The 72,089-nt window shown below is 37.9% G+C and overlaps 1 protein-coding gene across 1 annotated transcript; it reads right to left on the reverse strand.

Annotated features, from left to right (window-relative positions):
- Window positions 1–2,625: 2,625 nt before the first annotated feature.
- On the reverse strand, window positions 2,626–36,887 carry RBBP8 (RB binding protein 8, endonuclease). Its single transcript, XM_021551535.3, has 19 exons — window positions 36,797–36,887; window positions 33,674–33,894; window positions 28,527–28,569; window positions 26,099–26,194; window positions 23,924–24,036; window positions 22,320–22,395; window positions 19,125–19,288; window positions 17,631–17,732; window positions 16,840–16,937; window positions 16,106–16,233; window positions 14,308–15,190; window positions 14,097–14,223; window positions 12,120–12,220; window positions 11,617–11,731; window positions 10,584–10,736; window positions 9,906–9,975; window positions 8,860–8,956; window positions 5,128–5,269; window positions 2,626–3,215 (listed from the first exon to the last, which is right to left on the reverse strand). The coding sequence occupies exons 2-19, from the start codon at window positions 33,783–33,785 to the stop codon at window positions 3,118–3,120; spliced, it is 2,718 nt and encodes a 905-aa protein (XP_021407210.1). The 5' UTR covers window positions 33,786–33,894; window positions 36,797–36,887; the 3' UTR covers window positions 2,626–3,117.
- Window positions 36,888–72,089: the final 35,202 nt, after the last annotated feature.

Consider the following 72,089-nt stretch of genomic DNA (forward strand, 5'->3'; position numbering starts at 1 on the left):
ACTGTCCCCTAGTGGAGCAGTAGTACCTTCATAGACAGTGTGCTCCTTTCTTCTTGTAACTAAAGCTGAGCAATCCTTTCTCTTTCCACACATCTTGACTTTATTAGCATCCATCACATCTCTTCTTGTTTGTGAAGGGGTTCTGCCCTGCAATTTCCCACTCTTCTATATCCCAGTTCCACTTGCTCAGTGAATAATTTAACAGACTTCTCCCTTCACTCTTTCTCAGAAGACAAATAGGTCGATTGTTTTGTACTTAGCAGAAACCCACTGTAATGTCTTATGTACCTTTAAACAGGCATCCTCTAGGAGAGAACTGCACCAAGACAACTTGGTTCTACTGTCAGATAAATTGTATTTTGACATCTTTAAAGTATCTAAAAGGCCATCAGAATGGCAGCTGTAAAGTGTCCTTTCACACTGTAGTTATAAAGGTCTGAAAATCCTGTTCATTACACTCCTACCAATTAGCCCAGTTCCCATGACTCTGTAAAACTCATCAGGCTGCAGCCCCATTGATCTCCTTGGAGTCTTCTTTAAAGCCTCAAGGCAGAATTGTTACTTTGTTCTTGACCACCACAGCTAGTTTGTCATGTTCCATGCGATAGTGAGGGATTTAGCAGTTTTTTCTTCTCACCTTCCAATCCATGGGAGCTGGCTCCAATGCTGTACTCTTGCTAACACCCACATCATTGACCTTTTCTGCCATTTCAGTTCCCAACAGCTCTGCCCACCCACCCTGCAAAGAAAGGCTCCAAACACTTCCATAATGAACATTGCTGTAAGAATCCCATCTTTTCCTGTCATCTTACCTTTAAATGTTCCCTTTATTGTTTGATCTTTATCTTTCACTTCCACTCTAAAGTTCTTAAAATAGGATTTATAGTTATTTCTTTCAGAAACTTTCTCAAACTGATGACTTTAGAGGCTACCTAGAACAGAGGCTAGACAGTGATAAAGGAATAAAGTAGCTATTTATGAAAAGGTCTTCAAAGGATACATCTTGGGCAGAACAAGAGCCCATCCATGGCTCCAGCCGAGAGGGATGGTGGGTCCTAAGTTTTCACACTTTTCTAAGTTTTGGTCCTATTACATATTTAGGGTTAATTGTCCAATTATAGTTTCAGATTATGAAGTCCCCCCCTCCCAGTTTGCTTGCCTCAATTTGCTGTTGTTCATAATTTTTGGGCCTGAAGCTGCAATGGTGTCCTTGGTTCTCAAGCTGGACAAGGATTATCTAAGTAAGACAGAGAACTTGCTAACACTATATATAAAGTTCAGAGTTACATACTAATGCAGTATAGAATCTGGAAAATGTGTAAGCTAAAAGTTAGGGCATCAAAACAGCCTACTTCATAGCAAAATTTACATTTGTTAAGTTATAGTGTGTTTCTACTTTTGGTGGATGTAGCTTCTACTGTGTAAAGGCTCTCCCTAGTTATAAGCAGTCTCCTACCTTACTCTTCTTGTTAAAAACTTCTTGATAGATAAATATTTATGCAGAGCATGTAATAGTTGTTCTAAAACAAATTTCAAGACACCTGCAAGAATTCCACTTTTTGGCAGTACCTGTTAATTTTTTTTTCAATTAAAAAAAAAAATCCAGGAAACCAGACTTACCTTGGCACAGATTGACAGTCTGTTCCAAGAAATGGTTTTACAATGTTGCAAACATTTATTGTTAACATGCATTAGTATATACGGGAATGACTAAAGACCTTCATTCTTATTTGGCTTTATGTCTTTGGCATTCTTCAGGATATATCCCTGTGAAATGGTGAAGTAAACCAACTAAGCAGGGAGGATGGGGACAGTGCCTACTGTTATCCCTTCTACTTTTCTGCAAGGCCTGCCATCTAAAAGGACTTTGTGTCACTTAGTGTTACAGTTAAATTGACCACATTTGTTTTAGTTTTCTTCTTGGGCCTATGCTACAACCTCTCCACCAGCAGAACCTCCCACCATTTCTATATAAATTTAAATGGTCCTATCCACCAAGTTTTCAAATATATTTTTATGCCCATGCATAAAGTACAAGAATAGAAATTACAGAAACATTTTTACATACAAATATATACAGATAAACCCCCAGATGTATCTGTACTTTCTATTATTTTGGTTTTACTTCAGGTATTTCAATAGTTGAGTGCTTTATGATCTGTTTTTAAAAGAGTTCTCACTGCTTGAACCCAACTCTTATTGTAGCTTCTTTATTCCTAGGGATCTTATGGTGATCTTTGGTTTGCCTACCTATGTAGGTCTTACCCTGCCTCTGTGATACTGTATAATCTCACTTTCCCAATGCAAATATGAAAATATATCCCCAGCTACAAAAGATTATTTAAAAATGTCTCTAGAGAATCTTTTGTAACCTAGGTGATGACTATTGCTGTCCACTAGGAGAACTCTGGGCAGAGCTGTCACCCAATTTAGAAATAACAATGCTTATCTCTATAAATAAACGAGACATACATATGCAAAGAAATTTCAAGGAAAAAATAAAAGGAATATTGGATATTCTAATTTAAACACTGAGGAAAACACATTTAACAGTAGAATTGAAGAAAGTCACTTAGACTTCCTGGTTTTCACACCTCTAAACTATGAACAGTAGATCCATTTCATATTTAATACAGCTTTATTCCAAGTAGATACAACCATTGTTGCAACAAGAAAAAAAAAACACAAGAAAATCAAGAGCAAAATAAAAGCACCCTAGAAAATTGTCACTTCTGTTCCCATTGACAGACATTTACTCTTGCATGAACAATTGGTTTCAGTGACTTCAAAGTAGTTACTCACTGACACAAAGTTCAGACAGAAATTGCTGGAATTTCAGCTGCTGGCTTTAAAGAAAAAAAAAAAGGAGACTTCTCTCACAGGTGCAAAAATGAATACAAAATGTATTAACACAATATGAAACAAACATACATTAAATAGTTTTGTTTCCTGGTACATCAGACTTGCAAATGAATTTTATAAAATTTACATATTCAATTAAACAATTTATCTATCATTGTGGAAAATACAGTTCTTTACTTCAAGTTTATATTAACTATAAATATCTATGGACAGGAAAGATCCACTTCAGGCTGGCACAACTCACTTTCCCATCCTTTATGTCTTCTGCTCTTTGCCTTTTGGAGAAAACATCACAGCATAAGGCTGCCGCCTTTTTGGACGTTGACAGGGAGCAAGGTCCTCTTTAATGTAGCCTTAAAAAGAATAAACCTGAGGTAAGAAATATAATATAAAAACAGGCATAACTTTAGCTTTAGTATATGTTTAGCCTCAAAAAATAACTTCTAATTTTTTTTTTCCTTTTGGGGCAACTGGTTCTGGCTTCACATAAACGTTTTGAGATCCCAGTGTGCAAATATAATTCATTAAAATATGCAGCTGCTCTCCAGTAGGTGACTGCACAGTAATGAAATACAGACAGTTGACAATGAAGAACAGAATGGAAACTATGAATTGTTCATTTATTCAAAATAAAACTGCACTTTCCATTTTCTTTCTACCAAGGATTTTACATAAGAGTAACAAAGTATGCAAGAACTGCTAATTCAATTCACTAATAAAAATCACTTTGGAAAATGTAAATCCTAGTCATACAGAGGAAACTTCAGGCATATGTGTTTTGTAGGTATAAACAGTACCTCCCTCTGTTTTAAGAGCACCCAGATTTATTGAAGACTGGAAAAAGCTGAACATGAGCCTATGGATCAAACACACCTTGAAAGCTCTCTGATAAGAAAAGTGGATAGAAAATTTCTACAACATGCTTAATTTGACTAACACTGACAGTGAACAGACATTTTATACAAGTCAGTTTCAGCACCTGGCTTTTGTCAATTCTTTACTGTTTATCAGCAACAGCATCCACCAAAATGAGAGTAGTAGACTTCTTCTTCATAGGTAGAAAATTCTGTCTATGTAACTCAGTTATTTAAAAAAAACCCCAAACCAACACAAACAGATGGTTCAAGATACCAATAAGGAGCAGAAAATACCTATGTTGTACCCTACTACAATGGAGTGGCAAGAGCAATTGCTCATCATGGGAACTCTCTCGTTTTAGTTCTCTTGCTGCACTGCTACAAAATATTTCCTTTTCCAAGGGAGGGTTGATCTAAAGTCTGCCTCTGATTTGCTGTTGAGAACCATTAACAACTGAACAGCTCTTAACTCCAGAAGAACAAGGAGACAGCCAAGAAGCTAATTTTTAATGAGACTACAATAAGATTCCAAATGGGCAGTAACAAGTTATATGGTCTATAAAAATCAAGGTTCCTTGTTGTGAAAGATTAAGGGTGATAATGCACGCTATCACACAATACATACACAACTCTGGCTACATTTTCCTATGCCTGACCTGACACTGTTACAAGAACAGATAAAAGCAAAGATTAATGTTTCACAGCTAATGCACAAGTAAAGATATAAGGAACTCAGAGAGTTTCTATAGGCCTCCTCACCCCAGCACTTCACCACTTCTGAAGAATTGTATATTGAGTACACTACAAACTCACCATGCTTTAACATAATTTGTAAAACCTCATTTTTACACCAGGCTCTAAGATTTTGAAAAATTATTTGAAAGAACAAACTTCTATGTGAAGAAGAGTTTAAAAAAAACCCAAAAACAAACACGACATCTTCATTGTCACTAACAAGCAGGCTACATGTATGAAAAAATGTTTAACTACACCTTACCTGCAACATTTCCATTATCATCTGGTATTATGAAGCTCTAAAAACACTGACAAAGGAAATCAATAGTGCTGTCTCTCTCTCCTAAGTATGTACAATCTCTTGGCCTTTACTTCTGAAAATCCAATTCTTGTTTATGGTCAAAAATATGTAGGGTTTAAATTAAGTTCCATGAGAATCCAAATTACTTCTGCCTTCTCTATCTAGGCTCTAAGAAATTCTCCTTATATTCTTTCCTTATATTCTTTCTTAGTAGTACAGGAACTGCTAAAACCAGATAATGGTGGCTGCAGCAGCTGCTGATAAACTGGACTGGGTGAGAAAGGCTGCTGTATGAACTACAGACAATTTCAAGGACAAAAAAAAAAAAAAGAGTTTTAAAAAGTACTTTTCAAACTTTTTTTTGGCACAAACCTCTTTCCACACAGGTTTGTGTGGAAGGAAATCCAACCTCCCAGAAATTTTCAGGAGTATTTGGAGGAATGTAGCGAAATCTGTGTCTTGAACAGGAAGCTAATTTCTTCTCTCTCTCTTCTTCTGGAATGTCTGCATAATACTGAATATAAAGGGGGGAAAAACCCCAGTTAACAAATTCATACATACTAGAGCGACTGCTTTACACAATTGACACTATCAATCACTGTGTTTATTAACACAGTTATCTAAAAACAATGGTGAGGACAGCCAGAGTAGAGATTCGTTATCCAAGTGACAAACAACTGGCAATTATCCTAAAAGCTTACTGAATTTACAGACTAAGTATAACTTTATAATAGCAAATTTGTTAACCTTCTATCTTTTAACATACCATAAGTAACAAGGTTGAGGCATGTGTACAATTACTTATGTCAACAGTCTACTGACTGATTTACAAAGCTAAGTAATACAGGTGTTGAAAGAGATTGGAATTTTTAAATTTAGTAATTGTCAGCTTGCATCTACAAATAAAATTTAAAAAAGGGAAAAAAATCCACTATAAATCCCATATTGCAGAATTATTTCCAGTATCCAAATTTACAGTAGTAACTGCAAACTTAAGTCAAAATGCTTCCTACTTGCTTAGCCTCAAATTAAAAGTAAATAAAGAGTTAAAGTAGCTGACTGACACTGGGACTCCTGAAATTATCTGTCAGCTGATCAGTCTCTATAGTAAATTGGTTATACTCTTTCACGCCTGCCAGCTCTACTGGGGGCTGCAATGAGAAAAGTAAATACTTCCTCCAAACCTTTTTGCTGGGTGTTTCCCCGAGTAGCATCATAGAAAGTTAGAGTATATTTTTGTCCATGCAGTTTTCTACTGTTTTAATTTATAATTCTAATTGTATTTCCTAAATATACAAATCTGGACCTTAGAGCACATACAGGATCAAAATATTTTCAAAGTGAATGCACTGTTTGATTAAAGCAGTAAGTCAACAGTCACAGCCACACAAGAAACCTGACCCTTGTGAAAATGGAAAAACAATTCTACTGAAATGGCAGTGTTACAATTCAAAAAGGCAAATTAAAGTTTATAACTCATTCAATCATATGGAAAGTGACCAAGGCTGAGGAACTCAGGAAAAGAACAGGATACCTCTGTCAACAGAGATTATTCCATGCTCTCAGCTACTGGCATGATTTCAGAAAACCTACTTGGAATTGTAAAGTATGCTCATTTGATTTTTACTGACAGAAGTTAAGAACAAGGTGCTAAGTCAATAAAATTAATCATAAGAATTCTACAATGTCGATATAAGACAAATACTGCTGAGTTTTATTTAGGAATAATTAGCAGAACTCCTTATTTTGTCCTGTAAATAGCCTGAAATTTTAGAAATTAATCTACTAAAAGTTGTTAGTGTGTTGCATTTTTTTAATTAAACAATTTATGATTAGTAAGGAATAATTACAGATCCAACAATGAAAAATACAGTACAGTTTAGTAGGAACAGAAAATAAGAAAAATCAAAAAATCAAGATAAACATGTTTTATAAATAAATTAAAAAGAAACTTCTTTGGCTTCTTTAGAAATCTATTAGGGTTGACAGAGAATAAGAGTTATGTATGTCAGCTAAACAGCAAAAAGAACTCTCAGCTGTTTTCTAGATTTATCTCACTGTCCACAGCATTTTTAATCCACACAAAACATTCAAGCTAGGCTTTTCCATGTGTGAAGATACTACAATCTCATCCTGTCCTCCCTGTAAAAGAATTATTTATAGAACTATACAGTTTGCAGTTTCAGAAATGGAACAAACCCTAAAAACATTCCTCCCATTAGTTTAGCAAGAATTTACAGAATAATTCCTGTAATCTAAATGCATATCAAAATGCATCTGAGTGATCCTCCTTCCTATTCACCTAAATGTAGTTACACTTAATAACCACACTAACAAATGTTACTTTTACAAGCTACCTGTAACTTCTGCCTATAATCTTTCTCTGATAGCATCACAAGGTCATAAAAAACCAAAACAAGACTTCTTATCAAAAGTTCTACACTGTAAAGTGAATGAGATGCTTCCACAAAGCTTTAAGATAAATTACTTATAAAGGACTTTAATATCAGCCTGCTGTGGCACATGCAGAAGTTAAATCTCAGGTCTTTTCAGAGTGACAGTAACTGACCACACTCACTCCACTTGCAGTACAAGGCCAGAATCAATTTACTGATCTCTATCCACTCCCTAAATATTCCCTTAGACTCTGGCAGCTTTTCAAACCCATATGGCTAATCAACAAGCCAAGACTTTTCTAAAGCATCACTTATGCTTTATCCAATACTCCCTTCTTCCACAGGCATTTAATTCAAAGCCAGTTTTATTATTGTGCAATGACATGGCCAAGCATTCCACACGTTCCAAGACATTAATCTTGAATGGTGTAGACTTAAAAAAAAAAACAAGAAACCCAACAAGCCAAAACCAACAAGAAACTAAACTTTCCTAGCATTTAATGTAGAAACCTACTGTTACAAAACTGGAGCTGTGAATGTTTCCAGACCCTATAGTTATCACTCCAATCTGACAGAAAGTAACAGGGACTGGATTTACAGAAGGAAGATCTGCAGCTTATAGAAACAGGAAATTAAAATGCTTAACACATGGCTCTGGAACCATGAAAGAGACTGAAGGTTGGGGGTTGTTTTGTTTTCTTTCAAACTCTTTAAATCAAATGTATTTTTTTAAATAGTATTTATAGTTGACTGTAAAAATTAAGTATTTTTATTTAAAGAGTTTTACCAATATTTTTCAGAAAACATTTTCATTAAAAACATACTCTAATAAATTTATTCAGCTAAGTAAATGGGACTTGACTATAGAGTGAATAGCAGGAGAATCTCTGAAAAATGTTGGTTCTATATACATTTGAAAATTAAGTGGAAAGATTCCAGAAAATCCATCATTGTTCAGTCATTAATCCACATCTACTGAGTCATCATTTATTAGATCATAACTCTATTAATGGCTAAATAAAATATGTTCTTATTATACATGTAATTACATCAGTATTTTATCTCTACACCAAATATCTGAAAGCAGCTCAGTAAATAGAAAGAGAAGAAAAAAATGTGTAATGTGAAACCTAAAATTTTTTACTTTTTAACAAGTATTTTAAACAAGTAACTTTAGACATTTTTGCATATATTTGCATAAATATACACATTGCTGCCTATGCTGGTGCAATTATCTGAAAAACCTAACACAGAAAACAAAGAAAAAAATCAACCAAACCAAAATGAGATCTGTCTATCTATATAAAAGTATAACAGGATACAGAACTTACTTATCCCAGTGTCCAAAAAGTTCAGTACAGCTTTTGATCTGAAGTTTGGAAACCTGTAACAGCTCTTTGACCAGCTAATGTATTTTTTATTAACAGTAATCATACTGGAACCATGACATAAGAAGCTCTTTTGTCATACAGATACACACTAAAAAATCAAACCCAAGTCTTTCCATGCTGAATGTGGCTACTGCACTAAAATCAAACAAACCACCTACAAACTTGGTTATCTAGCCTTGGTAAACATTTATTTCCCAGATACTGTAGGTAATGATGATGATGCAACCAGATTAATAATTAAAAACAGCACTTCAGCACTTAGATACTGTCTGGAATTAGACAAATGGCAGACTGACAAACTTAAAAGCACTACTTACTATTTCACATTCCTTACAAGTGTGGCCAAGTAATTTTCTTCTTTCTTCTTTTTTTCGAATAACCTCAATATGAGGAAAATCTAATGCAGTGCTCTTTCTGAAAAACAAATGTGTTTTCACATAATAGTACTTTTATTTCTTCTCCATGACTGGAAGTTTCCATTTTTTTGGAACACAATGATGGACAGACAAGTTAAAAAATAATTCAGAAAATATCTACAAAATCCAAATCATACTGCCTTTCATAGTTGAATATGGCAATTTTTATAAATAAAATAGTTTTCAAATGTAATATGAACTTTCACATAACCAGAGATGTGTGTCTCATTATTATGGCTTTTCAGAGTGTAAAAGTAATTAGTATATAGAAATTACTCAGAGATCTTCTATAGAATATTTTTGTCCAAGACAGAGTTGTGCTTACAATGACTGCCATGAGAGGAGCACATGCTGGGGTTCAAGATCAGTAGGTTCTTTTCAACTCAACTGCTCTCAAAGCAATAAACAAATTTTCCTCTACAAAGAAAACTGGGGTAAAATATAAGCTAACTGAAGAACTTGGTATCATTACAAAATGAAGATTCAGACTTCCAGTTATGATAATACTGGAAGGCAACAGATGAAGCACTAAGAGGTGCAATAGTTGAACACTCTTCATTTATTGCCTAGAGAAGAAGGGGCAAAAATACCACAGAAGGAAAGGTTTTCATTTGTACAAGCAGTCCAGGTCCTTGGCTCATAAATTCAGGCATGACCACATGACTGTAAGAAACCAGATGGATTACAAAACACTGCATTCACTAAAATTATAGAAAGCAGAAGAGGCAATCTCTTCTCTTCAGCAAATGTAACAGGCATTTCAACATTTTTTTCCCTTACTCCAGTTTTTATCTAAAGTCTTTTTACTAATGTAGTAGATCTTCTACGTCTGCATCTTCAACTGCTAGGCTGTTACACACAAAGATGTTTATTTTATGGAGGACCAAGTTTCCTATAGGGAAGATACAAAGAGCCTTAAAATGCCCATAAAAAACAAACTAAATTACCTCTCATCACTTTTGAAATAAGGCTCTACAAAAGCTTTCTGCTTGGCTTTATCTTGTTTATCCTCATGTTCTGTAAATATACATGCAAAATAAAATATAAGGTTAACAGACTGCCTGCAGAAACTTCTGTAAAATTATTAACAAACTGTTAAGAAATATAAGAATGCCATGTACATTTCAGTCTGAGACAACAGATTCAAATAGCTACAAAAAATAATACAGAACTGATAACCATCAATCAAAAAGCACTTCTGGAGCAGAAGGAAAGCAGCAGTGAGACAAGCAAAAAGGACAAGAAGAACATAAAAGGAAAGGCTGCTTAAAAATACTAAACACTGTAAAATCTTCAATAGAACCTAGAATAGTGAGAAGAAAGGAAGTAAGTAACTGTAGCCAAAACCTGGTGTTTCTTTTAAGAGTCAATTTAGTGTTCTGCTGCTGTGCCAACTTCCACTATGCATTCCACATTTGTGTGGTGATAAATGAACTACCAAAAAAAAAAAAAAATTCATATTGCTTTATGTTATGTCCTTACAAGTAATCAACTTTACCACAAATTTATGCAAAAAGAACTGGTAGTTTATTTGGCATATTTGTTCCTAAAGAACAGAGTCTGACTTCAAATCAACTCTTGTAGTTTAAGTAAGCTAATAAAGACAAAACCAAATTATATCCCACTCTTTAGTTTTTTGCTTGCTGCTATTATTCCCTTATCCTGCTCTTCATCATGAAGAGTTTCTTTTTCATCACATGCAGATAGACTATCTTCTGGTAGGCAGGATTCAAATTCTTCATGGGTTGTCCGATCAAACATATCCGTTATTTCTCCTCCTGTCATTAAAAGCACGAGGAACATCCAATCAGTGTCTCAATGATTTTAGCCAAGCAATCGCAGTTTGACTAAATGTGTATCTAAAGAATTAACATTTACTTACTGCTCCAGTACCAATTAACTCAAAAACAGCTATACCTTAATTCTTGCTGCAACTTCTCTGTCAATCTTTCAAATGTGGGCAATGCTCATTTATTTTTCAGATACCTTGGATCCCATTTTTAAAATTTAATTAGCTGCTAAATCATTGTGAGATACCTTTAACCTAATACTGGATATGTGAAATTTTGGTTCTTCTAATTATGGACTTATCCAAGCAGAAGGAGATACTTTTTCTACTGCCCTGCAGCCATGATTCACCACATACCATATGGTAAAAGTGATATAAACACAGTAGCATTTATTTTAAACACACTAGTTCAATTTATACATCATTAAAAATTAAATTAGTCTTCTCACACAAAGTCTGATGTGATTACATAGAAAACTTTCAAAGCTGTTCACTGCAGGTGAGATCAGAACTATTACATGGTTAAGTATTTCACCCTTTAAGCACTGTGAAGAAATAGCTATTGGCTCTCTCAGCACAAATCCTGTTTTTTTTTTTAACCTATGTTAAAAAACACAACCTCAAAACCCACCACCAACTCTCTAGGAAACAGACTGAACTGTGTAACCTATAAAATTTCATCACCAGTTTTTTACTGCAAACCATTTTGTACTATCTAGCCATACAGGGGGAAAAAAGTGTCCTTTTACTCTTTCCTCCTCTTCCTCAAAAAACCAACCAACCAAAAACACTCCAACAAACCCCCAAAAGCCCATCATATCACAAAAAAGCAAACCAAAATGAAGACAAGAGAAAAAAAAATGTCTTACGTGGACTGCTTTCCTGATTTTGCTGTTGATTTTTCATTTCTAATAGCACACTGTCACTAACATAGGTATAGTCCATATCAACAACTTCCCCTCCAACTCTGGTCTGAGAACCACCCTAGGGGGAAAAAGCAAACATGACAATTGCACCCAGAAACAACTGGTTAGTAAGTGTCAGTGCTGTGTATCTGAAACACTTCCAAAGCAGTTACTGGCTTCCTTTTGAACACGGATTTACTTTTTTTCCTGCAGATTACAGCCTCAGTAGAGTTCTTTCTCACAACCATTTGTCCACTTTCATACTGAGAATATGCCTGTTGAGTTTATGAAGTACAACAAAACAGTGGTAATGTTTTAGGATAACTGTAGCATGAACAAATATTAAATGAGCCAAATTCTGAATTTTGTTACAAAGTGGGTATGGTCTGCCCAGAACAATGTTCACTGTACTGCTTTGCAAGCTTTTCCAGCATCATAGAACATGCAGACTTATTATAAGAGTTCACCTTTGTATCAATCACAGTAATGTCCATTTTGTATTGTGAAAGGTCAGCTCCTGGGTCTATGCTCCACTGGAAATTTTCTAAAGAGGGTTTATCTTTCACGTCTGTATGCACAGAATATGAGAAACAAAAGACAAATAATTAGAATCAAACTCTGCCAGAAGCACCTGATCCCCTGGTTGTTCTGCATGTGCTTTATGATGGTACTCAAGGTGATCTGCTCCATAACCTTCCTGGACACTTGGGTCAGGTTTACAGGCCTGTAGTTCCCTGGATCTTCACTCCAGCCCTTCTTGTGGATGGGTGTCACATTTGCTCACCTCCAGTCAACTGGGACCTCCCTGGTTATCCAGCACTGCTGATAAATTATGGAAAGTGGCTTGCTGAACACTTCTGCCAGCTCCCTCAGTACCCTCACGTGGATCCCATCTGGCCCCATAGATTTGTGTGTGTTTCAGTGGTGCAGGAGGTGACTGACAATTTCCCATTGGACTGTGGGGGCTTTGTTCTGCTCCCTATTCCAGTCTTCCAGCTCAGGGGCTGGGTACCCTGAGAATTACTATGAAAGATTTAGGCAAAAATGCACTAAGTACTTCATTTTTTTCCTCATCCTTTGTCCTTGTGTTTCCCCCACATCCAATAAATCTTATTCTCCTTAGCCCTCTTCTTGTTGCTGATGGATTTACAGAAATACTTCTTACAGCAGTAGCCAGATTAAGCTCTAGCTGGACTTTGGTAATTCTTATTTTTATCCTATATAACCTCACAATATCCTTGTAGTTCTCCAGAAGCCACCTGCCTTGTTCCTAAAGTCATAAACTCTCTTTCTTTATCTCTGAATTCTAGCTAATCCTCTCTAATCTCTAGCTAATGCTCTCTGTTCAGTCAGGCTGCCCTTCTTTCCCATTAGCTCATCTTGCAGTACATGGGGCAACCTGCTCCTACACCTTTAAGATTTTCTTCTTCAAGAAGACTCTTCTGCCCTTCAGGACTGCCTCTCAGGGGAGGACTGTCAACTGATCTCCTAAATAGGCCAAAGACTGCCCTCCAAAAGTTCAAGGTAGCAGTTCTGCTACCTCCCACTTCTTACTTTTCTGAGACTAGAAAACTATTATTTTGTGACTGTCGTACTCAAGATAGCCCCCAACCATCACTTTACCTACCAGTCCTTCTCTGCTTACAAACAACAGGTCCAGGAGTGCCTTCCCTAGTTGGTTCACTATTGAAGTTAGATCAATGACAATACAAGTGTCATAAACAAAGAATACAAAAGTCATTGCTCCAAAGATGCCTCTTGATTTGTCTCTGAGGGGAATATTTCGATTCCAAGCTACACAGCCACAGCAACTATTGGCAAGTATCTTTTAAATTCATAATGCAAGTATTTTTCAAGTATGCAGTGTCACAGCTTGGCTGAGGAGTACAGAAGCTCTGATTCTAAAATGCTAGTACAAAAAAGTTAGTTTTCCAACTGGGAGTACTTAAGAGGAGAGATGATACATGCTCTAGAAAGAACATAAGACAGCCTGTGCCCATTATCAATAAAGGTACAAATTTTCTTACCAGATCATTAGGAATAATGAAAAATATTTTTAAAAAATGACTTATGCTTACACTTGAATAGTTTTCAAGTATTTGATATAGATAGTTAAAACTCAAGTTTCATGAGATTTTATTGTTACACTGCAACAAATAACAATGCTAAACAAACAAGAAAGAACAAGATTCCTAGCCTGTTGAATGTACACCTGAATACCAATTATATATTTATTATAAAGTGGCAAAAGTATGCCAGGAAGACACAGACTTGTAAGTAAATGTTGGAGGTGATATTGAGAAATCCCAAATAGAATGTGACTGAGTTAGAAGCAGAAAAAAGGGATTAAAGTAGAATAAAGGAAGATAAGAAAAATCCTATTCAATCCAAGCACAGGCTGATGGGGTAGGTAGGCAGTAAAACGAACATTTTCATCAAGTTACCTTGCTCATTTTGCTGGGCTTTAATTTTTGATAGTCTACAAGGGTTTGGCTGAAGTACAGATGCTGGTTCAGACTCTCCATGTCCTGTCCTTGTTTTCTTTCTATTTGGTACATGGCCACTGGCAACCTAACAACATATTGCAATTTTACTATTTCCCAAAACTTAAATAAAATACTTCAAAGGAGAATCAAAAGAGTCAGAAAAGCATACCTTTACATCACCAAAAAGTTCCTCTGTCTCTGCAGAACTCGGCAGTGGTGCAAATTTGAAAGGAGGAACTTCTTCTTTTGTTGGGATCTGGTTTTTCCTGTCAGGGAATGTTTTTCCCAGCACTGCTTCTTGTACACAGGATTCCTCTTGTAAATCTCTGCCAAATAAACAGCTCTCATTGTTGGCATTTTGAATGGATGATGAACCTTCAGGAATGGTCTTCCCTATGTGTGAAAAAATGTCATGCAGAGTCACTTGCTTCAGTCTATTTTTATATGTCTCTTCACCTCCTTGTTTTTTCTCTTGACCACGAAATCCAGAGAAGCGATCAGACAGATCCAAGGGCTTATCCCCTGTATGTTCCCCATTAACCTGCTGAACATCAGATCGAAAGGGCACAGAGTTCTCTTTGTTGAATGATGTTTTCTTACAGCTAACTGCATGATCATCTTCAGCTTTCTTTCTCTTAGCACACCTGCCTTCTAGCTGCTTCTGGTATACAAGAAGGACATCGCTCTTGATCACCTCATTTTTAGCTGTGCAGGTGCCAAGACAGGCTACAGCCTCATTAGAATTCCTTTTCACAACCATTTGCCTATGGACAGAGGCCTGGCTGATAACTGAGTTGATTTCCGACCCAAGATTCAGCGGTGCAACAAAAGCAACATCTTCAGATTTTGATCTACTTTTATGAGATCTGGAACTGGATGGATTGTTGAAGAGGTTGATTTTGAGATGAGGCTTCAATCCTGAATCTAAAATACAAGGAGTATGAACTGTACTTGAGTTGTTCTTCATGCTGCTAGAAGCTCCAAAAACAGGAGAAGCTACCCGAGAATCCCAGTCATCATGTGGTGGAGTGTTATGAGATGGATCTGAAATACTGAAGACAATGAAACATGAGAGCTTTTTCTGGTGTACAGATGGAAGGAGAGAAAGTGATATCAAAAAATATAATGCTTCCTATTGCTGATCTGCTTTAAAGCTGTGTGAGCTGCTAGTATTAACTGAAAACAGAAGGAACAATAAAAATTAACCTATTCTAGGGATAGGTACTGTTGCATTTAGAGCTGTAGATCTCATCCTTCATTTTAGTGTATGGTGTGAAATTCTGTTCCACATTCAACTGAGAACCAAGGACAGAGTTAAGTCTGCCTAAGTATCTCTTCTATCCAAGGACTTCCTACCTTTCAGTGCAATGAAAAGGAAGAAAGTGAGAATGGTTGCAATAGGAGTCTATTTAGGTTCTTGTATAGATCTTAAAACCACAACAGATTCTTAAAGCTTCTGCAAGTGCAGGAAAAAAGCTCCTTTCAGGTACTCTTTTTTACCTGTCATCAACAAAGCATACATTCAACATGACAAATAGGGCCAAAAAAAAAAAATCCAGATAAGACCAAAATATCCTGTGGAGAGTGGGAAGGACAACAGTCAATTGATTTGACACCTAATCAGGGCAATAAGATCCTTCCTGCATTCCAGCTCTAGGACCACTATCCACAGGGTTATGGGCCTCAGAAGATACCTTGCAATAATGAGAAGTTAGGAAATAAGGGTCTGTGTATACAAGAAGCCCAAACCAGAAGTGAAATAAGAAAAAGCCTACAGTTTTGCATTCTATCAGTTTCTTTGCTTCTCATGTTATTTACTTGAAAGAAATGCCTCATATATGAAAATACTTATTTCCATTTCTATACCTTTAAAGCAAAATGCTGCATGGTTTGAAATTCTATGAAGACCAAACTTCTATAACACTGCTTAAAACAACTTTAACTATTACAACTGAGTGAAAACACACCCTAAATTGTTGTCATCATTTCTTGATTCAGAAGCTGCATGTTTTCTTGAGTCTTCAGACTGCACGCTCTCTGAGGCCTGGCTCATAACTGTATTAGTGAGGGGAAGATTCAGTACACTCTGGGACTCCTTGCAAGTGGTGAAGGAAAACAAAGAAAAGAAGTGTGAGAAGATATTGGATTTAAAATTAGAAATATGCTCGGTTGGCACAAAATACTCTAAAGACCCCTTCAAATAAAAACATTCAAAACTCTGAAAAATCATAATATCTAAGAGATTAAATTTGGACCAGAAGCTTTAAAGAAATCTTATGGAAACTGAAAAAATTCATTTACATGTATGGACACAAAAATATTCTTCATACTATATTTTCATCGTAGTTACCAACAAAAATCATCAAATAATCTCACCTGGCTCACCAACCAGTCTCATGGTCAAGAAACAGTTTTCAATGTCTTAGATTTGATTACTGCACAAAGGGAATTTATCAGACCCAAGGATTTAGATCACTGCACTAACAAAACCTGAAAAGAGGAACCATGTCTCTCCCTTCCTCCTCAACCCCTCCAGACAGGTCAGCAGGATTATATCTCTTCATGTTCAAGTCAGTTAAGACTAAGCAAAAGCAAACCAAAGTGAGTTTACTGGAACTCAGAATACTTTTGCAGAATTTAATGCAAAAGAGAAAAAACACTGTTTTTGTAAACAACTGGCCCAAAAAGTTGGAATACTTACAGATTCCTCTTCAACACTAAGTCCAATTGTTTCTGCGACAACTGCAGCCAAGTTAAAAGATGGCTTTGGAACAGGGTATCCTCCTACCCTTGTTTTATCTTTGTAATTAGAAAGAAAATCACAATAAGTTACATATTCATTATAGTATCTTGCTTGACTCACAGAGATGGTACAAACACAGAATGAAAAAGATCACAAATTAAAACTGGCATTTATGGAAATAGTTTGATCTCTGTCAGATAAAAGTCATATCTGGAAGCAGTAAGTGGCAAAATAATTTCTGATGAGAGCAAACTGTTGTATCACTTTGATACAGAGACATATGGGTCAAATTTGAATAATACAGCTCCCCAAAATTAAAAATCAATGTATAAGTTGCTTTTCAGATTCCTAGTCCAGGGCACAAATAGTCTGATAAGAACATTTAGAACAGAGATAATGTGTATTTATAATACAATGCTTGTCTTGTATATTTCCTAACTGACAGTAACTGCTATTTTTCATGTGTTTTTATTAGAAAAACAAGTTTCCCTTCTTTGACGCACTTAACATTACTCAGTTTATTAAACTGGGGCAAGATAATAAGATTGGAAAGCACAAGTACAGCAACCACCATAAACCTAACTTGCATGAATAATTCCATGCTGATTCTCAGTCATTAGAGTATTTAAAAAGGTTTGCGCTTTATTAGGTTTCTGTGTTTAAAAAGGTTAAAGAGATGAAACCTCAGTTTTACAATATTTTTGCCTTATTTTGAATGGAATTAGAACTAAATCTATTAATACACTTACTTGGCACAGGGGACAGTTGTGGATCACAGGTGTCTGTCACTAGTATCTCTCCTCCATGGTGAGTGCTCACTTGTGTGGAAAAGAGTGGCATTTTTCCAAACTCTAGGAGATGTGGAAACATTTTCACATGGTGAAATTAGGTATCCTGTTGTGATAATTTTACGTAGATACAGACAATGATCCAGATCTTAAAAGCACTTAAATGCAGGATTTAATATTTCAGTAGATCCAGCAATACAAGCACATCTGATAATTGGTGACAGTGATAAATCAGAATAAAAATAAAATTATAAATATTCTATATCAATCCTTTTTCTCACAAATACGAGAAATACAAGAATATCAGCCAATCAGCCCTAAAACAATACCAACACAAAATGACACGATTATCTAGTATGACCACATAAAAAATTAAAGCTGTATTTGACCTGTTAATAGGGTGATGAAATTATTGAAGGATAAACCAACCAAGGCAACAATGTTCTGCATCAGCTAAGGTAAAAAAAAGGTGAAAAACCTGAGATCTGAATTATGACAAACATATGCCATGTAGTCCTTTCTATCTTGATGACCAATAGCTTTTTATAGCCATTAACTGTGATGGATATTCGCACCACTTCTTACATATTAAACTTTATACTCATTTAGTAGCTCCATTTTTTATACAGAATATGGAAAGAGATAGGTATACTTAGAAAGGAGAAACTACTCACAGCACTAAAAATTTCAAATGCAAAATAAAGGGCATGAATAACCAGCCTACCTTTTTCATCCTACAGTTATCCTATTTTTATTCTTGGGAAGAGGCTTTTAAGCAAGACTAATATTTAGATGTATTCATACTTAAAATACCTTTTTTTTTAATGCCTCAAGATAAATTGACCTGGATTATGATATTTCATGTGTATCAATAAAATACAAGCACAATGTGCCTTATTTCACAAAAATATTTTTTGTACACAAAATATGTTAGAGTTATTTCTATGACACTACAGAACAAAGTCTGGAAATTAAATGCTCACAATACTTCTGAACTTAAGACACAAACCAAATGTAAACAGCGTAGAATACAGACAAAGAAAGATCACGTAGATATCTACCAATTTCAGTAACATTACTTCAGTTGCAGAATTATTTCAGAATGTGGCAAAACATCTGTTTCACTCTCCACTAGGTGGTGACATTGCTGCGTGCACAAGTCAAAACCGAACAGATGCTTTTTCAGCCAATTTGCACTTAGAGAAGAAATATAGTCTGGAAAACTGTTACATTTGCATGTGTACATGGATGAATAAAAGTAGAACGTTGAAATATATTCATATCACTGATGTAACAGTTACTGCTATAGACTTCTTCCCCTGGACTCATGCATTATCATACAAAAAGAGAAAAGGTAGAGCAAAAAAAAGCACAAAGCTTTTAGTTCTTTGCAATCAAGTTTATACACTATCTTTCTCTTTAGCCCTTAATTAATTACAAAAAAAATACTCTTACCACTGTTGCCTTCCCTAAGCTCCAAATCTGGGGGTGTATGTTCTGTATATCGGACATGCCTATTCTCTTTTTTTCTTCTCATACGATTAACCACAGAAAATGACGATGTTACAACTGGAGAATCTGGAATAACTTCTGCCTCCACTGCTTGCTGCTTTTGCATCCTGGAGGCCAAATCACATAGTCAAATAAAACCCCAAGTCAGCAAGATGAAGAGTTTTCACTTCAGCAAGCAGGACAATTGCATAGTATGAGAACCCAACAATTCTGGAAATACAGCCACCTCAACAACATTACACTGTAAAAAAGTAATACTCAACTCAGTTTTTAGATACATTTAATAAAAGATTGACCATTGCTCCATCAAGCCCAAGAACAGTATACAACCCTAGCTCTTCACATTTGAAGTCAACATACAACTGTCCTAAGGAAGCCCTTTTTCCCAGAAGTTAGGTAGGAGAGCTTGTTCTCTGAAGCAGGTGCTTCTTTAACAAAAAGAATGCTGAAAGGGACGGATCAGTGTCTCCCCCCCACCCCCAGTATGGAAATCCCTGTACATCTTCCCAGTTTATGACCCTGAGATTGGCTGAGTTGGTTAGAGCATAGTGCTGGATAACATCAAGATTCTGGGTTCAATCCCTGGATGGGCCATTCGCTTAAGAGTTGGACTTAAAGATCCTTGTTGGGTCCTTTCCAAATCAGAATATGTTCAGTGGTCAGAAATACTGCTTTAAATACAAAATAAAAGCCTTTGGACAATTTTAAATAGTACTGAATAGCACTGTATTCAAAGCAATCTCCCTCCAAAGATGTTACCTCTAACTCAACTCAAAAAGGTCTTCAGGAAATAATGGAAAACAAGTAATGTTAAATACAAGATGAGTTAGAAGTTTACCTTTCTCACACTGTCAGCTCTAGCAGCCTGCTGGAGAGTCAGTATATAAAAAACTGGTGCAACAAAAAACAATGTATTTTCTTTCCAAACATTCTGTCTATACATAGCAAGGAAATAACAACAAAAAAGGACTGATTTTTGAATTTAAATTGTTTGTTTAGTACTTCACAAGGGGCTAACTGCCCTATGGTGGTGGCAGTGACATGTGGAAAAGACAGTAAAAGAAATGCGCACAGAAATCTAACTCAGCCTCCTTGGTCACCTTCCTGCAGTTGCACTTTCCCTTATGATTCTCAAGAGAAAACATAGGCTAAAAGATAATTTCCTAACTACAAAGAGAAGGATATAAGGTTTTAATCTAAGGGAAAAAGAGGAAATACAGATAAATTTTTGCTTGCCTTGAAGCTGAACCACAATATCTTATATAAAATAAGGTAATGGAAAACTTTAAAAAGCTGTCTGGCTTGAGACAAAAAACATTTTTCCAGTTAGACTTTTTACCACTACTAACTTTGAACACTTAATGACAAATATTGATGCACTGATGTTCTCAGGTCTTGACAAATCCCTTGTGTGATTTGTAATTCCTCTTTTCTAGCACATTTACAAAGAAAGTACTGGAAAACTGTATTATCTACTAGCAATATCTTAAGACACAAATCAAAATAAACAACAGAGCAATATATTAATCATTTTACTTTGCAAATTTAAATTAGTTGTTAGAGTTCTCTTTAAATTTACTGGCACATATGGCCTTGTTTGACAAATGACCCTACTAAAAATACATTTTTCTGCACCTTAGTTCTATATAAACCAAGAGGTAGTTTCTACATACCATCACAGGGAAAAAACATCAAATGAAGCAGTTGCCATACATAATGTACATCATAACTATGTAATAAATAATTTCTGAATCATGGATTTAACTGAAACCCAGAAGAGGTTTTTGCAGAAATTTCCTAGCTGTTCCCATCTATGCATAATGAAATCTCAATGTCATAAAGGATCAGATAATACAATTCTTCTACACTTTCACTGATTTTGCTTGCATGTAGAATTCTCAGATTTTTATTATTAATATTTTAACTTGGTTACAAAATTCAGAAGACTGCATAAATCTGATTTTGTATAATGCAGTAGAAACAATCTGCTACTTTGCACCTACAGTGTGATACTACATCAATCGAAGTTGCTAATTCTAAATAAAGTACCACGACTATAGCTCAAACAAAACAACCAAATGCAGTGACTGTATTAAAACACCAGTATCATCCTTGTAAATTACTGTTTATTCACACAACTCTGCACTTATCTGAATGATCACTTAACATGCAGAGCAAATAACATATTGTTACATTGGTCATTGTCAGCTTTCCTGCATTGGCCAGAGATTTTTACTGGAAGCTGAGGTCATGAAGTATATAACCCTGAGAAGATTAAACGCATATAGAATAAAGAAAGGACAATGAAGGTACAAAGATGGGAGATAAAGCAAGAAATACAAAGGAACAGGACTACAGCCATTCTGAATTGTAGTTGTTTCACTCCCTACTGAAGTTGAATTCTGACAGAGACAAGAAATAAACCACATGCATAAAAAACCTTCTGTACCAAGTCCATGCGTCCTGTCCCATTTCTCCCAGGCATGTATACAACTTAGTCACAGATAGGGGAAAGTGAGATTAGTTTCAGATGATGTTAGACCACAACAAGAAAGGAACACTACCTCTGCCTTGCACAGTACACCACATTCACATATTAACCACAACATTAGATGGTACATTCTTACTACAAAAGATTAAAACTTCACAGTCAATTTGTAGCTCACTATTTCTATGCCTTGTTTTCAAAATTTACTATAGTATTATTCTTTTAAAATTGCAAAATTATATTAAATTTATTTAAAAAATGCATTGCAAGATCCTGGGACTTTTTGACTATCTAAGTAACTACTTTTCTGAAATCTCAGACTAGGAGGGAACAAAAGGTAAAGAGGCAACCAAGGAATAAAAGCATGAGATGTAAGGTTTTGCTATATACTGTGATCAAAATTCAAGCAAAATTTCTATGATAAATTCACTTTTCCCAGTTAAAACAAGATGCACACAGCTAAAAGAAAATAAGTATCTGCACAATAAAAGGCAATGGGGCTTATGCTGTTATAGTGGCAGTAGGCTATCTTTTCACAGTCTGTTTATCAGAAAGAGGAAACAAGATTTAAAGACTTAAAAGCTGATATTTATATTCCCAGACATTTCTACTGAGGAATGGGGGACTATCCCAAACAACCCAAAACTTACTCTAGCTCCTTCTGTAATTGCTGGAACTGTTCAGTTAACTTTTTATTCTCATCCTGTAAGTTGTTTTTTTCATTCACTGAAATTTATAGAAAAAAGTATTAAAAAAATCAATGCACACCTGTTAACATGATAATCTTGTCAGGTCTTTGAAGGAATCATAGCAAATTATTAAATGTAATACCATACACCTTCTCTATAGTTTACAAAAATTAAGTTTCAAGCTAATAATTTAAAAAGTAGTAAAATGACATGTTAGAAAAGGCAGAGGTGACACAATTACTGTATCACAATATTAGTTCTACACAACCATTAATTACTTTTGTCCATGTACGCATAAGTGAGACTGTGTTGCAAAGATGAGTGAATTGCTCACTTGTCTCCATGGACAAAATTGCTTCCTTATTCTAAGGATAACCTATGAAATATAATGCAATTTGAATTTGGTTTTAGCCACCGAAGCAACCATTAAGCCTTTCTTCCATGCTGCCTCAAACTAATGTAGTGATAGTTCCAACTCTTCTTTCACTTTAGTTTTTATGTTCTTGTTTATATTTTGTTGTTGTCTATTTTGCCTTTAGATTCATCAAATTATCTTTTTCATTGTTATACAGATCTCAGCCCAAACCCATGGGAGCCTACTGCTGTGTGTCAGTTCAAGATTTGTACCTAATAGGTGTCACCTTGGATTTAGAGCTGTATTTAGAGATTGGCTCTACCCCGTTTGCTGTTCATCATTAAACTCACAACTCAGAATAATTTTATGTACATGCCCAATATTAGAAGTCCTTGAAATGCTGATGTGTTTTGTATTAGCACAGAACCTCATATTTCCATAATTTAATTAAGCATCAAAAGGCTATTTTTTGTCTGGCATTTCCTGTATTCTAAATCTCACTTAATGTCTGCTTGTTCTTGACAAAGCAAGACAACTAAATGATACAAAATAATTAATGGTAAAGATACCATTAACATTTTAAAATTCTGTCCTGTATGCTTTATACAACCAATCTTTCCAAATGCTCTTTATGAACATATTCGTGTCCTGCTTGTGTATTACCTGAAACAAACAGTGTAATTTGTGTCACTCATTCTATTTCTTGATTTCAAAATGAGCTGGCTACAAGCTGTCTGGTATAAAGCTATTTTTTGTGGCCTCAGTTGGTTATGTGACAGTTATGGGTTTATTGCAGTTAAAGTCCTAGACTAACTACAGGACACAAGCTGGACCAACTTATGTCTGAACTTGATACTTTGCAATCACCAGTTCCTTTTGAAGTCAGGATTTTCTTAGGAAAGCTGGCAATCATTCTAGCTGTAGGAATAAACAGAAGCAGTCACATTTTATCTAAAGTAGCCACTTTACAGTGTAAGATTTTCCACATCAGTTCACTTTCAGTATCAGCACTTCAATCTAAGAAGGTGGGTCAAATGACTAGTCACTGGTATGTTACATATTTTCAGACTGTACAGTTAAGTATCCCCTGACTGAACTTTTTTGGCTTACTAGATACACCACATATAAATTATATCAAGTTACAGGAATTACTGGAGAACTGGTTTACAAAATAGCTTTTTTTGTCTTCAGGCTTGGGGATAAAACTCACTAAGCTCAGTTATAAGTTTGAGATTCTGCTGCCGGATATTTTCAAACTCTTGCTGCTTCTTTCTCATATGTTCTTCAGTTACAGCACAGCGATCACATAACCCGGCTCTCAATCTACAATAAAATGAAGAGAAAAAGGTCTCTGTTAAAAAAATATTGCCATGCATAAAGCAGATACCAATGTTTAACAGACCTTTTGAACAGTGAAAACCAGAAAACTCCTGACAGCTATGCAGAACAGCGCTAAGTACTGTGGTTTTATATGTTCACATAGCAATGTTTTGAGATTTCTGAATAATCTAATACTATATGCTCTAATATTTGCATAAATTATTGTAGATACTGGATACTTCTAAAGCAGCATGCATTACTTTATATAATAAAATGGAGCATGCCACACTTTGCCACTGAAATCCTTTGTAAGGCATCCTACTAAAAGTACTGTTGGATATAAATCACCATTCAAGAAAATACATATAAGCAAATCACTTCAGTAAATAGAATTACTACCTCATTTAAGAAGGATGTGTACTGTCATTAAGCAAAATAACCAAATAAAAAGGACAAATAGTAATTTCACTCTGTAGCAACTACCAAGCAAATGTGAAACCTTTATCTAAGCACCAATAATTTAAAGTGGATCAAAAAGTTCATGAGAGGCATTGACTTCACTGTCTCTAATAGTTTAGATTAGCTGTTTAAAACACATCCGTGATCAGAAAAGTACTGGTTAGAATTACTCCATCTTACCTGACACATTCATGCATGCAATGAAATATGTGTTCATTTTATAGGTGATAAACAGAATGTATTTATTTCTTGTACACAGCAAAAAGCTAACAGTATTACCAAAGTGAAAACCAGATTCTCTTTTGCCTTCTAAATAAGAAACCAGTTTGATAAAAGTTCTGCACTACTGCTGCTACTACATCAAGTATTAAAAAACCCAAGTAAACAAACTTGTAAAACCCCAAGTAAACAAACAAACCCCAAGTACATTTCCAATTTCACAGCTGAATATTGGAAGTAAAAACCATACTGGTTTATTGGTGTTTTAATATTGTGGAATTATGGCAGGAGTAAAATACTGAAATGCCTCTCCATACTAGCTTATCTGAATGTACAACAAACACAGTATTACAATCTCCTTGTATCAAATCAGTCGAAATACTTCTTTCGTTTTTCACAATGAGTAATTCATCTGCTACGAGATTAGAAAAGTCATCCACACCATGAATGCCTCTCTACTTACATAGTATAAAGGTTTATTAGCTGCATGGCTACAAGCTTATCCCTAATGCTTTTCACAGAGAAATGGAGTTGAAAGTAAGAGTATCACAGCTTTAAAATTTGAGATAACACAGGAATAGTGGAAAACTATTTACTATGTAATGATCTCCTGTTCCCAGAAAGCTTCTGAGAACCTATTAACAGCAAATTTAACATATACTTTCCAAAACAGGTAGTTTTTAAAGAAGGAAAAATGCACTGTAATTTCATGTCTATTAGTTTTGCTTTGCTGTACCAGATTAAACAGGAACAAATAACGAAAAGGCAGAATAGATCAAAAGATGAGGAGAGCACCTCAGTCCAAAAAAAGGTAACAGATGGAACTTGTGATCAAATTTAGGTAAAACAGGCAATTGGTAAAAAAGATCCCCTCAAATCTGAAGCATTTCCTAGTGAGTTATCTCATTAGTTTCACAACATATTATAGCCTCGGGGTTTTGTACTTGTATTACATCTCGATCAATATAAAATTTAACTGTACAAAGATGGATACAAAAGAACAAACCTTAAAATGTCTGTTTGCCTCCCCAGTTGTTCTATTCTAACTTCTATTGAAACTGAACTAAACAAGTTAAACACTTTAAAAATAACAATACAATAGAAATTGTTATTTCTTTATATTCAGTATTGATTTTATGTTTAATTAGATAGATGAGATAAATATATATGTTATATATTTTTTGATTGTTCTTCAGTCAGAAAAACGTAAATTCTACACATTTCTCTATAACACACTGTTTATATTGCATTAGAAAAGGACTGGCTTACTAAAAAAAAAATCAGTAATCCCACACCAAAACACAATAAACTCAATTTGTAAAGTACCCAGAGCTACTCTGCAAGAGCAAAATTCAGCAAATTCAAAAGCCAGAAGACACTACTTCACCTGTCTTCTAAAACCTTGATAGTGTCATGAAGTGCTTTTTGCTGTTCTCTGAGCTGTTGGTTTTTGGTATAGAACTCTTCAAGCCTCTCTGCATCCCTGAAAATAAAAAGAGGAAAAAATTTGTTCTAGCTTTAAATTGCAGAAATTTTTTCACCAGAGAATTTTCTCTGGAATGTTTCTTTCATATCCTTGGGAAACGCGATTATTGTCAGCACAAATACTATGCTGAAGATAAGAAAAGCTAATGTTTCTGATTAATAATAATTTACAAGTGACAGAGGAAAGATGCAGCTAGTTTTTAATTAATAATACAGGTGATCTGTTATGTCTGATTTTTGTTCAGGTAAAAAGTAGAATTAATGACAGTCAACACATAAAAGATAACAATGTCCGAGCAACAAGTTTACAGAACGAGCTCAAACATTTGTCTTACAATTTACTGTGTTGTGGAGCTGTTGGGAATCTAATAGGAGCTTTCACAATCAGGTCATTTTGGTCTTGTCGTATCAATGAGTAAATTCTACAGCATGGCAAACCACATTAGGTTTTGAAATCTCTGAAAGTCTTTAGATCCATTAGAGGTTTACTTCCTCAAGAAGAAATTCTCTACAGAGCATGTATTCCCATTCCCAGTATGAATAAAGACAAAATAAACCCCTCAGAAGCAGTTGATCTTGTGGAAAATACCTTCTCTAAAAAACAGAACTAATTAATTAACAAAGAACATTTTCTCCTTAAAAGAGCTAAGGAAAAGCAGTAATGTTAACATCTCCGTTTTATCTCCCTTTCAATGTTACTATCAGATCACAACATCTCTTCAAGATGCAAATATGGTATGAGTGACAAGCACACAATTATTTTCTACAGGGAAATTAATGTTCAATAAAAGCTAAGTGCCTAAATCTGTGTAACATGACAACGACTAACTTCTGAGAAATTCCCAGTTCTTCTTTCTACCATAGAATCCTTTGTATATATCCACGAAAGCAGTTGTTTTCAGTGTGCCTGAGATGAATTATTTGTGGAAGTCAAGAAATTGACTCATGAAAAGCTGTTAAGCACACACACACCAAAAAATATAGCATATTTACTAACTTGATACAATTCTTTTACACAAACTTTTAATTTGGCACTATCCCTTAAATGTGGTTTAGCCAACCACATTTTCATGTTGCAGGCATTACAGTAGTTAAAGAAACTAGCAACCATAGGTCATAAAGTGAGTGGGACAGCTGGAAGCTTCTACAGTGTACAATCAGAAGCATATTTAGTTAATCTTTAAATTTAAGTACAGATGCTTTATTTTTCTGTACTATCATGCAGACCCACATAGGCCATTCCAACGGCATATTCAACCTATAATGCAAGCAGCACGAGGGACTGTTTAAGGCTTGTACTTTTACTTGGGAAGCACAGAATGTTAAAATTCTGTTACCTCAGTTCACTAACCAAGTACAGACAGGCCATGGCAAAATTTGAAGTCTGACAAAAGCAGGCTGTATTTTCCTGATGTTTAGGACATTAAAAAATGCCTCCAACAAAAAACTAAAACAACAAAAAAATCCCCCCTTTTTTTTGATTATGACACTCACAGGAGGCTTAAAATAGCAAATTTAAGAATTGCTTCTAGTCAATTCTAAGTCATTCTATGGCATTAAGTCATTTGCAATAAATAAGATATTAATGAACAATAATCCCTGAAATTAATGAACCTAATCCCTGAAAAATGCCCCATGAAGAAGTAAAACGACAGGAGCTAGGCTCTTGGTTGGGTTTTCTTTCCTTAAAATTCCAGCGCACCTGATAAACATGACAGACGTCTTTGGCTATGAAGGCACTGCATAATGGCCGGTCTCTGACCCAGGGTTTACAAGTCATTAGCTCCAATGCTGGAGTGGGATACAAAATAAGGTGCTCATTGTCAGCTGATTACCAAGTTTGAAATACTAAACCCCAGGTATTCAGATGCAGCAAGGAGAACAAGACCTCCTATGTAACAGTACTGTATCCACAATGTGGCAGTTGTAGAAAGATTCCAACAAACAATGACTAACCTATTTGGTATTTGCTCAGTCACAGCACTAATACTATTTCTCATCTAGAAAACTGACTGATCAATTTAAGCTTCCAGAACATGGAAGCAACTTACAATACACCAGGCTAATATAAAAGCAAGAGATAATTTCATAATTTCAGAATTAAAATGAGCAACAACTTAATTTATAAATTATACTTAAGAAATAACACACCCTGTAAAGAGTTCTGTACATCTTCAGACAACTTTAGCTGAATTATTAAAGTAAGCAGAGTTTTTTACACATCTAAAGGAAGAATCCATGAAACCTTAATTGATCTTACAAGAATTGCAGCTTATTAATGGGTCTCTGACTCTCCTTTAATAAATTAGATCATTAGGATGAGTACTTACAAGCATCTTTCCTTTTTCAACTTAGATATTTTCAGCTGTAAGCCTGAAAAGTGGAAAGAGGAAATTACATGTTATAGAATTCTGATTTTAAAAAATGAGTGAGACAATAAATTAACTCGCCATTTGCCACTGTTATCTGCAAACAAAAAATGTCACTGATGTGGAGAGAAAAAGGTTCCTTCTAGACTTTTTGAGTGTGCTGTACAGGACCTTGGAAACAAATATAGTCATTGTGATCTCCAGGAAATAAAGACTTCTTAAACAAACACACAGATTTCCACTTACACAAGTAAACAAACACCTTTGTGAAATAACCACATATAGCCAGAACTGTCAATATATTTTCAATGACTACACCCACATAAGTAGCATAAAATATGTTCTGTGTGCACATAAATTCATAATACTACACTGGAAATGAAGCATCCAATCACTGAACTGAGAAATGTTTTACAGTGTATATTCATAAAGGAAACATTAAAAATATGTGATTCAAGGCTTTAAAGCACAGGACAACATCCTTCTTTGGAGATGTGCTACCAGACTCTCAGTCAAAGCTTCTTTGGAATATCTGAAGGAGAACTGATGAATGATATTTCATCTGTGGCCTTTCTTCCCCCTAAGAGTTCCATACTCCTAACTATGTATTCTGAGCAGAAGGGAAAAGGTTTTCAAATATAACTGATGTCAGCAGGAGTGGCCAGCTGACAGCCCAGAGGACAGAACACTGTCCAGCCAATCTTGCTTGCAAGGTCTTGGGTGCACTTGTATGTGCACAGAGACAAGAAGATATTTATGCACAAAACAATTTAACAAGCAGGACACAGTGGAATGGAAATTTATGATATATTACCCGCACATAAGCTGGCCATTCCTCTTCCAAATAAACAGAAATAATCACATCCCAATGATAGAGCAGTTTCTTAAACAGAAATCCAAGAGTAATTTTCATAACACATCAGAAAATAATATTTCCTAGCACAGTTATTTTCTTCTAACTATGAAAGTTTGCTATCAACATCAGGTTGAACATTAAGTGTCTTGTAAGCTCTCTTGCAAAAGCATTATGTATTTAGGATAGCAGGATAAACTTATAAAACCAGAACACTTGTAAGAAATCTTCAGACTATTTTGAATTTAAGCCTAAATACATAATTGATACTACATCTTACTATTGAAAACGTAGGCTAAAGTACTTAACAGACTATTTTTTCTCCACTAGCACATTCAACTAGGACCAGCTGTAAGGGAAAAACTCATTGCTTGAGAAGGTTCACTCCTCAGGCTACTTAAAATGTCAAGCCAGCCACAGACTCAGTGAACCCATACTTGCTACAAGATGCCAGTGAGACAATGAGGTAAAAATGCAGACAGACTACTTAAAAAAAATTCTTAGGAAATATAGCAAGATTTCTTTTATCTCTAAGTGTTCAGCACCTGTGAGACGTTATGTTCTATCATGCAGATCAGCACAGAAAGAGGGTTTATTTTTTTAAGTAGTTGCTATTCATCAAGTCAATTAGGCATCTGCAATTAGAACCCCTATAAAGCTTGCTTTAAAGCTACTCCACGCCCATCGGAAGGAATGAGGCTGCACAACAATGCATCTCCTGTATGAACAGGTAGTCTGTTCAGCAAGTATTTAGGATTGTAACTTTGGCAACCTGAGCAACCAATTGAAGAGGCTGGGCTCAAAAGGCCCGGTACTGTGCTACAAGTAACACTATCTCCCCTCTCACCTGAATTCAGGAGGAACTAAACTAGTTACTTAAAGATTGCATTTTTCTTAGTTCAAATGACTACAATGAGAAGGCAGAAAACCAGCCTGTTTGATTTATCCAAGAGCACTGAATTACTACATCTGCTGTAGTTTCTTCCTTTTGCTGTTCCAGAGCATTGAGTTTTTAAGTATGTTCATTTAGGGAGCTTTGCTTTTTCAAGTTTCCTTATTTGACATAGGGAGCACATAAAATTCTGTGGAATTACACTATGTCCCTTCCCAATTCAATTTTATCTTTTCCACAATATTTTTATGAAATAGACAAGCTGTAGACTATATAAATCTACTTACCTAAAGCTTGTAAGTGCATTAGTAAATGACACTCTACACCTATTAAAGCAATAGACACCTTATTTAAACTATCATTAGGCAGATTAATGAAACACTATTTTATGAAGCTTGCTATTTGATTAGACTATATAGCTGGAATATTTCAATTAAAGGCTATGATAATTTCTGTTCTGATGAATTTTCAAAAGCATAAAATGCACTTCCTAAAGTTGACAGTGCCTGGCAAGACCACAGAATCTTTATCACTGACAATTTCTTGAAACAAGTTGGACTAGCTACTATCAGCAATGACGCAGACATAATCCTACCTCAAGGGTACAGAGATGGACTAGATGACCTTTTAAAATCCCTTCCAGCTCTGTTTTCTATAATTATTTACTTTTGAAGAAATTCCAGCCATTTCCTTTCCTACAGCAATCTATCAATGAGATTGCTTTCCTCACAAGATTCTCTCATGCTATGACTAGTTTTTTGTCCGTTGATATAATTTGCTTTTCAGAGGTAAGCAATAACTAAAAAAAATAGACCATTCTTGTACATAAAACACTGCTCACATCTCTATGCTGATAGATATTTTTAGAGTTTTAGATTTAAATTAATCCTCAGAAACCATCTCGATCCACGTGTAGCAAGCATCTATGTAATTATTTCAAGCAAGAGGTAAGAATTACCACCTGTAGAAATAGATCAGTTTACAAAAAGCATTATTAAATTCCTTTGAATCTTCTGGGCACTATGGAAGTATCCCACACATAGGAAATAAAAGCAAAGAGTTTTAATGACCATTATTCTGAGTTGTTGAGCACTTCTGAACTCCATGAAAAGTCAATTGAAATTCACCATACCCAACATCTTTGGAAAATGGGATGTAGGTGTCCTGCCCATTGTTTCATAATGAATTTAAGTTAAATAATAGCTATTTTGGCTGAGGAAGGCCAAAATTTGGATATTTTTGGCAGTGATCAGTTTGAAAGAACAATAAGCTGGATTTCTTTACATAACAGTGAAAAAACACACCCTTTTACAATACAGAAATATCAAAATTCAATAAAATCCCTTTCAAACTGCCTGAGCTTAAAGTATTCTTCAGTCTACATTCTATAGATATACCTTGCATAACATGTCTGACCATGTCAAGTTCATGTGTCATAAATTCTACTTTTCATGGATTTTAAATAAGAATTTGACCATTTCAGATTGTACATGCAAAAAGCTTTTTCAACAACTACTAGCTTTCCCTTAATCCACCTTCTACCACCTTTAAAATAATTTTTGCTGACATTCAGATTGGAAACTCATGAGTCAATTTTAATTCTTATTTATAGACTTCAGAAACAAGCAAAGTCTAGGCAAGTCTGTGTTTGATGTTTTTAAAATATCTTCCAGTACCATTTTCTATAAGAGGATCCCCACCTTCTGAAAAAATTAACTATCCTTCAGGCATGTCTTTGATGTTATCATGGAAGACCTAATTTTACCTAACACAGTGTGGGACATACTGACAGAGGGCTAGGCATGAAAAAGACTGCCTGGTGGCAAAATTACCTGGCCACACCCTGCATGCATTCTAAAGAGTATCTTGCTTGCATAAAGAAAACCCAAACTTGAAAATCACGTGCTGCACACCCCAAGAAACTAGAGAAAGGGTCACTTAACACAAGTCTCTACATCAGAGCTTTCTGTTTGTTAAGCATTTGTTGTTCAGACACGCCATAGATTGCCAGATCCCATTCTGTCAGTACTTCCGCATTTATCTGTGGTTGACATCACACCCACACCAAAAAGAACCATCAATAATTTAAAAAATAATTATTAAAAAAGTTAGTTTTATGTGTTTTGGAACACAATATAAAATTGTAGTCCATATGTTAATATCAAGAAATCCTACTGTCGGCTACAGTTTTCCTTACAGTTGCCATATTGGTACATGCTTTTTGGTTGTTAGTTTGGTCTGTTTTTTTTTTTAATAATCAACAACAAAGTATCACAGCCTAGTGCTGCAAATTCTTGAATCAAGTCTTTCAGTAGGAGGCATGTAACATCTATTAATTATAAAACAATCTCCAAGAGTTTTTGAAACTGAGAACTGATGGTCTAACTGGACCAAAATGGACAGAACTGAAATTTGAGACTGGTAGAAACAACCAAGGTCACTGAAAAGTTCTGGGTAAAGATCCACTTGCATAACTACAGCTCTTAAATCACAAAAACACACCCATTTTTATTCCAGTCTAATATAAGTACTATTTCATACATAAGGAAAAACTTCGTAGAAGACACAATCTAATACTGTTTTAATTCCATCCAAAAAGAATGGATCATGTAACTTTAGATTAGCAGAACAAAATGTTAACTTATTTAATGTTTTTAGCAAAAAACCCTTATGAATACTCCTTGTAAAACAATATTATAGTAACACTACATACAATGTAATAATTCATCTTTTCTGAATTACTGAAGAATGGCTGTGTCTGTTCAATCTGTAGTAAAATTATTATTACAAGTCACATAATGTAAGAATAATTGTATTATAAAACCATTACAATTTTTGCTGAGAAAATATAGAACACTAAAATCTGAAGAAATAATTTTCATTTCAGTAACATTAATCTGTAGTGTGATTTTGCACAAGTTAGGGAAAATAAACAATGCAAATAATGTTAATGCATCTGAAGCAACTAAAGCCAAAAGCAAAAGAAAAAAATCCATTGAATAACATGGTTTGGAAATTTGAATCATAATCAAGCAAAGGTAAAGTAACACATAAATATTTTGTAGGCAAGCAGAGACTACATGTTTGTGTAACATAAGCAATGTTACACAAAGTAACATTGTGTTACTTTTTCTTCACTGACCTAGCAAATAATTTATATGTGATGATAGTTTATTCCTGTTAAGCCAAGCTCAGGTAGTCAATCTCTAAGGATCATTTGTAATCATCAGGTCTAATTTTCTGCACAACTGAAAACATTAAAAATCTATTTAGCTCCATGGAGAGTATTTTGGTTCAAAGTTTTCCTGTGGTAACTGACAAACACCAACTTTAGCCTGACAAACCCAACCTTCAGTGACTTACCTTGTACTTCTTTATCGTGACATTCTTTCAGTTTGGACCACAGTTCTTTGAAGAAATCTCCTGTAGGTTCTGCAGAACTAGGGCTCCCACAGCTTCCTCCAGATGCATTCATCTTGCTTTATTCTGCTCCCAGCTTCTTTAACTTACAGAACTGGCTCTCTCTCAAATTTTATATTTTAAATTACATAGTTATGAAACTGTTTCTGAAGAGGGGCGTATGTCTGTAACAACAGAATGATAACACATTTGAATTTATCAGAGCACCACTTGTAGCCATGGATGAAATACAAAGTTTACTGTCTATCCTTGTTGAGGATACATATTTATATACTTTCACACTGACAACCACCCTGAAAGCTTGGACACTGCTAAGTATTTTGCCGCAGATAATTACAAACTAACAGAATTTTCTTCCCCTTAAAAAGTTATCAACCTAAAATTAGATTAAACCACTTAAGAGTCTTTATTTTTTTCTTATATAAAGATAGAATTATACCGAATTCCTGTTTTCCAAAAGTAAGCCATAGTGCCAAAATCTGGCTGTCAGCAAAAGCATTTGTCAAAAGTTTTATCAGAGATGGATTTGTCTATATACATCGTTTACATAAATTTGGATTCAAATTCAAATTACATCCTTTTGCAAAGAAAAACTCACATCCCCTTGAAGTGTTCATAATTCTATATTAAAATTATTCCAATTCCCTGATGAAAAAAAAAATGGAGAGTAATCACAAAAATCTATAAATCTCCAAAACAATATTTGAGAAGAACAATCAAAGTCATATAGCTCTTAGAAGCGTGACTGCCTACAAAATTTAGGATAATCTTACCCATAATTCTCAGTTGTTTTGAAGGGTTTTTTACAGGGATGATGCCCTCAGGCCAACTACAGAGGAAGCACGGTACTCAGATCTGGTTCTGAGCCAAGGCAAGATTCAATTCTACTGACACTACTGGTGTCCAATACTCAATTCTACTGGACACTACTGGTGTCCAATATTGTAATACTTCTGTAATCTCTGTCCTTCAGTTCCCTCTGTGTGAAAATGGATATTCCTCATTTTTATGCAGTCAATTTTAAACAAACACTTCTGAACAGGGACTGTTCATTACCAGGTGGACATATCTATCTCTATGATATTGTAATATAAAATGCAGTAAGAAAAAAAAAAAAGCTAGGTATTTCATACTATTCCTAAATTAGCAACTTGAGCAAGCAAACCATCATGCCTATACTGCCAAATGGAAGGAACAATTTGCTCTAAAATTTTTGAGGTACAAGTTCAGATGATACATGGTCTGTGACTAGTCAAGAAGCTGCGTTTCCCATCTTGAAAGCCTTTAAACAACTTAAGAGTATCTAAATGCAGCTACTGGTTTAGCTGGTCTCCCAGATTCACCACAATAAATTGTTCAGTCCACTGGTCAGTGATCAAGTGTAGGGCCTGGAGGCTTCAGTTCCACTCTCCTGTCTCACTCCTCTGTGCACGCTTTTAAGTAACTTTTGTTCAGTCTGGCTGTCTTTACAATGGAACAAAACAATATTCTCAACAGAAACACTTGAACTGTATGTTTTCTATAGTATAAGGATATTTAAATCTTACAATAATGCAGCCAGCAGCTCCACATTTGCTTTAACCTGCTCTGTCCTTAGCAAATTCAGGATATGGCTTCATGTTAGCAAATGTTCAGAGAACTCCTTAGTAGAAAATAAAATTACCCTTTGAAATTAGCAATGCTTACACGTTTTCAACATAAGCTGGACAGTGATTTGCTTGCATCTTTGCAGCTGAAATGCTCCACTTTGTGTGCAGCCACATTAAACCATCTTACAACACTTCTTTGTGGAACCAACTGCCTAGTGACATTAGGAATGGCATTTAAACTCTTGCTTTGCACCTTCAACAGATGTTTCAGGATCAAGCTTTTTTTCTGTCAAGCACTAGGGCAGTGAAAACCACATGCTTGTTTCACTTACTGTTTGAGATTTAAGTATGTCAGATGACTCATTTCCATGAAAAAGTCACCTGAGTCTAGACAGTAAATGGTGTCTGTAGTGGTTTTTTTGGATTTTTTTCCCTAAGATGACTGCAATAAAAAAAATGCACAAAACCCGCTCAGAGTTTCTGCAAATTATTCGGACATCAACCGACTACAAATAGTAAAAAATGAGCAAAGCATTTTCCCAAGCTTCAAGATACCAAAATGATACATTGCTCCCTACAGGTGTTCAACATCTCTTAAAACACCGGGCTCGCAAGAAGCGCTCAAGTCGAGCCTTTGACAGGCCTGGGCAGCTGCACAAGTGTAAAAATGATGGCTTAGTCTCCAGCCCCAAGAAACTGCTTTCCAGTCCTTAGGGGAAAAAACAGCAGGGCTGGATGTACGGACACTTGCAGGCAGGGACAGAACTGGAAGCTGCTTGGGGTGGAAGCACAGCGCCAGCCCCTCTCCCGGATGTCCTGCTTTGCTGCTATCCTGCCGACTGCCGCTTTCACAGAACCACCTAAACGCGTCCATTTCCCTCTGCTTCCACAAATCAACTCCCGCCGGCACGGTCAGGCTTTCCAGGGCTTCATCAACGATTGCCTGCGGGAGTCCGTCAGCACGGATGAACGCGCCGAGGCTGCTTATCGGCGTTGATGCCTTTCGGCCGGGGACGCACCGCCCCTCCGGGACTCCGGGGAGCACACGGCGCCGTGGTCCCCACCGGCTGCTCCTACAAACGCAACTCTCCTGCACTTCCCGGCGGTGGGCTTCGTTCTCTTTCCCCTCTTGCACGAACACCGCACAGAAAACTCACTCGAGAGACACGCCGGGATGCTCTGGGAAATCCTGCCATGACCAACACCTGGGAGCTTCCCGCCAGGCTCGGGTCACACCCCGCAGCCGGGACGCCGGAGGAGCGGTATGGCATGTCCCACACGCCGCTTCTCCCGAGCGGCGGGAGCCTGCCAGACGGAGAGAACGGGGCTCCCTCGGGCAGGCGGGCAGCGCCTGAGGAGCCCCCGGCGGGGACCGGGGCCGGAGGGGCCGCGGCGGGGCCGTCCCGGGGCGGGGCGGGGCGGGGGCGGCGCTCGCGGTCTCTCCCCGGCGCGGGATGAGGAGAGCGCGCGCCGTTACCTGGTTGGCTCCCGCCGGCTCCTCGCGCCAGCGGCGGGAAAAAAGGAAAAGCCGCAGCGAGCGCCTGGCCTGCCCGGCGAGGCGGGGCCGCGGGCCGCTCTCGCGAGGCTTCCGCGCTGCTCTCGCGAGAGAGGGGAGCGTGAGGGTCCGAGCCCCCGCGCCGGGCGGTCGCGGGGGGTTCGGGTGCGGGGGTGACAGTCACAGCGTCACGGGACTCGCTGGGTGGAACACAACAGTGGCCATCGAGTCCAGCCTAAGTGCTACGTCCAGTCTTTCCTTAGCACCGCCAGCGAGGGTGACTCTACCACCTCCCTGGGCACTCCATTCCAATGTCTACTCACCCTTTCTGTGAAGAAACTTCCTAACGTCCAACCTAAACCGCCTCTGGAGCAACCTGAGGCCGCTTCTTTTTGTCCTGTCACTTGTTGCCTGGGCGAAAAGGCTGACCCCCACTTGGCTGCACGCTCCTCCCTGATGGTTGTAGAGAGCGGTAAAGTCTCTGAGCCTCCCGGGCTGCACGGCCCCAGCTCCCTCTGAGCCTCCCGAGGGCTGCACGGCCCCAGCTCCCTCCTCTGAGCCTCCCGAGGGCTGCACGGCCCCAGCTCCCTCCTCTGAGCCTCCCGAGGGCTGCACGGCCCCAGCATCCTCCTCTGAGCCTCCCGAGGGCTGCACGGCCCCAGCTCCCTCCTCTGAGCCTCCCGAGGGCTGCACGGCCCCAGCTCCCTCCTCTGAGCCTCCCGAGGGCTGCACGGCCCCAGCGTCCTCCTCTGAGCCTCCCGAGGGCTGCACGGCCCCAGCGTCCTCCTCTGAGCCTCCCGAGGGCTGCACGGCCCCAGCTCCCTCCTCTGAGCCTCCCGAGGGCTGCACGGCCCCAGCTCCCTCGGCAGTTCCTCATGGGACCTGTTCTCCAGATCCTTTCCAGCTTTGCTGCCCTTCTCTGGACACACTCCAGCGCCTCAGTGTCCTTCCTGAATTGAGGGGCCCAAGCCTGACAGCCTCACCAGTGCCAGGTACAGGATTCTGCTGGCCACACTTTCTCTGACACAGGCCAGGATGCCATCAGCCTTCTTGGCCACCTAACGGCACTGCTGGCTCATGTTTGTTCATCGATGTCACCAGGTGTTGTCTCAGTCCTCTTCTCTGGCCCATTAATTGGGGCTACCACAGAGAGCTGCCAGAAGAAAGCCAAGGGGACAAGCCAGGCCACAGCTGGTGCCACAGTTCAGTGTCACAGCAGGCACAGAATACTCTGGAAAAGCAAGGGGGTGTGCGGGAGCCTGCATTGAAACAAATGCTGCCTCAGCCTTCCTGAAAGAAACTCTTGCTGGTTTAGATGTCAAGAGGATCACCAGGGTGTACAACTGTTCCAGAAGTGGCCTTGCCTTTGAGGCTGTGCTGTTAAATCTATCTGTGCCCCAGGATTTGTAATCTGCTTGCTGGGGCTTACACACAGAAGTATGGGGGGGAGGGGGGGGCTTCCCCCCACTCTCTCGACCTTAACAGTTTCTATGACTTGTCATTTTACTGTACCACAGAGCAGCCTAGGCATATTTTTGTGTTAGGTAAGTATGCAAACCAGTAGGCACATATAATTAGTACAATATAAGGCTGTTGAACTTTTTTGTTACTTCTCAATGTTATTTTTTTCCCCTATTTGGGACCAGCCCTACTGTCTGCAATGAGATAAACCCCTTGATTTTAGGTAGTTCTTAGTGATGAAATAGAAACAAAACACAGTTTTTCACTATTACTAGTCTGCCTTAAATGATTTCACTGGACCATTTTGGTATGTATAGGAATTCTTGCAGAGACATCTTGGTGGCATGACTAGAAGACATAATAGTAATCAGTTTGGAAGGGACAGTGCTGCAAACATATACTTTCTAGATCGTTAATAGAAATATTTAAAAAGTTAAGTGTTCAGGTATTTCATAATTGTTAGTAGCTGTTCCATCTAATTATTTTTACATTACTCAGATCACTCAGGTCTCAAGAAAACATCATAAATAAGGAGCTGCAGCATAAATAAAACTGGATCTGAAATACTATTTCAACATTTTTGAGGTATTTTGAAGTACTGTCAGAAAGGAGATGACACATGATTCAAGCTTCAAATCTATTGTTCCCCATTGTTGAGAATATTGTTGATTTCCCATCAAGTACATACCATGAATTCTGAAGTATTTTGAAAAAATCTTGTTCTTTTCTGCTCATTCCTCATCATTGTTAACCACTTGGTTTTTGACTTAAATAAAATGAATGTGTTGTTCAGGAGCTCAGCAGCAGATTACTTATTGTAAGATCAAATTGTAAGTTTAATCCATTATCAAATTAGTAGACATATGGTGGAACTAAAATTACCTACGTGTTTTGGAAGAAGCTGTCATGCCATAATAGGCTGTGATAGACACTCCAGTCTTTCTAAATAATGCTTGTTGGCAGCTTTTCATTCAACTTTTGAAACTTCTGTAACCTAAAAGTTTGTGATGTAGGCAAGCAATCATTTCCTCATGTTAAGAGAAGCAGATGTCTTAAATCTACACACAGATCTGATAAGTAACAATGAAATAGTCCTCTGGCTGATTGATCAGATATTTTACCATAAACTGTACCTTTCTTACTATTTATAGGAAGCACTCTGGCAAATAATTATGTCATCCATTTTATTTCCCAATAAACTCTGAGCTGTTTGTTTTCATACTCTCTCATGTTGATCTTTACAGCAATATAAATCCTCTGTCTTCTACAGTGCTATCCTTATCTACTCCACAGTAAGTGAAAAGGGATTAACATTAACGGTTGAACTTTTATTTTATCTCTCTTCCACATTTATTTGATTTTATGTACTCTGTAATCACATAGTTGACCACTGAATAGATTCCTGGGTCATTGAATGTGCTAGAAAACTACTGGAGAGTCTGATATTCCACATTCCCACACTGAGTGTCTTAAGATGACTAGTCTGACTGGAACTGCATCTCATTCACCTCGTAAGAGTAAACACACACACCTAGACAATAAAACTGTGGGAAAAATGCTTCACTGTTGCTGCGCTTGAACAGATATGAAACTTCCTGTGGTGTCATGGCTCGTGTCCAGATTTCAGAATAACCCATACTGTGGCCCATTGAACTAGGTGACAGAACACTTATCCATGAGCAATTCTGCAAAAAGGGAATCTTATTTTGTCCTAGTCCATTTTAGACCTGGATGGTATCAACAATTTAATCCTATGATAGTAGGTGGCACTATCAATTTTCAGTTAGTTTCAGTTATGTTTCAATTGCCAATAAGGACATCAAAGGAGCCCAACTTCAGATGCAGCAAATATGAGTATATGGCACAGTTGAGCTGCTACCTAAATGAGATTTAACTGGAAGTGTAGGAACTGGAAGTGCTCTGAGTAGCATGATTTCGTACAGCTGGGAGGGCACATAGACAACAGACACCACCACTGCTGTCTGGCACAGGTGGTTGCCTTCTCTGGAAAAATAGGGAGGAGCCACTCCATCACCCCACTAGTTGAATTTGATTCTTCTCAAGGGCTTGTATAGCCATGTTTGAAACTGAGCCAAGATCAAATTCCCCAATGCCAGTAATGCTGTTCATTTTAAGGAGCCCTCTTCTTTGAAGTGCTTTCACTGCCCCTCATCTATAGTTAGAAACTGCCAGGGCTTTTTCAACTCAAACTCTCAGGTCTCTTAGGAAGACTTGATGGATGGGTTAAAAACAAAAAGGCAACATGAGGGATGCTGTTGCAGGACCCCAGTGCAGTGTTCCTGGTCTTCAGGCTCTAAGCAGCAGCACCTATTTGTGTTAGCTGCATGCTAACACAATGTTTTGCTCATACTGATGTTTCTCAAGGTAACATGACCAGTTTGAGTAGTTACACGTATTTATCTCAGCTTTGGAAGGCTGAAGTAAAAGTTAACAGATCCGTGTAAAAAATCATGCCACCTACCTTTTACTGTAGTGAACAACATGAATTCAGGGACAGAAAAGAAGCAACATATAGGAATTAATACTTACCATTTGAGGAAAAGAATCCCCAAACAATAGCCCCTGTGCATCCAGCCCCCTAAAAAAAAAAAGGCAGCTGAGGAAAACCCAAATAAAACTGAACACATAAACTGGAGTGGGGATGGCAAGCAGCATTTTGAAAAAGTGGTTTATTTAGTTTGAATTTTAAATCTATTTAATATGTTCTGTGTTAAAATCCTATAGCTTTAGAAATCAACACTATCTTGTAGCATTTTAGGGGCTCTACACAGAGTTTTTGTGCAAACTATACAGTTCAGCCAGCTGTAATTTTATTTGGAGAATGGTTTATCCCTTAGTAAGTTTCATTACATATTTGATAGCAGAATCAACCAAGAATATAAGAAAATTGAACATTTTTTCCTGATGAATATTATCAGCCTCTGTGAGACTACCAAATTTTCCTATGTTCTTTTCTGTTTATCCACACTTTGAGGAAAAAAATATACACACACCTACAGCGCTGCTAATAAGAAAATTATTTCAATTCATTGATTTTTTTTAAGAAGCCCAGGAGGCCTTTTTCTTGGCACTCTACAAAAGAATAATATTAATTTTAGCATCAGCCTGGAAATAGCTGGCAGTAAACATAATTGAAGCTTCTTGTTGTGTGACTACCATAAAATCTAACATAATCCAGTATAGACATTTTGTATCTAGTGGTTTGTATCCACTGATTCTGATATGGGGTTTTTTTTCCATTGCAAAAGAGAATGGTAACTGTGTTGCTTAAAGTTAGACAAAATCAAGAATTCCTAGGAGACGGAAATAGTTATGTGAGGGCTTTTAAAAATGTAGCTACACAGATGTTGAGAAGATTCACATTTACTTAAGTTAAAGAGTTATTTTGTCCTAACAGGCATGACAAAACCTGTCTTCATTCCGTTCTATTCAGCTCAGCCAGTACTGTGCTCCAGTAGTTAATCAGTTACCAGATTCCACAGCTTTGTTTTCACACTGTTTAATTTTTCTTATTTGACACAGAACCTGTGAATGGATTAAACTGCAGATACAGGTACGACTTTCAGGTCAGCCTACTCTTTATGACTAGCACTGTTTTTTATTGCCATTACCACCACTGTTACTCATTCTAAACAGCTAAATTTCTAATAAATATGTAGAAAGAAAGCAGTAAGAATGACAAGAAAGTTTCCCATCTCACCATGAAATAGGTAAATCTAGGCTGAAGTACCTCACTTTATAAAATTTAACTATTACAAAAAGTTAGTCTGGCAAGAATTAGTAACCACACATCTTACTGTAATGGCACTATGCCTTATCACAACACTGTTGTTGTGTGACAGGGATTATAAAAACGCTGTATAAAAGAGAAGCAATATCAGCAATACTTAAATGAACTGCTCAAAATACCAAGTCATTGGTTGTGGAGTTTCTATCTCTCACTGCTGTGCTAGGTTCATTGAACTGTCTCTGCAGTAAGTACTCTGCAGAGCAGATGATGTTGAGCTGCACGCCGAAGGCTCAAACAGCTACAATTACCAAAATCCTGTCAACAAGTGCTGTAGAGACTGGCAGTACTCAGACACATTAAGGACATAGCCACTATACCACTTCAAGCGTCAGAGAAGTTTCTTGCTTAAGGTTATCTTAAGTTAATTTTAAAGAAAGATTTTCAAAACTCACCCTTCTGTTTGAATTGTGAAAAGTTCTGTTCTTGGTCGGGGTGATAAATATTTACTATTGACTTCCCCTCCAGCTATAAACCTCAAGTGTAAGTGAGATGAGGAAGCCACTGTGGACCACACGAGAGAATGCCGAGAGGAGATCTGCTGCACCTAAGATATATACAATGTGCAATGGATAACCTAATATGCCTTTCATTTAACTGGCTGGGCAGGTTTCTGCATTCTGGAGAGCATGGAATCATACCAGAATTTGTTGGCACAACAGGCCCGTCAGACCGGTTCCCGGGGCACCCAGGAACCTGCCCAACCAGTCTGCATCAAAGGCCAGCTCAACATGCTGCAGCTCAGCTCGGCTGGGGAGGCTTCTCCGCCGCGAATTATTCACGCCTCTGTCAACTCCCAACATACTGCTCTGAGAGAATGATGTAGCCTCCAGCAAAATAATTTACCGAGGGGTGGGGGAGTGATACATCCTTGTTAAGTGTAGCAAGATCTTATTGTTATAAATTCTGTTTCATTTTATATGCAAATGAATTGGGCTAGAGGTCTGCCCAGCATAAGTGCAAAGAGAAACAGAGAAGAAAATGCCCTTTTTAAAGAACACTAACAGTGCAGACTTATTATAATGTAACACCAAATCTTTAGAGTGACCAGCTAAAGTCCCCCAAAATTATGCACTAATTCAGATTGATTTCCAGTGCAATGTATATTTACTGTGTGCATAGGATTCAGCATATCTTTGTAACCACATGAGAAACCGCATACTGGGAGCTTGCACGTGAAATATGAACTTTGTGACTATGGTGGAGCCCTAGGTCTGTACAAGCTGACCCTGAATTACTGCACAACCTATTTCAAGGTGAAACAGGTCAGAGAACATGGCACATTTAGGTCATACTTCCATAACTGAGAGGAACTACAGCAGTTGCCCTGCTACAATAACACATGGGCTGCAATGGCAGCTGCACTGCTTTTTGTTCATGGCTGTGGGGCAAAAATACTTGCACAGCAGTCCTGCATATTGCATAGTTATTCAGGCTGTAGGTAGAGATCAGCATATGCCCCAACAGAAGCCTGCATCTGTATAAACTTAGTACTCTTTTTTATTATTATTATTCAATTACAAATATAGGCCATAATTTTCAGATCTCCTGCTGTGATTGTCAGAGATGTTGAGAAAAATCAGTAAGAGCTGTAATTAACACTTCTGGAAATGTAATCATGGGCACATATACAATCAGTTTGCTAAATGTTTACTTCTTTTTTGTTTAGGCACCTAAAATTTTAACAGTTGGGCTTGAAAAGGTTTGCTGTATTGAATGTTGTCAAAGGCTGTGAGTAACTGTAGAAAATTGTGTTTGTTCATATAATGATCCTACAGTGATATTTATAATTTTTTAGATAATCTTTTCTTACCAATTTTAATAATAGTTACTAGACAACCTGTGATCAGGACAGGAAGTTACCACCAAATTCAAACAAGTGCTGTGTAGCACAGGCAGTGTTTTCACCGTTTACCTGAATATGAAAGACAAGTTGATATTTGAATATACTCAGATGATTTTACTACGGGAAAGTAACCTTTCCTATAAAACTGCAACTTAGGCCTTGAAAGGAAGGCTGTTTTCTGAAAAAGACAGCTAACTGAGCTGAAATGCCAGATGTATGCTGTTTGTGCTTGCAGTCACACCACCTTAGGCTATGATTGCCTACAGCTAAGCAAGGCTGGGCTGGGTCACTACTTGGATAAGGGACTTACAGAGAGTCCGCTGCAGGAAGTGGTTTTGATGATTCAGGAGGCTCTACTGAATAATCAGGCATCACTGCCAAGTGTGATGGAGACATTGGGTTCTGGGTATGCCCCGTCTTGGTGCTATATTAAATAGAAGTTTTTAAAGACACCAAAGCCCTTTCCACAAGTGCTTAATCTTGAACTGTAAATCCCTATCCATTGTGAATGTACCATTGTATGCCTATGATTTGGTTTCATGAGTGTCACATAATTGGATAAACTGTGTGACTGATTAACACAAGTAAATTACCACCCAAAATAGCTGTAAAAATGTGCAATGTGGCAAAGGTTCTACTCATATATTAGACTTAAGGAGGGCTGGTGTGCTTGCTTCAAAGCTGGTCTACTTCCAGCTATGTCAGCTGGTCTTATAAAAGATATGGTCTGAAATGTTTCTTTCTGCATCCTGAGTCATCATTAAACTTCGAGTCTTATAGTGAACCTCATGGTGTGTCTTTAAAAGCATTGTACTTGCCATTGAACTCTTTACTGGCTGAAAAGCCTTAGGAGAAAAGGGATGTTTACTACCTTTTTCTATGACTTGAGAGCTTAAAGGAGCTTGTTTTTCCAGACTCTTGTACCCCCAAACAAAACCCACCATGTACACAGCTCAGAGATTCAGCAGGGGCTTTTCCTTAGTTAGGGCTTCTTATACAGAGTTGCTGTCAGGACTGAGATTTTAAGTTAAGCATCTATATTCATTCCCACAAGTTACAGAAAATTAATTTTTCATAAGTGAAAGGCAAAAGTATAAGACAAAGAAGTTATTGTATGTATCAACACATATTTTGACATCAGTTGACTCTTGTTCTCAGCCTCATAACTCATAGCAGTTCTAAGGGTAGACTTACCACAGACATAAATATTGTAGTATCAGGCTTCCTTTGAGTTCTCTATGAGAGAGATCATTTTCCTCGTGAAGAAGGCAGTATAATTATCTGAAGGACCTATTTCTCTCTTATTTCAAATATAATTTGCATTACATGGATTTCACAGGTGAATTCACTTCAAAATCAAACCTACTGTTACATGCTTTTCCAGTTGAGAATGAAGTATAAGTTTTTTGTCATCTCTACCTTCCATCAAGAAAAGTCTCATAATGCTTATCTGTGAACTCTACCAATTTATACAGTGGTCACATAAAATCTTCAGGAGAGGAGTCTCAGAGAGGTTCATTTCTGAAAAGTAAGACAATATAAATGGCGCAGGCTTCAACTTGTTCTTATAGTGAAGGTATGCACAAACATTCATGTCTACAAGGATTCATTACAGAGTTTACAACATACCTCCCTGTAGCTATCAAGAGCTGTTCAGTACATTCACAAGCAAATTCAGATAACACATATGCCCCTACCCCCTATCACAGCTAGATAATATTTCTTTCCTCTTGACTAGTTGTGTAGTAGTGTAACAGCAGGAGACTGTTGGTTCATAAAGGGCATAATGAAAAATAGGCCAAGTCCAACCTTGGAAAAGGTAGAGAGGTAGCAGCAGTTAATTTCTGACCTAGAGGCTAACTAGAGAAAAATGCCTTCAAGTGAGCCAAGGGATGCAATCTAAAGCATTTTTGATGCTTTCCTGAGCAAAAACAGATTCAGAACTTGTTGCAGCTAATTTTTTGATGACAACAGTTTCTCCTTTTCCCTGTCTGAGACAGCAGGATATAAGTAAATTGCAAGAGAACTATAACTATTCTCACTATGAAAGTAAGCCTGATACAAAATCTTGCTATTTTTTTCTGAGAGGAAAAAATCCTTGAGATGTTATTATTTTTTTAGTGTCCTACAGACATTTAGGACTGCTTTTCCTTTTTCTTCATGGAGAAAAGTGAGTCTTTTTCTTCATGGACAAGAGTGAGTATTTGCTGTAAAGAGAGTTATAAAGCAGAAACCAGAAGAGGCATTGCTGTCATTATTTGGGTGTCTGAATAATAAATACATTCTGTTATTTGTTTTCTTTTTCACATGATACTGTATTAAGGAACAGGCTTTCTATATGAAGACACAGAAGCATGGGATATTATGGATCTCACAGCTATCTTTTCACATGCTGAAATCGGATATTTTATTTTCTGTTTTGTCATCTAGGCCTTCAGTTATTTTAAATATGAGAACTACTTTCCCATCCCTTAATCTGTACTTATGGTATCCTCTGTAGGCCTTGGTCAAAGACCTTAGAAAATCCAAGTGTGTTGTCTACTACTTATTTGTCTGCTGTTTTACTAATACACCAGATAGTTTTATTAAGAAGCTACAGTCTTCTATTGTAGGAGTCTTACTGAAATATTCTTAGCACATTAGATCTCTCTTTGTGTCTAATATGCAAAATGAAAAAATAGTTTGAATCAAACTATTACTGAAGAAAGACTCACTAAAATTTTCAATAGGTCTGTGTTATAAAAAATAATATGTTATTTGTTGCTTTCTGGTTCATTGAGTGAGAAAATGTATTTTTGTTTTAAAACCTAATGTTAGTGAGACAATATCTTTTTTTAGAAACTTAGAATGCCACATTGATATTAAGCATCTTCAGAATTCAGAACATTGAGGGAAACCCAACCACTCTTACATTTTGTTACTTCATTCAGCAGTCCTGTTGCAGAATTTTTTCTTCCAATACCTAAAGCTTTGTTGGTCTCTCCTGGTTCTTGTACTTCGCAAAAGGAAGAGGGTGCTAGGAAAACACTAGATGAATGTAAATGTATGTTCCAACTTTTCAAAAACAAAGCTTTTGACTTTTGCAATAATGTCTTTCACAGAAAATTCCAAGCTTCTAAAGTAGCAGAAGCTTTGCTAATGACCTTACTGAAGCCAGATTTTTAATCCTATTTTGTTATATTTCTTGTATGACAAAATAACTTTGAAAAAATGACTGTTCCAGTATATGTTTTCTGGCTTGAGCTGTTAAGGAAGCTACTAATTTTTTGAAGCAAAGGGGAAATATAAATTTAGGCAGCCATTTCTCTGTGGTGCTAGTCCATACACAGTATACAGAACCATGCTTTATTGTGACTCAAGATCCCCTTCCTGGCACAATAAAAACAGAAAATTAAGACAGACCCATCAAGCCTCAACCTTTGACCTTCAGCCTGTGACTTAAACCATAAGTATGCTTGTTTCAGCTCAGCACATCACCCAGCAGATAGCTCTGCATCCTCTCCCTCTCTCACTTCTTCAGCTTCTGTCATCTCTGATCAGTTGTTTATATTCAGCAGCTATTACAGTCACACCGTTAACCTGCTGTCATCTCTATTAGGACTTTAAAATATTTCACACCAGTCTTGCAGCATTATTGAAACTGCATTAATAGAGTGTCTTGTTTTTATGCCTCATTCAGTATCTCTTCTTTATCCTGTTTCAGATTAGCTACCTCTGGGAAATCCCAGGAGGAGGTATCTTGTGGCAGAAGGAGGGGAATAGCAATGGGAAGGGCGTGGCAGTGCCTTTCCCCAGCACAGGTCTTTGCAGAGCTGTCCACCTTCCTCTGAGACACACATCTGAAGCTCTGACATTCACAAATGGCAAAGAGGCTGTCACTCACCTTCTTGATTTATCCAGAAGCCAACTTTGCCATTGTCTCCAAAATATTGCAATGAAAATGCTGGGGGGCTTTCTTGGTGGAGGGTATCAGAGAAACAGTCTAGTTTAAAAATTTTATACTTAAACAAAAGGAATTTTTAAACCACAGTTATTAAATAAATATAATAGCACAGCCGAACAAAATCTGTATCAGGATAGCTGAAGTATGGGCAAACCTTGGCAGGGCAGAAAAAAATGGTGGGCTCACAGTATTACTTTTTAAAGCAAAACGTGTTTTGTTTTGAAACAAAGCAGTGGTAGCATGTCTGAGGGGCATATGCTCCAAGCTTTTCAATATATGAAAGGGATCAAACTTTCGGGAAATTGGCACATGCACAGTGACCAAAACTTTACTTAATATCATATGAATGCTGTTAAAGGCTTTAAAATTTCATGAGGAATCTGCATAATGAACTGACAGCTACAGTGTGAGCACATTCCTGGGCTATGTCTAGAAATTATACTATACATTTTCCTCATTTCCACCTACTTTACCACCAAAGAGGTGGGATCAATTGAAAAAAAAGCTACAAAAAAAAACAAACACAAAAAAGGTAAAGGTGATTTAACCTCTTGTATTAGAGTTATATTCCTCCCTCAGGAAAACTGCATGGCTAAAACATAAACTCTTCACCTGCATAGGAAAGTTATGAACTTTGAAGTGATTCTTTGTTACATGGTGCCAGTCAAATTTCGTTTTGCACTGTGTTTACTGTGCTGAGCATAACACCACAGCTTTTTCAATGCTCTAGTGATCAAAAAGAAAGCAGTACAATGCAGACACAATGTAAGTATTGTTGTTTCCTTAAGTACTAATGAGCTTCTGAAAATTCCAAGGGAAGTGGTTATTTGCCTTAAGGAAAGTGTATTTCTTCTGGTGCTTCCATAAGCTCCTGACAGAAGGCAGGATTGTCAGGACAGATGGCTCAGGTTGCCTTTATCCAGGTCTCCACCTAAGGCAAGGTCAGCATCCAGCTGATAGCTAAGGATTGAGTCATTTTGTCTGAGAAAACAGATACTACAGGATTTTAGTGTAGAAGAGTTTTTTGGATGATTCACTTAAGCTAGATGAAATTCATCTGCAGCCACTTACTTTGACTTCCATTCGAATCAGCTAAGCTGAGACAGGAAGTCTGGTTTTGAAGGTGAACTTCAGTGATCAGTCAACTTTTTGGATTTGCTCAGTGTAATCAGTTTAAAAATCCGCCTTTCATCACTGTGTCTGACATAGGCAGATTAGAGAGAAGTAAGATAAGGTGTGAATTTACAGCACTCTGGCTACCTTGCCCTAGTCCCTTCTGAACAAATTCTTTTAGGAAGTGTCAATGTATCCTACTGTCAAAGTGGACTAACTAGTGAATTCTGATGGTGTTCCCTAGTCCTTTTGGCAGTGGTTACCTTTTATAGCTGAGGCTTAATCCACTGAAGTTTGCTCATATCCCACTCATGAGATTAATTTGTATTCCTCCATGATAAGCAAGAAATGGGCAGCAAATTCAGTAAGGCTGACCTGGAGCATGTCCTCTAAATTGGTGCTTATACAGGTAACGTGTGTCATATAATTGGGCACTATGTAATTCAGTTGCCTAAAAGGAATTGTCTTAATCATCCTTTGTGCAGGTTCTTGCAGTATGGTCTTCTTTAGGAAATAAATGCTTTAACAGATGCTTTTTTGAAAGTAAGGTAACTGGAATTTGATCTACAGTTTTAAAAAGTGACTTATACACTCAAGGGCTCTGTACAGTGTGGAGCCCTTGAGTGTTTGCCTTTGCAAATCAGCAAGGTGTTTTTCTTATGTTAGCATCTAGAAATGCAAAATCAGAATACAGTGGTGAAACCATTCTTTCCTAGGCACAACTCCTAGAATTAACACCCTCTAGAATTAACACAACTGCATTTCTGTGGACTCCCACCCCATGCTCCCAAATAAACTACTTCTAGTCAAAACTAATTGGGAAACAACTATCACACTCTTACCTGGCCTAAACCCTAATTCTCCACCTACCTTCTTAAAACTGGGCTGACTCATATGCAGTCAGGAACAGACAGTATGCTCTGTAAAATGGCAGCAACTAGAAACCTAAAAGAAAGCAAATAAAACTGACCAACAAATGGTTTTTTAATTCAGTAAATGAAAATGTGTGAGCTAAATGGGTGAACACTTATATCCACCCCAGTAATTTAAAGAGTGTATGGAATAGTCAATAGTGTATTTGTAACTTTGATCATATATTTTTTTCTGATACTCGCATCTGTAGCTCATTACTTTCTGGCTTGTATTCAAGCAAATACAGGAATATAATTAATTCTAAGAACAAATATCAGGGACTCATATTTGAGTTATGCTTTAAAAGGCTGCGAAACAAAAGCATAAAGTGTCAAACCACATCTAAGGTATTGATCTAGGCTCTGCAATTGTTAAAGCAGGCTTCCATGTTAGAAACTAAGGGATTGTTATTTCATAAGGAAGTGCATAAATTTTTTTTCATCCTGAAATGGGTGATTTCAGTGTAGCTGTGTGAGGAAATTGTCCAGTTGTACTTTCTCCTTTCACTAATTTGCTGCTCTTTAGGTTTTGTGTTTTAGGACTCTTCAAAGACTTGTCTCTGTTTAGTCTGTGGGAGCACACAGAACCAAGGAATGAAATGGGTCCCCCTGTTTCATAAACTGGGCTGGCAAGGATTCTGCTGCCTGAATGCTTGTGCTGGAAGGGACATCTGCATCCCCTGTGCAGCCAGCTATCCAGCTCCTCCTCAGTAAAAGGCCAGCAAAATAGATGAATGGGGACTATTTGGGGTGAGTAGAAGGAGGGGTGGTTGCTCTTTGCAGGAGCAATATGTTGCTTCTGTTTTCTTCACTGCAGCAGCAGGGGTTAAGCCCTTAGTTCCTGAGTTTTGTCAGCACATATGAATTATGTTAACCTGTTCTTAGGGTGTCAAGGCCTCATCTTCCCTACAAGTTGAGAAGCCCGGGGACAGTTCAGTGTCAGCAATACTGTTTTCTAAAAATTCTGCACCCTTATATACTTACTTCTCAGTTTATATCTTGATTGTTTTTCCAACATGCTACTTGTATTTTAAACACAAAGCAGTACAAGGATTAATGGAATTGGAATGTGCAGACTGGAACATGGCCTGTTTGTTACAGGAAACCTGTGTCACGCGTTGCTGACAATGTGACATAGGCTCGATTGTCTGCACTGCAGCATAAAACGGGAAACTTACCTTTGGGGAAGTAGAAACCATTTATCAATGGCTAATCTCCAGGTTGTTTTCTTAACGTCAGCAAGAAACAATAATTCAGTGACAGAGTTGGTTTTTTGTCATAGGTACTCTGCCTGGGTCAGCAACAACATCAGTGTCATTAGAAAAATAAGTTTTTCTTTTTTACATTTTTGCAGCCTTAAACCAGAGGAATAGCACACACACACAAAAAAACCAGATGTTCTGGTCTCAGCCAATTTCAAGGCACATGGGGTTGATTTCAACCAGTACTGGAACTAGTTTAAAAACTGTTCACAGTTGCTTTGGTTGCCCCCTCTCACCTTATTTAAAGTTTCTAGATCATATTTTGCCCATTTTTGGGCTGTATAACAACCTGAAAGCTGAAGTGTGTCCTGGCCCTTTACCACCTTGTTGGCTTGAAAACAAAGCAGGGTCCAGCCCAGCCTCTGTCATTCAGATCAAAATACCCTTTACAAGATAAAAATAATTTTATCTGTAGGACAGAGGTCAAGTAATTGAATTGCCTTGCAAAGTTTCTTTTAAGGGAAACCTGAATGACTGAAAATTCAAATAATATTCAGCTTCAGTAAAACGATAGGACTTTCTGTCTGCCACAAGCATGACATAAAGGTTAGACTGAGCTCCTGTGGGTGAGTAATATCAAGGCTGGGAAGGCTGGACAGAGTGCTGAGTTTTGTTTTGCTTCAGGCTTTTGACAGCCCTACTGCACTGGAGATTTGGCATAATTTTTTTTCCCAGCTGGCATCATGAAAGTCTACCTTTTCTTCTGGAGGCATATGTGTGGGTTGCAGGAACAGGGGAAACATACTGAAGATCCATGTGGGATTGCAGTGCATACTCCAGAGCACTTGGTTGGTGACCTGTAGCCTGTACATCAGCCCTGTGTGCTGTAGTTGTTAAGTCTTGTTGAAGAAGGCAATAGCTGACAGCAATTGTTGAGAATAAGAGAAGGAGGGCATGGGAACAGCAAGGGCACAGATGACACAGCCATAGAAGTATGGACCAGAATACAGCTGAGGGGGAGAAATTTGGACAAAAACACAAGGTGTATTTGAGTTTGAAAGGTTTCTTATGAAAGCAAATGCCTGCTGCTACTTTCTCTAAATATACTCTCAGAGGTTTTTATTGTTACCCAACTGCTTATGAGGCAGTTCACCAGTCCTGGTCAGAGGCTATCTGCATATTAATTTTCTGGAGATAAATTAATCTTATTTATGTGGAGAAAGTGATTAGCACTTTTGATAAGCATATTGCTATCCAGAAACAAGAAAATTCCAACATCTGAGAAACAGTAACATGAACGTTTCCAATCATTTGGCATTTTCAGTGGTATCAATCAAGCAAAAGAAATCAAGAAAACATCTTTGTCTGAGCAACTTTCTCCCATTTCTATTCTGGTTCAGATTTTCCTCTGATTCAACTCCAGAATAACTGCATTCTGGCAATTGTTAGCAAGGCTGGAAGAGTTAAGCCAGGGTGAATATGGCCCTTTTGTTTGTGCTATCTGTACTTTTTGTACTCTAAAGCCCAGGGTGACACTTGATATTCCACTTAGTCAAAGCCTTTCAACTGGTGCCCTCTGTATCAGATTAATGATGCTCTGAGTTACACAGGCAGCAAATCAACCAAATCAATACATACAATAGTTCAGGTGGCTTTAAAAAAAAAAAAAACAGAATGAAGGACTTGCTGTGACAACAACACCGGAAAAAGAGAAATATGTGGGCAGATGGCAGTAGGGCCTCGTTTGGACAAGTGAACAGCCTGAACTAGTGTCATCTCACCTGGTATGTGACCTGAGAGAATTTGGCTCTGTGTTCTCTCCTCCCTTTTGCATGCCCTTTGTTCATTGTCTTTCAGCAGTGGCTGATGTTTGAAATGCATATGCTACTGCTGCTTACAGAGCTCTAGTACCTGAGGAAAGCCCTGCTCCCTAAACCTGAGCTTTAGGGACACTTTAAAAGCAAAAGAACATAACATCTCTTTTGGCACAGCTGTTTAGTCTGGTCTCTTTGTAAAGTTTCACCAGTGAGAGCATGGCAGTTGCCTAATTTTGAGCTCCCATTACCTTACTTTGACTTTGAGGGAACACTCAGCTCAGCTGGGATCTCTACACTTCCATCAGGGCAGCCAGCTGTCTCAATATCTAAGTGAAAGCTGATGTGTGAAATATTCTTTTTAAGAAATCTAGATCCTATGAGAATAAAAAAGATCATATTCCCCATTTTTTGCAAATGTTTGCATCAGAACAAGAAAAAGGACTCAACCTGAGGTGTCTGCCTCTACAACATCAGACTACAAGCCTTCCAAAGAAATTCCAATGAGATTGTTTTTACACATACTAAAATAGCTTTTCTGTTCCTTTTTGTTGTTGTTGTTGTTGTTGTTGTTAGGTTACCTTGTTTTATCATTCAGGAAGATCAAAAGACACACAAACATCATGATAGAAAATTAGGAAAAGATGCAAGTGCAAAGAACCTGGCTGCCAAGTGAGTGATGTTGAGGAGACTGACTTGACTTCTGTCTGGGTCTGAGATTCCAGAATTAAATTTAACAAGTTATATGCACTGGCCACTTAGGAAAGGCAGATATAATACAAGTGGAATTTTATTTCTGTACTCATATTCCTGTGTAACTGGAGGACAGCTAATAGCAGGAATGATGTTGCCTCAGATCTGTGCTGGAAGAGATGATTTCTTAAGGCAGAGTGTATATGAGGAAAGATGTTGGCTTCCTATTCAGTAGTATTTTCCCCAGTTTGTTACACAGCATGACAAACAGAACAAAACTTCCATGATGTTTATGTACATCCCAGCAGTAGAATCAAGACCAAGTGCCAAGACTGTTAATTAATTCCACTTTTCCTCAATTACCATAAGGTTTAAGTTATGTATGGCAATTACCTCCTTTAAATAATTAAGCATGCAGAGGGTGGTTATTGCCTGCTGTCTTTCTGTCTGCACTGTGGCAGGGACAGTGAACCTTGCTGTGTGTGCTCTTGTGATGACACAGGAGTGCCACACTCCCTCCTGCTGCTGGTAGAGCCATGGCCATCTACGCTGGTGGCCCCGCAGTGCCAGGCTGTGCTCCTGCAAGCAGCTGCCAGTAACTTCCTTCCCGAGGAGCTCCTGTTCCAGGAGGTGAGGCAGGAAAGGGTAAGGCAGCAATGCATCATCATTGAGGCTGTAATGTGAAGGAGGAGAAAAGAGAGAGTTGAAGTGACAAGTCCAAGACTGCCCGGAGGAGTTGGAGTTACTGTAAAGAAACTAATTCCCTTTGTAACCTATGTCACCAGCCCAGAACCTACCCACAGAGCTCTGTATTAATTCATATAAACCTTAGAGATTTCTTTACAGTTTGGTTTCATCATGCTGCTAAGACAATGCCAGTACCTGGCCATGCTTGCTCCATGTAACTTCAAGGACTCAGGTAACTTGAGCAAACAAGGAAAACCACAACCAGTGGGCAAAAACATGCTGCTCCTTGCTTGGACTTCTAGTCTTGTTTTTTCTGCTGAAGGTATCTGGTTGCTTTTTAATTATCTTAATCTGATTAGCTTTCACTGGACCTGTTTTAGAATAATGAACCTAAACTTGAACCTAACAATCTGAGACTGCTGTGTGTTTTTGTAGAGTGGTATAGTACCTCCCCATCTGCTTGCAGGAATTACAGGGCCTCCACACAGAAGCTGGTGAAATTAAGTGGTTCTGGTGCATTTGGTGTTTTTAACCAACAAATTGCCACACGTCCTGCAGTGGGTCCTATGGCCCTGACAGACCTCCCTATGCCATATGTGAGGCTTCACTGCATAGAACCAATCTGCTTGAGTCTGCTGTGAACTGCATGGTTTCCTTCAGTGGTTCTTTCCTGGGCTTCCTGGCATGCTTTGAGATACAGCCCTCTGTCAGTTGAAAGGATAAAGATGATGTAGTTGATCCATATTTAAAAGCTAGACGACTATCTATCCCAGCAATCCATAGTGAGAAGACAAAACCAGAAGACAGCATACTAGCAGATGGTGAATTTCAGCTCCTTCCCAGAGAGCTGTGCAGGGAGAAAGGGATATTCTCCAGATCACACCTTTACCTGTATGTCTAGGGACCCACAGCAAAGAGAGGTGATGGTAATGCTGCTCAGAGCTTATAAGGCTTGTGTCCCTGGAGAGGGACATTGTTATAAAAATGCCTGCTCTTAGTTTAGTAAGAAAAGAAAATAGTTAATGCTGGAAAATTAGAGTGTTTTTATGGTTGTATTTAAAACCCGAGGGGAGCCTGTAATAGGCTAAATAGACTACTTAGAGAAAAGCCCTCATGTTTTCCTCTTTTTTGTGTGTGTTTTAATTTACTGTGTGTATCTGCCATTATCCATAAACCAAAACTTATGACTCTGTTACAACAGGAGAAAAGAACACTTTATTGTCTGCTGCTGGCAGATCACCCAAAGTCCCCTCCCAACTTAACAAGCGTTAAGCTTCAATAAGACACAAGACACTTCAGAAAAAAACATCGCCACAAGGCTAATGATGACAACAGCTGCCAGCAAACTTTCCATTGCAAGCAAGTAAAGACTTGAAACAAATTTTAGCTCAAGTTTTGTTTTAGTAGCATCAGTGACATGTCTGTACCGGCAACGGCTCAAATCGCATTCCTTAACACTAGGACTGAAGACCTATCTCCTGGAGTCATTATATTGCAATAGCCTGGTAGTCATGAGTAGAGTGAAGTCTTTAACGAATCTGACCTTTTTCTTCTTTTTAGAAGAGGTATTTATGCACTAAAAGGCTGGTGAGACAAGTCACCGGAGTCTCACAAGAATGAGCATTTTTGCATGACAAAGAATGTTAAGGTGCCTTTTATGTTTGGTGGAAGGCATGAGAAAGAGGTTGTGGGTCTCAGCAAAGCTGACCAGTCAAGAAATTTATAATTTTGTTTACTTTTGTGATACTAATTTTCTTCTTAACAAGTTATTTAATAAGTCCACTCTACATCAGTGACCATACCTACATGAATAAGAGCTTTGTACAACATGGGTAGATGAGGTATGAGCTCTCTTCATTCTTCCAGTCTACAGTCCAGCGAAAATTTTATTTGTATACCTCTCTCTCTCTCAGCTAGGTGAAATTGTTCTATGTGAAGTTGTTCTATACAGAAAGTCTTGAAGATAATTAGATGAAAACAACACAAATCCCCTGATAAGAGTAAAATGTCTAAACAATCTAAGTACAAGATGGTAGAACACAGGTAGTGACAACAGACTGGTAGGAAGAGAAGTTCACAAGGTCTGTTACATTCTCTCTTCTCACAACAGGTGTTGCCACTTGGCTCAGCACCTTCAAGAGCCGAAAAGATATAATGAACAAAGGCAAGCTGAAAAGCCCTTCTGACAGTCTGATTGTCTTTTCTGGCCTATAAAGAGAATCTCCCATGGGGACTGTCTTGCAGAGGTGGAGGTGGCCATTAGGTTAAAATAGAACTTACTTACTTAACAAATTGTGTTTTTTCTAAGAAGAATCAGGAAATTTTGGGCCACATAGGCTGCATCTCCCTTACTGTTGTGGGTAAAACACAAGACAGAAAGCTGTGTGAAACAAAATCCACTTTCTCATCTGTGTGCCTGCAGTTCTGCTCCTGAAGTACAGTTCAGCAGCTTACCTATCCTCGCTGCAGATACCAGCCTTTTTATAAGGCATCTACACTGCCTTGTCTGCCTTGTGTAATTTTGCTGCATGCTAACATGTTCGAATCCGGACTAAAGAATAGTATTATTCCAAATCTCTGTTTGAAACTCTGTTTTGGGTGTTAATATTGAAATTATTTGGACATGAATCAAGTTTAGGTTTAAACAAGTTTGAGGGACACAAGCTTGAAATGCAGTCTAAAAGTGACCATTGTGATGGCCACAGCTGTGTAGACTATAGCCCAAAGTCCTGTTACTGGAACCACACAGGGGCACAATGATGTGACCTCCTACTTTTGTTTATTTGTGGTGCAGATACAGCAAGTAAAACACATACTTAACAAAAGTACAGACCTCCTAAACTTCTTCTTGTGGTCTATATGAGGAGAATAGTACAAAATAGGCAAAAGAAGTGTATTGTTAAGGAGTTACAATGACTAAAGTAAAAAATAAAGCTAAGTATAGAAAGTGAAGAGGAATATTGGATTTGAGAGTTTATGCTGGGTATTTTGTATGGAAAACCTGATATTAAAACTGCAAAGAATCCTGATTTGTATTTCAGAAATGTCATTCTAGTTACTTATATACAAAATGCTTCCCTGTCTTGATTATTTAGGATATGTTTCTCAATTTCTTTTAGAACAAAACAAGACCAAATTTCTATGTTCTTACTTCAAAGCAAAACTCCCACATTTAGTCTAAATGAAACTAACTTGGCTTGATTTATCTTTTAGTCATTTTCTATTGGATGTGTTGTGTAATTAATTTAGGCAGACGGCAGAACACTCATTGTTTTCACTGGAGAGTCCTGCTTAAAGCATGGATCCATATAACACTATCCTAATGATGAACTTGGAGTAAGTAATCAGATCTGAAGAATGAGACAATCTGATTTTGGAAATGTATTACTTTTTATGCAACTTGACTTTAAAAAAGGAACAAAGAGACAACGTTCAATTTGAATCATGCCACACAGAATTCATTTTTCCAAATGAAACTGTTTTCTCTGAGAAGCAAACTTTATTTGAGGGGAGGAAAAAAAAATAGAAAGAAAAAAAGGAAAAAAACCCTGAATTGCATCCTCCCACGAGGACATTTAATTTAATAAAGCAGCCTCCTCAGGATTGCTCCACTGTTGCTTAGGTGCCTCAGGGGCAGGATTCTTCCTCATGAGGGGGAGGACCTTGGCCAGGCATGAGGGAGACGCCAAGGCTGGGTGTTAGGGAGTGGATTTGTCCCTGAGGGCAACATTCCCCTCTCCAAACAGCTGTATGAATTTCTAATGCAAATTCTGTCTTCTTTATATCTGTGAGACGATTCACTTTTAGGTAGGTCAACCGTTTCACACTCCTTTCTTAATTCTGCTGGCTAACCTGCTTGGTCTGGCAGTTTGCAGAAGTGCCCACCCTATGCCCTGGTGTTTACCTGCCACCCCCCTCCATCCTTGCCCCCAGGTGATGGGAGGTTGGATAACAACAGGGTAAATTAACTGTTGGCAAGTTATACAAAGGTAATCTGAGTTTTGGCTTTGGTGTGCCAGTGTTGGCAATCCCAGGAAGAACAAGTTAGCCCTTCTGCCTTTCAAGCTGGAGTCACTGGAGTCCCCTGCCAGGTCTGTAGCCAGGGTATGGAGTGGCTTAGTCAGCTGCTACTCCAGCATCAGTCACCCACCAGCTCCTAGAGCCAGCGCTGTTTCTCCTTGCCACACTGACTCGACAACTTCTTCTTACAGCATCACTTTAAAAGGTAGTAGCAAAAGACAAAATCCACTGTATGCTCCTAAAGAAGTGGAAAGGAACTTTCTCCATTAGCCTCAACGTGAGCAAGACTGAGAAGAAGCCTCCCCTTGTCCTCCCAGCCTTTACAATAGTTCAAGAGTCTTTCAAAATGTGAAATCTATGCCTGCTTTTGGGAATCTCAATGTGTACCTGTTGCACACTGCCTTCAACACAGGTTCTATGTTGTCCAGGAAATGACAAAACAGAATCTAGAGTTTTACATACACTAATAATATACTCTTCTATCCAGAAGGAATATTCTAGGGATATAAAATAAGTTGTTATTTGTTACTAAAGCATTCCAGGCCAAACAAGTAAAGAATGGAGACAGCAATGAGAAGATTTGCAACAAAGTTGCATGGAAGGAAATCCTTACTAGGTGGTTGGCATTCATTTGCAGCATCTTGACTGATGATTAGATGCATTCCAGGCTTTGGGGATTTTTCTGAAGGACTAGTCCTTTGTTATTGTTTTGGTTTGGTGTTTCTTTTCTGGGGAGTGGGGGGTGCAAAGTGGACAGGAGTTGGAAGAATGGATGTGTGATTTTGTTTGTTTGATCTTTGTGCTCTCTCCCCCCATGGCAGTCTCTCTGATTTGTCTAACCTGTTTGAGTTTTCAAGAGGAAGCCTAAAGGAGGAGAAGCCAAGAAACTGTGAAGGAAAGGACATTGAAACACCCTTACAATCAGAAGCAGGAGTGCATCTGGCAGCACATTCATACCTTTGAGCCAAAACTTCTCTGAATAAATGTTTTTGGCTAAAAATCAGAATTGATAAGTGCATTGCATATTGAACTCCTTTCCAAAAGCAGTACAGGAAAGGAGGGGAAATACTAATCTATTCATCAAAACTCGATGGTACAGTATTTTAATATCTAGCTATGGATATTTATTGTAAAACATGAAAAGTGGAGGTGGGCAGTGTCAGGGTCTCATAAGCAGAAAAGTCGACAATAACACCAGATGGCGCTTAAAGCCCAAAAAAAACCCCACTAAAATTGCCTTAACCGCAGGGCTTCCAGTGCCACCTAGTGCCGCCACCCACCCTCCTGCTTCAGGCAAGTGACATCTCAGGCAAGGGGAGCTCCCAGAACGGCTGATTTCTGAAGGAGCAGGTTATGCTCTCTGTGTTCATAATGTACAATATAGGTGATGGTTTGTCTTGGGGAGTCTGTCTGGAGGAAATATTACCACCTTCCAATATTCTAATTCTGTTCTTGCACTCCTCCCAAAGCATCATGGGCAGTGTGCTGCTTTAGGTGCACTTTTCACTGTTCTTGTGGTATTTTTTACAGCATTGAAATTTGCTATCCAAAATCAGTGATGTTATCAAAACCCAAAATGTATTAGTAAAAAGAAGCAGCCTGTGATGAAGTAAATATGCCTTCTTCAGTATCCCTTTCAGAGTGATACTTTGCACACTTACATGCCTCCAACAGAGGTTTTACAAACAGTAATGAGTTGTTATTGTTATTATTATTATAGCTATTGCCATCATACTTTGTTTGCTTCCCTTTATCCCATAACTCACTAAGTGAAGAGAATGATTGTAGGCAGTCATTTTCAAGGATTCATTTGGAGCAGCAAGTCTTCAGTTCCTTCTGCTTTGCTGCTGAGCTTGCAAATACTTGCTGGCAATCTCTGTTGTTCATCACAGGGAAAAATTTTAAAGCAAATGAACATCAAAGAAGTAGTGAGAGGGAAGAATTGGCAGCCTCCATATTAGACTATTCTATGTGGAAAAAAAAAAAAAAAAGTTGTTTTATCTCTGAATGGATGTGACTTACTCATCTCTCCACAGCTGCCTGTTTTACACAGCCCTCCAGCCTGCCTGAGCATGCATGTTTCTGAGTGGAAAACGTCCCATCCTGTTCCATCAGCTGCTTTTCTCCTTGAAAAAAAAAAAAAAAAAAAAAAAAAAAAAAAAAAAAAGCTGGCAACAATGTTCTTTTCTTGCAGAGCTATGATTTTCTGAGCAATGATGTTCTACATTAAGTGGCTTCATGGCTTCATTGCATGCTGAACACTTGCATTTCTAACTGAATGGAAATCTTCCTAGTAGTTGAAACAAGTTAATTGCAATTATTTAATAACAAATGCTTACAGGCAATGCTGATTAAGTCATTATTTTGCATAGCAACCTGTTGGCCTCATGATGTTGTTTCCCTATCCCTGCCAGTTCTCTATTCCTCCCATGGATCATAATAATTTATCCACAAGCAATAGGCAAATAAGGGTGTTGCTGTGTTTTTGGGTATCTTTCCTCCTTTCATCAAGGTGTTTGTGGTCTGCTTTGTCTGTAAAGGACACCTGAGCCACCTAGAGGGCTGAGGGTAAGAAACCTTCCCTGGGACAAAGTCAGTGAAGGAGTGAGAAGGAGGCCCCCAAGGGCTTGCTGGTTCTTCCTGGGAGACACACAAGGGACACAAGAGAATTCACAGCAGTGTCACAAGTCAGACAAGTAAAGTCTTGCTCTGAGTGTGTAACAAAATAAGGGAGAAAATTATTAACTCATCTGGAGAACGTGGGGAAAATAGCAGCCAACTTTCTTGCCAACTTACATTTTTTTTAAATCAGAAATGTTACATTTGCAATATAATTAACATGCATTTTTGGCTGTCAGTGTTGCAACTAAGTGCAATATTCAAGTCTCAAGCCCCAGTTTAGGAGAAGACAGTGACAAACACTGCACTTCTGCCAGCTTCAGTTGAATTAATTCTCAAAATTAAATGTATGTGGGACATTTGGGGGATTAAGCACATCCATACTGTGAGATCCCTGCATAAGTATTTTGCTGAGTCGAAGCCTGGGACACATGTGGACTCAGACTTGCATGTAAAGTAAGGACACCCAGTAGAGTAGAAGCATGACTAAGAATGTATTCCCTCGAAGACACTTGGAACAGATATTTGTGCCTGCAGTAAAGATTGTCTGATGCTTCCCAGTGAGAAAATGGGCGCAGAGTAAGTGGGAACAGATGTGGGGATGGAGAGAGAAGCCAGGGAGAATAAGAGCAGCAGTTTTCCAAAAAGAAAATACATTTTTCTTCTGTGATTGAACAGTGCTTTCCCAACTTTCATCTTTCATTTGCTGTCTAACAAATAGCTTTGAAATATAGTCATTAAAGTTCTGTCTCATCTCTCTCCCGTGGCTGAGCATAGACAATAGTCTTCTACTGTGTCACCAAATGCTCAAGTAGATTAGGACAATCTTAGGCTGTGCTGTGGATCTAAGCTTTTGGGACCTGATGACTACTTATGAAGTTTTCCAGTTCTCTGTCTCTCATTTTTTCCTTTAATGGAATTGCATGTCAAACCTACATTATTCAGCTTGCAAGACAAGCACTACAAAGTAACAAAATATCAGAAAGAAGTTGTCTCTGTAACATTGTCTCTTCCGTGTTCATGACTTTTACATATTTTTTCCCCACGGAGCTCTTAATTGCACAGTATGTGTTATATTCTCAGAAAGAAAAAGTCAAGCTTCTATTAGTCTTATCTCTGGCAAAATGCAGAGGATGGACCCAAAGTTACAGTCTTGACCACTGATAAGTTTCAATTTGCTATAGTAATTAGGTTAAAACCCAGCTGCAAGAGAAATTTTCTGGAAAAAAAGATTTTCTGGAAGAAAAGCAATCAAATGCTCACTATTTTTCATCCTCCTTCTCTTGTTAAAGCCTATAAAACAATGTGGTTTTGTGTGTGCTTTTTGAACCAGGCAGGTGGTGAATTCCCAAGTGGATTATGTGTTTCCTGAACCCTCTGCTGTTTGGTTTGGCTGGTAATTAAAATCTTGAGTAAATTACATGGAAAATCTGTGCTGGCTGATTCCTTTCATGGCTTAGGTAGTCCAGGTGGATCAAGAAGTGGCTTCCAGTCAGATGAGAGCCATCAAAGACTATGGAAGTTGTCACTGGTACTTGCTGGTTCCTTGCAGACAGCACATGAAAAGCACAGTCTTTCAGGTGCTCATTTCCAACAATTGGTTTCAAAACCTCAACAAAAAGCATGTGAAGGGTTTAAATTTTATCCATGACCTTTCTGGGACACTGAGGCCAAGTAGTTTTAAGTAGATCATATTCCCTACTGAAGGTACCAGATGTAGTTGCCTCAGGAAGGATCAAATGCCATAACATACGTGTTTTAGAGGTTTTCAAATGAAGACCCAAGTGCTGCCTGAGAGTCATCAGAGAGAAGACTTGTATGCCTAAATGTATATTCCTGTGTATGCTTCTCATACTCAGGAACAGAGTACAAATTTGGCACCCTGGGTCTCAAACTTGTGCCTTAACTCATCAGATTCCTTCTCAAAAACAGCTGGATGGAAAGTGTTGTCAACAGAGTTGAGCTGATGACTAAAGCTTTTTTATATCTGGTGGGTTACTTCTGCATCCCTGTGTAAGCTAATTCTGACTTAAGGATTCATATAAAGGATGTTCAAATATATCCCTAGATCCCAGCCAGATGACATGAGTCAACAGTCCCAGAAGGAATTATCTCCCTAGGAAGAAGTGAAGAGAGGGATGCAAAGAATAATTTGCTTTACTGGCTGAGGTAAACCATAGTTGCAGTATGCATGACCTCTGGTTCTTTTTCTGGGGGAATATAGGTAAAATCTGTTAGACTTAAACAAGAGTGGAAATTTTTGTGACAAGGATATATTCTTAGAAGTTTGCTAATCCTTCCCTGTTGTAAAATTTGTGTCCCACCAGATGAAATACATCTTATTAATCAGATGACTTTAGTTTTAAAAGCATACACTAAATTATTTTTTTGAGTAGCCAAATAAGACCCTGGTGTTGCTTTGACTTGTCATGGAAGGTCTTTGAGGCCTCATCCACACTTAGCAGTAAATTGATATTTGTCCTCTGGGTGATCTGGCACAGAGGAGACCAGGATGGGCAGTGCCACTGCTGCCCTGCAATAGCAGAGAGCTGCTGGCAAGGTTTGGGTGTACAGCCTTTACCCCTGCTCAAGAGATGTTTTATGAAAGCACTTTCAGAATTGAATATAGCCATTCATACTACTGTATGCTCTTCTCAATAAAGGATGTAACTGCATTTTAGGCAAAAGCTGAGTAAGGAGAATTTTTTTTTTTAAGTCAAAAATGACAAAGTGATGATTTGAATACAGAGATAAGAAAAGGCTGAAGCAGAAGATATGTCTTCTTTTATCTTTTTGGCCTTGCCCTAGAAACCTTATTCTCCATTTGAAGAGAGATACTTTACGCGCAAAGAGCTCCTGAAGAGTACAGGGTAAAGATTTACTTATTTGAGCCCTGATTTTTGACAGCATTAAAGCACATCAAAATATGTACTAAAAAAATGGTTTCTTAGCCTTATTACCACAATTACCTGTACTGAGTAGCAGTTTCACAGATCTTTTACTCTCCTCTCTTGATCTACCTCTGTTGGATTCCTTTCCCCCACTATTACTACTGTTTTTCTTACTTACAAAAAGAACACACACCTTGTTTCTATAAAACTGGCATATGAGGAAAAACTTGGTATTCAGAGAGAGAAATCTTGATCTGAAACAAAAGCAAGTGCACCCAGATTACTTTCACTTTCCCTCTGCTTCATAAGGAAATGCATATTATTGTCATTCTGCTCAGGTGCCTCTCTTTAAGACCTCTGTAAATTTTGGATCTTGCAGAATCACAGAATTGCCAAGGTTGGAAGAGATCCTCAAGTTCATCTAGTCCAACCATCAAGGTGGTACCACTATAATCAACCCTAAACCATATTCCCAGGAGCCACATCCAGATGCTCTTGAGCGCTTCTGGAGCTGGTGATTCTGCCACCTTCCTGGACAGTGTATTCCAGTGCCTAACTGGTCTCGTAGAGAAAATTTATTTTAATATCTAGTCTGAGCCTCTCCTAGTGCAGTCCTTGAATTTGCTGATGAATTTCTGTTTATTTGATATATGAAAGTTGACAATAATTTCTTCTGTGTTTAGTGAAAATTAGTAGCTGGGCAGAATTGAGGGGTCTGACTTATTTTTCTGATGAGGGAAAGACTCTTTTATGAGCCAAACATTATTACTGGACATCAAAAAATCTCCATGGGAGAGAAAAGGAGCCAATAGATGCCTCAACCTCATTAAAAGTTTCAATCAGAGTTTGCATCTTATTAGGCACAAGATAGTTCAACCACAAGACACAAAGCCACAGGAAACTGGGCTTCATTTTCTGTAGCTAGTTGTTTTCTTAAATCAGAATATTTGGGGTTTTCCCCTCTCTTCACTTCCAAAGAATTATTACTGTGCTATGATCCTGGGCTTTGACTTACAGCATTTTTATTTTTTAACTGCAGCACTTTTTCTATTAGCTTGTAATACTTCATGAATTTAAAAGTTAATTAGGAAAGTGTGGATAGCAAGTCTGAGTATTCAAAATGTATTTGTGATGTCTGTCTGCTGATTAACTGTAAAGTTTTACTACTTGTAAACATAGTAAGTAAAAGTACCTTTCCAAGGGCTGATTTAATTTTCCAAAAAATAATGTGTGTGCAACTTATTTATAGTAGATGCTATGGTTGTGGTTACATCAAGATTTTGCTATAGTTCTTGGCTTACAATTCCTTGAGGAAAAAAAATATACTTTTGAGTTAAACTGCCTGTATTTATTTAAAACCCTGAGGATTAATTTGATTGGGGGAATTTTTACAGTTTATTAAATTATTTTTATTTATTATTTTATTATTAAATTATTTAGTTTTATAGCATTTTTTTAGTGAGATCTGTTTTCAGTCTTGTCTTACATATGAGAGGAAAAGCAGTAACAAGATTAGATATTGTTTATATGTATTTCTTAATTTCTGTGTGTGTTCTTTCCTAGAAGAGGCAAGAAGGGAGAAGGTAAGGCTTCTTTCTTTAAGCTATTTATTCACTCTTTCATCCATTCTGAATTCCATGTAGCCAGTTTGCTGGTGCATGGCATGCCTCTTTGTATGGTAAATCCAATTCAGTCCAGTTCAAATCAGCATCCAGTTCAGTACTGCCATATAGCACTTAAATAGCAAGTCCTTACTTGTCCCCAAAGGAAGCAATATAGTTAAATTAAGCTGTCCCCAGCCTGAAGAGTTATTGCAAAATATTCAATAGTATGGAAATGGTGGAGGGGAGAAGACGAATTGTTGAAGCCTCATGAAATGTTGGAATTAACATCTGTATCAAGACCTAATTAATGTTTCCTTTCTGAATTAATTTTCCATCTAATTGGCCAAGCTCTGATTGGGAACTGGAAATGTTATCCAAAAATATTTCCTCTTACACAACTACTCTAAACAGAATGATTGTAGCCTGTCATTATATTCCCAGTTTATTCCCAGAACATTGTATTATGTTCTGTGTGTTTTCATCCTACAAGGATTTTCAGCCACACTCACTGCATTTGTGGCTATGCAACTGCCTCATCTGGGCAAATTTTCAGTCCCAATTAAATTGTAAACCGGACTTTATTTCGGGTCAGCGTAACTCAGATGAAATAAATGGTGCCCTGTGCCCAGTGTCAGTGCTGCGTGTCCATGTGAAAGATTTGGATGGGTGGAGTTAAGCTCCCAACCCACCTTGCAGACAAAGATATGGTTCAACTCCCAGCTTTGGTGAACCATAAACCAGGGACAACCTTGTTTAACATATCACTGAATCTGATTGATATGTTAATATCATCCAAGTTCAAAGCAACACGTCCTGGCAAGATAATTGCTATTTTTTTCTTGTAATTTACCATTTCCTTCTTCCGTAAATCCACCAGAAAAAATAACAATGGAGAGGGGGAAGGGGCCTGGGTCGGACCAATCCTTTTAAAAACTAAGAATGCTTTGGCAAAGCCTCTCTAACCTGTTACTGTAAACATCAGCAGTCCTGTCACTGTCTCAGCCCATATAAATATGTTCATGGCGCCCCACCTAATTCAGTGAAATATGTACGTAGTTCAGACATACAAGTTAAATCCCAGGCAGCAACAATAAGGAGTAGGAACCCGAGGTCTTTTCCCAGGTTTTATCTTTTACAGGCATCAGTGCTGAGAACGTAGTAATGCAGTTACTAAATCCTTCTCAGCCCGAATCCTGCTTCCTCTGTTTGTGTGGCACTTCCTCCAAGTGTTGTGGCTGGGGCAGCAGAGCTGAGCCCAACACAATAGTCCTGGGCTGAGATTGTTGTCACCTGTCCTTTTTTGTCTCTTGGTTTTCAACCTGCTATATCTAAGTATGAAAAGGAAAGCACATGGACAACTGCTGCTTTTTTTAATTATTATTATTATTTCAAAGAAAAAGATGAATTGTATTTATTTGATCTTAAAAAACAAAGTCCTGCTCTGTGCAGTCAGGGCAGTGCTCTTGCTAGTGCTCTTTCTCCCATTGAAAACAAGCTTCTCCAAAGTCTGTGTTGTCTGAGACATGGCCCCTGTACTCAAGTGCTGCTCGAGAAATGCTGTGGTCATTCATTGCTTATTGTATCAGTGGCTATTTTAGAACTGTGGGAGAGAAGTGTTTAAAATTAAGTCCTCTGTGACTTCAAAGGCTCTGCTGGCATGATTAAGGGTTAGCATGCATTTAAAGTCTCCTCCTGAACTGCAATGGCAGCATGAGTGATGAGAACTGGGATGAGAAACCAGGCTGAAGTCGAGTCCTCATGGACTGCTTAAGAGGACTGAAAAAACTCTTACTCAGACAGAAGATATTTTGTACTGGGAGATTTCCAGCTTATTATTAGGTGACAGGAAAAGTTTTGGTTGTGAGGTGTTACAAATAATTTGGGGGCTCCCCAGTTCTGCTCAAGTCTCTTGCTTTCCAAATTTCATCTGGATTTTTTTTAATTAGGGACAGAGCATTAGGTGATTGGAATGATGGATTATCAAGTCCAAATAAGTTGTAAAGTGGTGTGAGGTGCAAAAGTGGTACTTTGTACAGTGTTAAGGCCTGGACTTAACCTCACAGCAGTATGTTCTCTGGTATCGCTTGTGGCCATTCTGCAGGTCAGCCACTGCCAGGCACAGCTGCTCTGCTCTGCTCCAGATGAGCTCTCCTGACCCCAGACAGGACCAAACCCATCATGATAAATGATACTAATTGGTGTGGAAGATCCCAAGGGTGTGGGACCACTCTGCTAGCATCTACACTTGGGAAGGAGCATGGATATCCTGCAGTATCGGCCCCCCGAGTTCCCTGGGCACCAAGAGCCCAGCCATGCCTCAGCTCTCTGAGGCACCCTGGCTCAGGCACAGACCCTGCATGGGGGATCTCTGTGACAAGGAAAGCGGTACAGGAGGCTCTACATCACTTTGGGCATCTCCTCTTATCCTGAGCTGGCACTGGGGAAACTGTGTGAAGGCTGCCCTTTGCGCTTGGTACAGCGGTGCTGCTAAAGCGCTGCTGGCAGCTGAGCTGGTGGCATCTCCTGAGCTTTTATGGGGCCTTATTCCAACAGCAGAAATAGGTAGGGGGTTTGGAGGGTTTGGATTGACCAGCTCTGTGCAGAGTACTGGCCAGTGCCTCATCCACTTGCTCAGGAGAAGGGGGTTCATTGCAGGGGGACTGACTGGCAGTGCTGGTGAGGGGTCAGTCGTAGGAATACTTAGATGGTTGTTTGTGTTCCTTACATAGAGAGGGGAACAGCTCCTTTTGGGACAGAAACACTGGTAATTTATGCTGCTTGGGGAAAATGTAAGTAATTACAAATTTCCATCCTACTGTCCAAGAAAGACAGCATCATTTTCTACATTTGTTTTGGTGCACTATAATTATAATCACTATTCTGGAACTTTATTGGAAAAGTTATTGCTCTTTCTAAAACGTTAGGTCACTTTAATGACTAAAAAGTTAGTAAGGGTCTGGTTGTTCTTATTTTTAATTTATTATTCAATTCCTTCACAAAATTGGCTCTGAAAATGTAAAATGTATTTTTATGGCATAACAAATGCTACAATTAAGTTTTAAAGAGAAGATTGTTTTTAAATTCTTGTGGAGAATATTAAAACTTAATTTAAAATATTAAAAATTGAATCTGAAAATGAACAAAAACATTAGAAAGGAATGAAAACAATCTAATAAAATTATTGATAGTATATGAGCAGTAAAATGTTAACCCTTTCACCATTACAGCTGAAAACATTTAGTATCACGACTTTCACAGGGAGCTGATTTGGCCCCCTTTGTCTACCTTGCCTCTTGCTCACAGTTACCCACTTTAGGACTCAATAACACCCTGAAGAATTAAATCAACCCAGGTCTGGATCTGATCTTCATTTAAAACTAAAACAATTATTGTCATCAGTGGAGCTGTGCTGGTGAAGATCTGGGTTTAGTGCATGTAATCATTACTTTGAAATTTAATGCACTTTGCAGTTACTTGCCTTTCTTTGGTGCACTCAATGGATTTCTAGTTAATTGCACCAAATTCTGTGTACAGATGGAGTTTTATTGTATTACCAGTTTGTAAGGCTGGTAAACGGGGTGTAAAAAATACAAAAGAAAACATGACTTTTGAACCATGAATTTTATTTGATAGTTAATATCCCTTGTTTGCCAGTGGCATATTCCAATTTAATACTATTTTTTGTAGTATTCAGAAAAGGAGAAGAAAAGAAGACAGTATTATTAGAAATTAATGGCAACTCATAGCTGTAAAAATACTTGAATTTAAATTTGACTTTGGATTCAAATATGAGCATTTTTCTAAGCCCATTTTTAAATATAATTTCTAAGATTTCACAAAGTAATTCAAATTGAGAGTTAAACTCACTGATGATCCTGTTACTTTCTTTAAATATTTGCATTGAGGGGCAAGGCGATTTCTTTCTCTGTGTTATTATGTTTATTAAATCTTTTAAGATTAATAAAAATTCATAGTGGCAAAAATTAGTACCCTGATTCACTTGTGTATAAATTTGCAAGTTTTTTTTTATTTACCATTAAAATGCTTTTTAGTAACATTTTATTTTGGGTCAAATATTACTGGCAAAAGAATGAATGCAAAACTGCTTCCAAGCTAAATTTTCATCTAAGTCCATGTCTGGCTAAAAACTGTTTTGCCATACATAATATATAATAATTTGTTATTTTTTCATGCTCTGGTGGCAGCTGAGCAATTGTATGTCAAAAAATATGACCTTATCTTCTGCAGAGGCCACCAGCACTGAAACATTGTCCATATGAACAAAAACTTTCCACTGGCATGCTAGTATTTTATTCTCTCAGCATATGGGCATTTAAATTTAGATATTTCCTAATAGGACAGGAGATAAAGAGTCCCAAAGCAAAAAAAGATCAAGGAACTCAATCAAAAATCTTTTTCATTATAGCATCTTTATTACGAGGATGGCTTGCACACTGAATTATTAGAAAACATTGCCAGCTAATAAATTTGCAATAGCATATAATATTGTGAGAGAACTGGCAGATATTTTTTTGTTCAAAATTCTGAGTTCAATCCAAAGTTAAGACATAATTTATCCATTCTCTCCACAGCTGTTTTCATATACTTCTGGTAAACTACACAAAAAAATGTGCCATTCCATGACCTTAAGCTGCTTTTCCCTGGTATTTCCTCTTGTCTCTTGGTGAAAATGGTAGCTGATGTTTTGCAGTCTGTGTCCAGGACAGGTTGCTGCTAATTCCCCTTATCCAAACCTTCTCTCTCCTTGATTAAGAATATTTTGTGAAATAATAATCTGAACAAGCCTATATGTAAGAGATCACTGAAAGATTACAAAATTCTGCAGAAAGGATGGAGAGACCATAGAAGTGAAGGGTTTGAAACTCTTTTTCTCACTGTGTGTGAATCCAGCACTGTCACACTCATAGTGTTCTACTCATCAAAGAATAACCTCTGTTTCCAGTAGTGCTAAATACCAATTGCTCTCCTTTAGTTATAGGACTTAAACTATACAGGACCAGAGAGACTAGGTTGCCCACTGAGTTTCCCACATGCCCTTGCTGAGTAGATGCCAAGTATTCTTCTAGCTAATTAATTCTGTGGGTTTCTTTCAAATATTATACAATATATCAAACTATAACATATATCCTGCAATTCCATGCCACCACATAGCAGGAAAAAGCTTCAAATTATTCAACCCTGATTTTATTAGCACTTCATCCACTGACTTCGCTGGTTGCTATAATGCTGCAAAACAATTGTTAATATCCTAATAAATTCCTGTACTTTTAAACACATCTTTCCTAACCTCTTTGTCTATCCCACTATCAGAAATCTATCAGCAGTACATGCTGTGCTGCCTTGTCCACCAATAACAGATATGTGGAGTATACAAACCTCATGGCCTGGAAATAGTCCAACCTGGGTATCAAAAATAAACTTTCCATTGCTCTGAGGTCCCCAAGTGCCATCTCAGGGACATAGAGCTGTTTTCCATATTCCCACTAGCCCTTGGTAGTGCAGTTTTCCACCTGCTGACATCATTTGCTCAGGACAGATGAAGTAGTTCAGTACTGTACCAATATTATCATAAACTATACCATCCAGCTGCAACAGTTAATACAAACCCATCTAAAACCAAATTCAATAAATATTCAAATGGATTGTTGCTTTTCAAGCAGAGTAACAAGCTTCTAAATCCTGAAGGAAATAAATGGCTATCATATAGTCCTTCCTGTGGATGACTTTACTTCAGACTGCTATCAGAAAAAATCCATTTCAAATAGTAACAGATTCTCAGCTGGAAATAACATTTTGAGTCACTTTCCACATCTCCTGCCTGCAAACGTATTCCTGCCATTCTTTGACATTGTACTGCAATTATTTTAACCTTGATAATTTGCTGGGAAACTTGTAGGTGGAAACAATCACCTCAAGATCTTCCATATCACGGTGTTTCAGGTGGTCACCACCTTAGGGGTTTCCACTCCCACAGAGGAACTTTCATGTCACAGCAGGACAACACAAAACCTCCCTGCAATCATGTGCACACCAGAGACAAATACATATCTGCAGGAGAACTGGGATTAAGTAAGCATAGCTTCTTCTAGTTACATCCAGAAATGATTGCACTTGCTGGTTGAGAGCTGGGATTTGAGCCTAAATAGTAGGACAAGTGTAAGATGTTTTTCCTGGGAAGACCCTTTGGCTCACAACAAGGCTGAGATCATGGTCTCATCTCAGTGTGAACCTTGACTTAGCTGTTTGTATTGTCCCTCTTTGCTCTCCTCCTTGTCATGAAGCTTCTCGAAAGTGCCAAACTCTGTAAGTCATCTCTAACCTGCTGGTCAATGTACTTGAGATGAATGTGAAAGGGTCAGTGTACAGAGCACAAAAAATTCTCTTTCAAATTAGGCTAAACTACATCTTTTGGACCCCTTTCCTCATGCATAATGTACATCAGTCGTCTTGCATGGCATCTGTTATGTTGCACCTATGTTAGTAAACACCACATGGTCAGGACAAAAATTCAGCACTGGCACATCCCAGAGGACATGTGGACAGGGCCAGGTTTTCTGAAATGGGGTGTGCTGGTAACAAAGACAGTCTGACTGAAAGCTCCAGATCTTCTTTACTGACTAGTGTAAGTCCATACAATGATAG

Source organism: Lonchura striata, chromosome 1 (genome assembly GCF_046129695.1).
Source record: "Lonchura striata isolate bLonStr1 chromosome 1, bLonStr1.mat, whole genome shotgun sequence".
Taxonomy (NCBI): domain Eukaryota; kingdom Metazoa; phylum Chordata; class Aves; order Passeriformes; family Estrildidae; genus Lonchura; species Lonchura striata.

Coding starts and splice junctions, on each gene's coding strand:
- RBBP8 (XM_021551535.3), bottom strand. CDS start 33,785: ATGAATGCATCTGGAGGAAGCTGTGGGAGCCCTAGTTCTGCAGAACCT. Junction 10,737..11,616: donor AAATCAGGAAAGCAGTCCAC/GTAAGACATTTT, acceptor TTTTAATGACAG/GAGGAGAAATAACGGATATG. Junction 8,957..9,905: donor TATTTCAAAAGTGATGAGAG/GTAATTTAGTTT, acceptor TTTGTTTTTCAG/AAAGAGCACTGCATTAGATT.